We start from the raw sequence: 72,089 nt of genomic DNA on the forward strand, positions 1-72,089 counted from the left end.
GTGCTCTTTTTACTTTTAACCATTATCAAATACGGCAGTGCACGTTACATAAATTGATCTTCAAAAATTCTCCACTAATAGTGTTCATATTTTGGGTTCTTTTGTCAGGTTCTATAAATACCAATGTAGAGCTGTGGGACCATGGGAGGATATAAGAATGTGTCACTGAGGATGATATGAAAGTGTCCCTATCAGAGTGCCCAGCCTTGTTATAGTTCAATGAGCATGGTTATAACCACAGGAACCCTTTTTGCTATTATAAAATGGACCAAGAAAGGCCAGGTCCTCGACTGAATGGTTCTGCATGAGAGCATGTACCTTCCAGGTGACCTGCTTTTAGAACTTTCTCTGGCACTAACTAAGGGTCAAACTGAAGATGACACAGGTGTACTGAGATGGAGTTTCGGTTGGGTAGAGGTTGAGAGAGGGTTGAACTGATCATTACTGGGCACCATGCATGAGAGGTGATAAAAGGTATGTTTGAACAAGGACCCATGAGGGTGATTAAGCACTGTTCTGCAGTGACAGTGGAAGGGATGTTCAGAGCAAGTTGTCTGAAGGGACCACATTTGAGCTGATTTCTAAAGATGGACTCTGTTGGGAAGAAGGTCATCCCAAGTAAAAGGGACCACTCAGGCTAAGGCCCAAATACATCTGCAAAGGGGAGAGCTCAGGGTAGGCAGAAGCAGTTTAGCAGGACTGGGGGGAAGACAGAGCACAGAGGCGCATGCACACCGTGTTGACTGTTGAATACAGAGTGTAACGAACTTACGTTGCAGGAGTGTGAATGTGGCTCGTATGCACTAGACTATGGTAGCACATACATGCTTGTGACTCAGATGAGGCTTTCACTCTCAAGTTGATGAATGTGCAGAAGGACATGTTATCTGCACAGGCGCATTATCCCAGCGCAGGGTGGCAATTGCTACAGTAGATGAGGCTCACCAGATGACCAGCGTCCCTGAGGCAAGCTCAGCAAGAGCCCCACTCCTTTGTGCCATTACTCTGAGCCAAGTGCTTTTTGTGGCTCTTCCTAGAATGAGCTCATTTACCTGCCAGGCAGTACTCTGAAGATAGTGCTATTGTTATTTCTCCTCTGCATTTGGGAAGCAGCAGGTAACATATTCAAAGCCACACACCTGGCAAGCAATGAGGTCTAGCTGCAGACCCAGGTGATATGCCATTCCTCTGTACCTCCGGTCCATATGAACCTCCAGTATCAGAAATTCAAGATGGGTGTCTCTGGAAGTTGGGGATCTAACAGCCTTCTGGAAATGGGCTCAGAGTGATGTAGGATTTTTTTCAGCCCCTTTGTCAGACTCGTGACAGGGGTGAATGTTTACTTGGCCCATTGCACTCAGCTTTTTGCCGGAGGGAGCATGTGAGCAAGTGAGTGCAGGACCTGACTATCCGCTCTGGGCACTGGCAGGACCAAGCTCCGTGTGGGGCCCATGGCCAGACCAGGCGGAGGTGCCTGCGACCCCGAAGTTGCAGAGGAAGTGCTACAGTGCTCATTTATCTCTGCTGCCCATGGATGGCTGTGTGTTAACAGCTCAGTTGACCCCTTGCCTCGTCACATGGGGCAGCTGCCTTCCACTACAGAGGGCAAAGGGCCTGTGTGACAGACTTTTTTCGTACTCATACTCAGTGGGTCCTGAGCTCTTCTCCAGCATCCAGAAAGAATAAGGTTGCACAGACACTTGAAAGATGGTGAAGGCAGAGAATTTTATTGAGCAGCGGAAATGGCTCTCAGTGGAGAGGGGAGTTGGAGAGGGGACGGGAAGGGCAGGTTGTCTTCCCCAAAGTCAGGTCATCATCTACCCAAACTCTGGCCGTTTCTTCCCCTAAGTCAAGCCATCTGTCTTCCCCAAAGTCTTGTGGCGTCTCTCAGAAGTCAAGCCATCTCTCCCTCTATCAACTGAGTCTGAGAGTTTTATAGGCACAGGAAGGCAGGGGGTAAGCTGTAGTTTTGGAAAAGGCAACATTTGATGGGTAAAAAGATATTATTCAGAAAGGACCAATTGGGAGAGAGGGGGCAAGCAGGAATAAAAGTTGTCACTTTTGGCTGTGGATTTCAGGCTACCTTGGCTTGAAGGTGAGGTTTCACTGGGGACCGGTCCCTGTCTGCCTAGAATTTCTCTGCCTCCTGCCTCTATTAATAGGTACAGAAATCCTTTGCAGGCCAAGATGGTGGAAAAGTCAGGGGTGGGAACCTCAAAGCAAAGTGACAGCCACATTTTCTGCAGCAAGCCTTCCCTGAGTAAAATCCACAGGCAGCATAGCCAGGAAGGAAGCCAACGGACTCTGGCCATGATCGCTGGCCTGGCCCCAGGACCTAGCTGCATACTTGGTGTGCCTCAGAAGTCACAGCTTCTACCTGAGTTTGTAGGTAAAAGCTGCAGTTCCCAGGTCTACAAAAAGTTCCTAGAAGTCAGATAGGGGCTACCCCCTAGTCACAGCCCCTCCTGTTCACTTGAATTAGAGGTTTCCTTAATAAATTCATTCATAAATTCCTAAATAAACTCATTTGTTAAATTTATAAAATTGAGACATTGACATCCACTTGTGAGGACTAAATAAAGTTACTATTCATATACCAGCAAGGGACCCAAACCCCTAGACCTTGGCTGGGGTTCTGCAAGGGCATGTGCTCATTTCAAAGTCCTGATGCTGCAGCCAGGATCATTGACCACAGGATGTAGGTGGCCCTTGCCCATGTCAGCACCTTTTCCTCTGTGCCTTGTCCTCTAAAGTCTATTCAGATGGCTTTTTCATATGCAGCAGTTATTGAAATGGTCTCTGCACACCAATTATAATAACTGCACAGCCTTCAGCTTCCACCTGGGTGAAGTGTGCCAAATGCAATGTGAGAAATATTGAGGCAAAACTCATTATGGCATTTCTTTAAAAATACTTTCTACAATGTCTTACATCCGTGCTTATGAAAAATTAAAGAGATGAGCAGATCATAGTTTATTTTAGATAGATTTCCTCATGCCATTTGCTCTTGATTTATTTTTCTTTCTTTTGAAGTCTGAATTTTCTTTTTTAAAATATGAAGCTCTCTTACTGGCTTCGATTTTAGAAGATAAGCAACATATATTGTCTGCCAACTTTTCAAGGAAAGGAATTTTTCTATCTGAAATCGCATATTTTATCGTTTTAACATCATTTTTTAAAAACGTTCAACCTTCTCAGGGAAATTACTTTGCATATAGTAATTTGATATTACATAACTATTTATTGGCATTATGCTTCTAGAATCAGACCAATTTAAGGAATGTCTTTTTTAAATTTTTAAATAAAGAGGTGGTAGAAAAGAGAGGCACAGTGGAACATGTCTAGCCCAGATCTTTAGGCAGAATGCTTGTCAACTCTGGAAGGGTGACGGCTGTTCCTAATGCCATCTGGGGAAAGGGCTATGTTTTATAATTGTGTTAATCTCTTCCCAACCAGTCACTACTACAGGTTCTGACTTTTTGAGGTGAGAGAACCTTAGGTTTTGCCTGAAGCTGGTCATTAAGTGTTGCTAATGATAGCTTTCCTGAGGAAATTGGAAATAACAGGGTGTGATTTAATATAAATATGACATGTCAGGCGCTGCCCCCCAAAAATGTCATTGTTAATGTGGGATAACTTGAATTGCACAGAAAGTATTGCCCTGTTTTCAAGTAGAGTAGAAAAGGACTCTGATGCCTGAACAAATCTCTCGCACTGCCATTTTGATCAACGGCTCTTCATGGGAAAGGCAGGCAGCAGTGGGCTCTGGATTCGGGCTGGAGCTGCAGGATGAAGCTATATTGCTTCCTTTTTATTTGTCCAGGCCACATGCCAAGTCAAAGAGGTGTCTTGTTCAGGATTCAGGCCTCTCACAGGGGTGCACACTCTTAGCAAGCAGATGAGAGCAAGAGGTCAGGATCTCCAGGAACGTGTGATGTTTTGAAACAAATCACTCCAAGATTTCCGTTGCCCACTCCTGCTTCCTAGTAAAAACTTGCATACACTTTCTTTAAAAGAGTTGTGATCTAAAAATTAAAATCCCAAATCCAAATAGAAAAAAAAGTATTACTACATTAAGATTTTTTATTTACTTATATTTTTTACAAGACATCTCTATGTGATTCTCAAGGAATGAGAGGATGTTTAGGAACCTAGAGATAGGAAAAGCTCATGAAGAGTGAAATGAGCACATTGTTTGCTGGATACTGTGTGAAGGATGACATCCTCCAAGGTTCCATCTCTCACCAGAACCCATGCTGAGCTGCTTGGACATGTGTGTGCACACATGTTAGCTGGATATCTGTGACCTTAGCAAGGCCACATGGCCTTTCTGACACTCAGTTTCTTCATTTACTGAATCTATAAAACTGAAACATTGACATCCACTTGCGAAGACTAAATGCATCACTAGACGTGAAAGCAACTAACCTAGCATCCAGCATGTGGTAAGGCATCCAATGAATGCCACTTAAATATGAATTACTACAGACCAGTTTTGTTAAAGTAGAAGCATTGAATTCGTTCATTCGTTCTAAACCTTTAATGCATGCCTATGCTCTTTCAGCTCTTTCACAGTCTGTGCTTACAAAATTTAGCATCATTCAATTAAATGCGTTTCTCAGTAGAAAATCAGTGTGTTTCCCTACACAGGCTGCCGCCAGTCTCCAACGTCCACATTCAGCATATCGAAATCACCCTCCCATGTCGGCACATTTGGATTGAACCCACTGTACAGGAGCAGCACAGTAGGTTGGCTGACCTGCAAGGCAGAAACCATCATGTAAGAGAATGCTCTTTGCCCATAATTCTCCTTTGTTTTATTTATTTATTGATCTCCATAATAGGGCAGCATTACCTTTGTAATTTAAAACACTGGAAACATTGTAGATGTTGTGTATTTAGCTTTTAAAGTGTTATTTTGCAAATGCAAATTAAATCAACTGTTCAATCCGTGTCATGCTAGCCAAGAACCATGTCAGGGTCACACCTTCCCAATTGCCTTCTTCTTCAGCACTATGATTTGTTACTGCATTGGGTTGAATTGTGTCCCTTGCCCCCAAATTTATGCTTACTCAAAACCTCAGAATATGACCCTATTTAGAAATGGAGTCTTTACGGATGTCATCAAGTTAGGATGAGGTCCTTCTGGATAAGGGTCAGCCCTAAATCCAACGGCTAGGGTCTTCATACAACGGGGGAAGACATGAACACACAGAGGGAAGAAGGCTGTGTGGGGACAGCTGCAGAGCCTGCAAGATGCAGCTCTACGCCAGAAGTTGACAGGAGCACCAAAAGCTGGGAGAGGCCAGGAAGGATTCAGACTTTGAGCCCTTGGAGGGAGTGCAAGGCCTTAATTTCAGACTTCTGGACTCCAGAATTGTCAGTAAATTTCTACTGTTGTATTATTGTTATTATTATACTTTAAGTTCTGGGGTACTTGGGCAGAATGTGCAGGTTTGTTACATAGATATACACACGCCATGGTGGTTTGCTGCACCCATCAACCTGTCATCTACATTAGGTATTTCTCCTAATGCTATCCCTTCCCTTGTCCCCTACTCCCCAACATGCCCTGGTGTATGTTGTTCCCCTCCCTGTGTCCATGTGTTCTCATTGTTCAACTCCCACTTATCAGTGAGAACATGTGGTGTTTGGTTTTCTGTTTTTATGTTAGTTTGCTGAGAATGATGGTTTCCAGCTTCATCCATGTCCCTGCAAAAGACGTGAACTCATCCTTTTTTATGGCTGCATAGTATAATTTCTGCTGTTTTAAGCCACCTGTTTGTGGTCCTTTTTTGTAGCAGCATCAGGAAACTAACTCAGTTCCCAGCCTTGATTTCCTTTCCTTAGACTGCCCCTGCTTGTAAAGGGACAGACTTGGGCCCATGACAGCAGGCCTTGCCCAGTAGTCATGGTAGCTGGGTGTGAGTCTTTCTCCATCTGTTGCCTGCCGTGGGATCATGGGTGGCCTATTCGATCTAGCTGATCCTCAATTTCCACATAAATAAAAACAGGGCAATTGAAAAAGTTGGCGTATAACATTCTACTAATAAACATATAAAACCCTATTAATAGCGATATTTATATATTTCTCATATGATAAGAACTATATGAAAAACATCTTCATGTTAGACCGAGATCAAATGGAAAACCATCTTTGATGATTTCTGCAAGTAATTTAGGGAGAATTTAATTTCAGCTATGCCTGCCACCTTTGAAATATATATCATGCACATTTGAATGCAAAGTGTTTGTAAAGTAAAAACTGTGGTTTCTAATAGCAAGGACATGACAAATGCCTGCTGAAAGCACAATTATAAATTAGTTTTGGATTTCTTGGGCAATGGGGGTGGAGGGTTAATATCATCATCTGTACCCAGCTGAGTAGTCAAAAAAATCCTGGCCAATAACTTCAGTGATCAGCAGCTGGGGAGAGTTGGCTTAGACTCCGCCCTTTCCTCCTGTCTTCCTGCTGCAGCTTGCAGCAGCTGTACCTGGGAAGCCCACCAAATTCAGGCCAGGATGAAGTCAGTGGAGGCGCCAAAGGTAGGCAAGGTCTGTGTCTCAGTTGCCGTGTGTCTTCTCCCTCTGTGTCTCTCTGACACTTCTTCCTCAACATGGTTCATTCTCTTCCTAAGTCCCTCCAGCTAAGGCACCTGACTTGTCATTCATCTGTGTGTGCCTGTCTTCCCTCCTTTCCCAGCTCCTGTTGAGGACAGGGGTGTCTTGCTCATTGGCCTGAACAGAAGTGAGCTAGAGGGATCATCTGTCAATCATGGTGGCTTCTTAGAATACCCATTTGGGCATTCCCTCAAATAAATGGCAACTGAAACCCCATTGTGGCTGAGTAGTTATGCTTCAAAAATGGTCTTCATTCCTTTTATGTGTTATCCTTATGTTGTAAAAAAAATATAAGAACATGAAAATAAATTCAAAAGAAAACGATTATTTTCTCACCCCAACACTAGGTTGTTTTTGTATATTCCCTCCTAGTCTCATCCACACATACACAGATACTTCCCTAAGTTGTAATCAAAGAGTATAAATGTTTCTGTATTCTGCATTTTTATTTAACATAAGCGTTTTTCTCTCCTGCTATGCAATTTTGTACACATTTTAAATGACTCTAATATTCTTCCAAGGGATATATTGGAATTTATCTTTCCATGTATTCACAGATATTTAAATAGTTTTTCTCCAAACAATTAAAAAGTTTTCTTTATGTAGTTCTTTTCAGTCTAGGCTATTAATGCTAAGTATACAACTTTAAAGCTGCTTTATAAGATATGATTTACAATTTCAATTGTGTATTTTAGTAAATAAAGTGTAGTGGCCACCTCATGTCTATAGAAATGACTCATTTTTGCTGACATAGATTATTTCCTTGGACACGTTCCTCAGATTGGAATTTCTGCAGTTTAGGGATCAAAATTCTGCCACCTTAACATATGTTATGAGGCTCTGTGTTTAGTCTGAATCAATATTCAGGGCCCATGTGGTTGCATGAGTGAGTGACCTTTCTTTACTAAATATTTGTTTATTAGGAAAATAAGAATTAACTATTAAACATGTAATACACAAATATAAATGATAATTCATTCCCATGACATAATGGCAACACTGAATCCCTCATACATATGTGAATAAGAAACTGTCTCAGAGAAGTGAGTAAGAGCCCCAACTTCCCTCAGTTGATGGGTGACAGAATGGAACTAATCATACAACTTCTTGAATCCCAGGACATGCTTTATGGAGAGTTAGTCCAGCATGGTGCCAACCAACTCACGTTATTGATGTGAGTTGCCCTCCCAAGTCAGCTACTCAGGTCTACACATTTTATTTTATATTTTTCTTTAGTCAAAGAGAATCCATTTATTTATTCACGGAGTTCCTGTTGTGTGCTGGGCATAGTCATAGGAACTCAGGATGCAGAAGTAACCCACCCAACAAAGACCTGCTGTTAGGCGCTTACAGCATCATAACCAAGCAAACGCACAAAGAAGCAAGAAACGAAGGAACCGAACACATAGAAGTCATGCCATGCAGTGAAGTGATCTGGGGAGGAAGGCTGGTGTGTAGTGGTGGTTGGGAAGAGCCTCTATGACAAGGTGACATTTAAGCAGAGCTCCCAAGGAGGGGAAGAAGACAGTCAAGGGCTTATCAAGGAAAGAGCTTCCCCAGCTATAGGGGTAATAAGAGTGAAACCCTGTGCAGGAGAACAGGAAGATGAGCATGAGAAATGGGCAGAGCCAGACGGGAAACAGGAGACAGACAGAGAGGGAGAGAGTAGCTAATGTCGGAGGACTGGTGGGAGGCTGGCTGATGTAGGACCTTCTGGGCTGTAGGACTGCCAACATTTTTCCAAGGGGGTAAGAAGCCATTGGAGAATTTTGATCAGAGAAGCAATATGATCTAAATTGGTGTGTGTGTGTGTGTGTGTGTGTGTGTGTGTGTGTGTGTGTGTGTGTTTAAGGGTGCCCCTGGCTAGGAATAGGTGGAAGACAGCAAGAGTGGAAGCACCAAGATCTGTTAGCAGACTCAAAGACTCATGGTGCAGAAGTCCGACAGACAGGCGATGGCAGCCTGGGCTGGAGTTGTGACTCATGAATGGGAAATGAAGGTTCACTGAAAATATCCAGAAGACAGAGCCAATAGCATCTACCGATGAATCTGTTGTGGGGTGAGGGATAAAATTTGGAATTATGAGCACCTGGAAGGTTTTTTTTTCCCCTCAATAATGAAAGTGAGTTGTAACAGGTGTTGGGACTAAACGATGGATGCATTTTACCCGTTGCACGTTACCATAAGCACTTTTAGAATTTTTCTATAGCACTGCCAATGGTTGTGTTTGTAAAGAACATTGTAATGAACGAGCACATTCATGCAATATTTTACCCTTTCATTAGCAATATGAGGGTTCGACGAGGAGTTGGCATACCATGCCATGCTGAGCTTGGAGTAGCATTGTACTAGGAGTAGTCAGGTACCCCAACACTTACTTTGAAAAGTTACAAAACATTGAGGCAGGTGGCAGATAAGATCAGAGGCTTGAGTAATGGAGGGGGAAGCAAGCCGATGCCACACCTATGCAGGTAGTGACGTCCAGGTAGTGATACTTCTGCAGATAAAGACAGGCACAGATTTGATAGTAGGAGAAAAAAAATGTATGTTAGAAAAAAGAGTGATGAACAGGATTGTGATTTGTGATCCTAAAGTAGCTCTTGTTAGTGTCTTGTTTTGGAATTTGTTTTGTTTTGTTTTGTTTTCTCCCTGTCTTGGTGTAATGCTCAGATTCTGTAAGTGAAAGAAAAATGATTCAAGCTATGCACATAGAGAAAAGATGAGCAAAGATGGGTTGGGGAAGCCCTCCTCGGCCCCTGCCTCTCCTGCTTATGTATGGGCCCCTGGAACTGGCCTTGCCTCCCTCCCTTTGGATCAGAAAATCCCTGGTACGGATGCCAATGTAAAGCAAAATGGAAGTATTTGTGGAAAATCTTTTTACTTTTCTTTTGAGTTAAAACACATCACGAGGGTGTATCAAAGAAATTGATTGAATGTGCTGTGGAATTACATGGGAATATACAAATAGATTTCTCTCAAGAGAGCAAAGGGAGCAAAAGACCAAGAGGAGGAAGGACTACAACTACCCAGGCATGTTCCATCCAGAGGTAACAGTGGGAAAGATGAAGTGGTCAAAATAGTCCTCCTTCAACAGTGGAATGGCTGAGATTGTTTGATAGAACCTACAGAAAATTTGATCTGGAAATTCACTTCTGTGCTCCCTTTCTGCTGCCCACCAGTATCAAAAGCACAGTCAGCATGAGAAAGAGAGTTCAATGCCTATTATTAACAAAAGTTAAATGTGACTGAGTGGCAACAGGGTGAAATATGCTGATGACACACAATCATTAGATGAGTCAAGACCACAGAGGAAAGTAAAGCCTCCTAGATGGGCTGAACAAAACTCAGTAATTGGGCAACATGATGGCAGATGAAATTCACTGTAGACAAGCGCAAGGTGAAACTTACTGGGAGGAATAAATTAAATGCCTCGTCTGTGCCGAAGAGCTCTGAATTAGTTGTAACCTCCTGAGAATAAGATCTAAAAATCATCATAGCTCACTGAAAACATCTGCTCTATGCAGAGCACCAGTCAAAAAGAATGAACAAGATGTCAGGCTGTGTGAAGAAGCAGATGAAAAATGCATGAATGATTTAAAGTCATTATAGCGAAAACCCATTGTATAATCTTTTGTAAAAACCAAGAAAGAAAAACTTAAAAGTGGGGCGGAAACCAATGTAACAGGGGTCAATTCGTTATGCATATGTTAAGACTTCAAAATAGAAGGGAGAGAAATAAGCAGAATCGTTTTCTATTTTCACTTCCTATAAATGGATAATGTAATATAGTGTATGCAGAAGGACTAAAGTCAGCTTGAGTCATCTTCATTCAGGAAATGATTGCAGAAGACTAAATATGTCATGAAATTCCAGGGAAAACATATTTCAGGTAAAAGACTGTGAGGATTTCCTTCTAAGGGAACTGGTTTTAGTTTCTGCAGGTGGTGAGCAGCTTAAGTTGGAACCAAGTATTCAGGAAGGGGTTTCAAGAATTTTTTTTTTGTCAGCACATCTGGCCCAAGCCATCATATAGAAACCCATGGAAAAATTCATTTCACGTTCACATTTAATGTCTCCCATTTCCCTCTACAAGCCAAAGTCTCTTCGTAGTGTCTTTGCATTTTCTCTGCTTCCTACACTTCATTCATTAGCCTCTCCCAGCCTCAGGGTTAGCACTCATTAGAAATATTGACAAGTTAGCCTTTACATAGCATTGATTTCTGTGTTTATTGAGAAGCCTCCTAGTATTTCATACATGGAGATTCTGGTTCTTCCTTTATGTCACAATCACAAATTTTATTCAGCGATATGAATCTTCCAAGAAGAATGTATCCATTTTACTGAAGACTGATAAAGAAGTTATTGTTACCAAAGCACTTAAATCCTGCACTTACTAGAAATAAACTCTCTTCTTTGAAACAAATTAGAGTGTGCTCTAAAAGGTGACTTGTTTACTGTTCTTTTTTGAAATAAAACATCACTGAATTTCATGTTGTGATTCTATTTAGGAGAAGCAGGATCAGTAAAAGCAGCACTTATAAAATGGAAACCTTCAGCAGCCTAGGCAGGGCCTTCCTGGATGGAACTGGTGAGGGGTCAGGTTTAAGACCTGCTGATTTAGACAGTCCACCTTCTGGCTTTGGAATCCTCATTAAAATTGCCCTGCGAACCCTGGGCTTCCCACTCCTTTGCCCTGCAATGTTGCTTCTGTCGTGTGGCTGCACTGCTAACACCTTCATTACGTTCTGTCGCACTAGATTGCATCATGGCTGGGTTCTTCTCCCCTTCCTCTACCCAGGCCCTTTGGCAGGTAACTTCACAGAGTCCTTTGACCCTGGATCCAGCAGCTTCTTCCCTTGATTTGGTTCAACCAATAGTGTAAGGCAGATGTAAGAGTGTGCAGGGTTCCAGCCCAGGCCTGGAGAGTCTTTGTGTTTCAGTTCTCTCTGGAGCCTCTGCCTTCATCATGAAATGGATGTGGTTGAGTTTGCCTGCTGATTTCATGAAAAGGGTTAGAGAAACATGGAGCAGAAGCCAGCTGATGCCCACTGGATCCACATTCACAAGTGGGCCAGCCAAGACCAGACTAGATCAGCCAGTCCCAGACTTACTACAGGTGGGCGAGCCCAAGAGAAACTAACATAGACCAGCTTGCCTCATGCATCCTTATAGACTTACAGGAAATAGTGAATAAATATTGCTTTTTATATTACTAAAATTTGGAGTAGGTTTCTTGTGCAGCAAGAGCTAACTGGTATACTTTTGCATTTATTTCCTCTCTCTCTCCTTCTAGAAAGTAGGGATCCCTGTCTGTTTTATTCACTGTTTTTTCCTAGAACTCGGAAGTAAGTTCCTGACCCCTAGAAGGGACTCAGAAAATAATATTGAATGATGGCATTCATCACTTAGTCAATCACCCTCGGCCATCAAATAGCCCTGAGCTCAACTATCAATGTTTTGGCCCCTTGGAGCACTGGTTGGAAGAATCTTTCTATAAAAGTTAGATAACATGTATCTGAGGCTTTGTGAAGCCCTAGGTTCTTTTTTGTCGTTTTTGTTTTTGTTTTACAACTCTTTAAAAATTTAAAAACTATTTTTAACTTCAGGAGTGGACAATAAATAGCCCCCAGACTACGGTTGGTTGGCCCCTGCCTAAAGGATGGCTTTTCCTGGATGCACACTGGCATTATACGTTGGGTTGTCCTGGTGCACATCAGGGCTCTCTTCTATGAAACTCATGATTCAATTATTCATAGAGACTAAGATGGGAGCTGCTGCTGAATCAGCCGTATGGAGTTTTTCTCTATGGGCTCATCCCAAAAGGAGTGGCATTCCTGAGCCACTGTGTTGCTGCGGCTCATGGACGTATTGGAAACTGCCATGTTTCCATCATTCCCTTCCTCACGAGGAAGGCTCAAGACCAGTTTCCTGTCCTACTGTAAAACCAGGAAGCCTCGTGCATGTGTTTTTTGTAGGCATTTTTCTCTTTGTTTTACAACTTTCTCCCTCTCTCTCTTTTTTAATTGCTTCAAAGTTACCCTCTACTTATTTATTCAATTATATGAACTGTAAAGTATCTGGATTCTTCTCATAAGAGGCAAATAATACATAAATAATTTTTAAAGTGCAGTATTTATAAATTAAGATGTTCATTAAACAGCTCATGAATTTGTGAATTTTAAAAATGAATCATGAAATAGTATTCTACCACAATAAACTAGTTGTATTTAAGGACTAATTCAACTTATATTTAGATTTGGTGAAGATGTCTTTTTGTTTCGTTTTGTTTGAGGCAGGGTCTCGCTCTCTTGCCCAGGTTGGAGTGCAGTGTTGCGATCTCAGCTCACTGCAAACTCCACCTCCTGGGTTCAAGCAATTCTCATGTCTCAGCCTCCCAAGTAGCTGGAGTTACAGGTGCACACCACCACGCCTGACTAATTCTTGTATTTTGAGTAGAGATGAGATTTTGCCATGTTGGCCCAGCTGGTTTTGAACCCCTGACCTCAAGTGATCCCCCCCTTCGGCCTCCCAAAGTGCTAGGATTACAGGCATGAGCCACCACGCCTGGCCAATGAAGACGTCTTTTTACAAAATGACATAAGAGACAAAATATAGACTCAACCTAAGTGCCTGTCAAAGGATTAATGGATAACAAAAATGTGGTAGGTATACTTAATGTAGTACTATTCAGTCATAAAAAAGAATGAAATCCTGCAATTTGCAAAATGAAGGAAATCCTGCCATTTGCAAAAAAGAATGAAATCCTGCCATTTGCAGCAACACAGATGTAACTGGAGGTCATTATTTTAAGAAAAATAAGCCAAACACAGAAAAACAAATATCACATGTTCTTACTCATACATGGAAACTAAAAGAGTGGATCTTATGATGATACAGAGTAGATTGGTGGTTACCAGAGTCTGGGAAAGGGATTAGGGAGAGGGAATGGAGGGAAAAAAAATGATATAAATTTATTTATTTTCACTGAGCTATACACTTAAAAGTCGTAAAAATGGGCTGGGCATGGTGGCTCATGCTTGTAATCCCAGCACTTTGGGAGGCCAAGGCAGGTAGATTATGAGGTCAGGAGATCGAGACCATCCTGGCCAACATGGTGAAGCCCAACTCTACTAAAAATACAAAAATCAGCATGGCATGGTGGTGAGATTGCACCACTGCACTTCTGCCAGGTGACAGAGTGAGACTCCATCTCAAAAAAAAAAAATGGTAAAGATGGTAAATTATATACGTATATTGTATTAGGCCATTCTCATGCTGCTAATAAAGACATACCCGAGACTGCATAATTTATAAAGGAAAGAGGTTTAACTCATAGTTCAGCATGGCTGGGGAGGCCTCACGAAACTTACAATCATGGTGGAAGGGGAAGCAAACATGTCCTTCTTCACATGGTGGCAGGAAGGAGAAGTGCTGATCAAAGAAGAAAAAGCCCCTTATAAAATGATCAGATCTAATGAGATCTCACTCAGTATTACAAGAATAGCATGGGAGTGACCACCCCCATGATTCAATTACTTCCCACCAGGTCCCTCCCCACACACATGGGGATTGTAGGAACTACAATTCAAGATGAGATTTGGGTGGGGACACAGCCAACCACATCATATATCTTACCTCCATTTAAAAAAAATTCCATTTATTATAGATGGAGCAAGACACACACATAGGGACATTTCTCTAAACAAGACAGAGAGTTTAGAGTGAGAAGTATTTGTAGTTGTGTTCTGGGTGAATTCAGTGTGATTTGTATGTGTAGCCATGTTCTGGGGAGAGTGATTTATGCTTTGCACATGCAGACTATCTATGTGACAAGGACAGATCTTTGTATTATTCAGAAAAGATAGCACCTACTACATTCTAAAGTAATTATTTGCCTAAATGTTGTTTCCACTAGACTAGAAGGCAGGTTTTTCTTTTCTTTGTATTCCCAAATTTCTTAGAAATTTCCTTGGTTTAGTGTTAGATACTTAATAGAAACCTGTTGAATTAATTCATCCTCAAAAGCTTTGGATTTTCCAGAAAGGATTATTTCTTCATAATAATAGAAGATTTTGTAGTTCAAATGGTGTCTTTTTAAATTTGTTTATCATTGGAAAAGATCTGGGAAAGTGAGTTGTAGAAATGGCTAGACATATCCTAACTTGGGCATCTAGTTAATGGTGAATCTTTTATCAGAATCCAGATCTTCCAATGGCTAGTGCAAGCTTACTTGCAGGATACCAAACTGTTTATTGATGTGAAAATTTAAATGATAAAGCTGTAATTATGAAAAAAAATGTTTTGCAGCCAAAGGTATGTGAACTTCTTAGGCATAGAATTCCCATATTAAAACAACTTGCATAAATTCATTTTCCCATCTCTCTTGTCCCAATGCAGTGGTGTGTTAATTCAATTATCAAAAGTTAAGATAAGGATCTTTATGTCCCAATATTCCCCTCATTGTGTTTATTCTCCGTGGCTTCCAAAACACCTGTGGAATCAGCCCTCCTTGCAGGAGAGATCTGACTACTGCCAGAGATTACCTTGTTCATTGCAAATCTGAGCTCTATTCTGATGAAATCTACCTCTTAAAATTATTTTAACAAAAGATGAAGAAAGACAGAGTTTCCATACTGGTAATTACATGAAAGGAAGTGAACCACTCCACAGAGAGATGACATTCTCTCTGACATTCTCCTTCAGCCCCTCCTGGCATTGTCCCTTTTCTGGGTCATGGAGGTCACCCACCTCGGTTTCCCTTGCCCTGGCATCTGTGCACTGACTGTAAAGGGGAAAAGAGGATGGGAGAATCCAGAGTATTTCTCCCTCACTCTGCTTCAGAAAGTGTTCTCTGGCAGTGGTGATATCTTGCTAGGCCACTGAGGGTGCCGAGCACCGCCATCATGGCCCTAGTTACCTTCTCACCTTTGGGGTTTGGTGACTCAGCCCTTCCTGGTCACCAGTTTGGTGACTGGCCCCTCCCCTCCCATCGAGGCTGCCAGAATTCCTGCACTGGCTGGTTTCTGAGCTACCTCACCTCCCTCTATTGGCTTTTCGGTTCTTTCATCATCTACGTAACAAATTCCCTGCTTTCTTTCCCCTCCGCTTAAAATACCTAGAGTTGTTTTACTTTCTGGTTAGACACTGCATAATACAAACCAGTTACTTACTCTTTTTCATTTAAACCAGAGAAAACTTGAGTCTCACAACAATAAAATGTCTTGCTGACAATCCCATGCCTGGTAAGTGGTAGAGTCAGGATTTTAACCCAGATCTGTCTGTCTCACAGATCCATAGCTGGCTGATTCGCAGGGTGGTATGAAAGGCTACTGATGAGATGGGGCTACACTGGCTTCTGTTGGTATTAGTACTGTGGAGCCCTTGCCTTCTACTGGCAAGAGATGACCATCCCATGATTCTAGGAGTTATATACAGAGGATTCAGTGTTTTGACCCTGTTTCTTGGGGATAACCCATGATAGTCCTTCTAAACCTGTGTTGGATGGGTGAGTGGGTGGTTATTGACCTTCAGATGGTGAACCACATGCAACTCGGAGGCCTGTCATTGATATCAGTGACTAACATGACACAAGACAGGGCAGGAGAAAACTTTGACAATCACTTGAAAGAATAATCCCCGGGCAGCAGTTGGAGTGTGCAATAATTAATCAAAATCATCACAAGCAGTAAGTGTAGCCAAGTGCAGTCGATAGTGATCATTGTAATATTTCCCAGCACACATAAAGACCCAATCATTCTATCAATTTTTTAGACATGTAAATTCAGTTGTTACCTTTAAAACACAAAATGACAAAAAGCCTTCATCCTTTGCACCTTGAAACTGCATGGTAATATTTACTGTTTTATTGGAAGAAGAGCACCAGTGCCTAACATTTCACCGTTTCACCTCCAAGGCTTCTGGACCATGTCAGAATAAAAGCAATCAATATCAGTTAATAAGCCAGATCAGTGTTATTAGTATTCTTTACAACCTTGGCATACTTCATTTTATGTACATATTGCCTATGAAAACTTGGGCTTATATCTTGTCTAGACAATGTCTTACATGGTCATTCAAATTAATAATGTGCCAGAATTATCTTATGCTTAATGCAGCTGGCTCTACATTGACTCTAGAAATTAAATTTACTCCGCAATGCTATTGACAGCTGGGTCTCCAGCATATTTAATGGATTTGAATGAAGATGGGGCTATATGTTGTGCCTTCAAGCAAAATGTTGATAACTCATCATTTTCATAAAACGTGAGAAAGTGCTTTATCTATAAATGTTCTATCTCTCAGTGGACTAAATCAATGTAAGAGCTGTTTGCAATGGGTTGAACTTAGCTCTATGTAAGAAAACAAAAAGGAAACTCTCCCAGGCAGTCTGTAAAACAAGTGCTTGCTGGTTCATTAAATGTGTGGCTCTGAAATCTCAATGCATTTCAAAGAAGTAGTTTAGTCTCAAGGAATAAAACTGTGTCCTGTGAATCTGATTTGAACATAATGAAAATTCTCATAAATGTGTATGTCCAAAGTCAGGGCCAGAAACAGGGCTCTCCAAGTTTCTACTGGTTTATTTCAAGCATGGGGAGGGTAAGCTATGCACTCTGCCTAAGCCACTTTTTGACTTGTGAAAGTGACCTCTGGAGGGGAAATAAATGTAAACTACTTTAAAGATCAATTATATATGAAAATTCTTTGGCATGGGCAGGCTTGATTCAATAAACGTAACCTATCAACGACTACTAACAGATTTTACTGGCCTCACCTCCAGCCATCCCTGGTATAAGAAGGCATAAATGGAAAGAGGTATAACTTTCCTAAATTCTAGAGATGTGGTCTATTCTATAGTTGATTTTGAGATAGCTTTTCATATATTGCTCTAAAATAATACAGTCCAGAGTAATTTGGGGGCAAAACCACAAAAGAGTTGGTTTGTGTGTGAGAGTAAGAGAATCACGGTGAGGGTTAATTTATGGGGGAAGTCACTCGCTCATTCACCTCACTTTCCAGCAGCTCCCCCATGTTTACTGTAACATGACTAGTGATTTATGTTCTTGACTAAAGCCCTTCTTCTCGTTAAGTTTCAAATAACTCTACGGAGGGGTATTGTAGAGAATTTGCAATGTGGAGCAACTTACAGGGTCAGACCATAACCGAAGCAGAATCCAGTGGCAGCCACATTCTGTAGAAACAGGCAGAGAAGAGCTAAGCTTGGGCAATGTTGGCAAGATTGCTGGGGAGTGTACAGTGCACTATACAGAGAGAGTTCCAGCAAAGCTTCATTGCCCTCGTAGCTTCAGACAGACAGCAAGGCAGCTCTCTGTAGGTGACTAGAAGCAGTGGGTAGCACAGGAGGGTTGAGGGCAATGAGAGACATGAAGAAAGCCTCAACTAAAAGGGGAAAAGGGTCCAAAGCTGTTCTTATGTCTGCCGCGGTCACAGTCACAACAGGGTCTGGTGCCCACATTTGCACACATGTGTTCCTGGTCAGCCCCTTCCATCCCTCTGCACCTTACTGGACATAGCCGAGGCTGCATTCTGTGGGGTGAGACTGCAGAGCACATGGCCAGTCAGCAAGGGGAGAGCCCTGGAGATGGGAAGACTGGAGCCACAGGGTCTGGGAAACTGAGACATGCATGTTCAGTGACCTAATTTGATTATTTAGACATGGGAGGCAAGTGGGGGTGAAGATGACCTGGTTCCCCTCAAAAGTTACGCTTCTGTGTGTCAGTTTTTTAGGGCTTCCATTGCAAAGCAAGACAGAGTGGGTAGCCTAAGACAACAGAGATTTATTCTTTCCCAGTTCTGGAGACTAAAAGTCTGAAATCAGGGTGTCAGGATTCCTGCTGTTTCTGGAGAGCCCAGGGGAGATTTCTCCCTCACCTCCTCCCACCTTCTGGTGTTTTTTTAAATTTTTTTTATATATATGTTTTGAGATGGAGTTTCGCTCTTATTGCCCATGCTGGAATGCAATGGCGTGATCTCAGCTCACTGCAACCTCTGCCTCCTAGGTTCAAGCGATTCTCTTGCCTCAGCCTCCCGAGTAGCTGGGACTACAGGCACGCATCACCATGCCTGGCTAATTTTTGTACTTTTAGTAAACACGGGGTTTCAGCATGTTGGTCAGGCTGGTCTTGAAGTCCTGACCTCAGGTGATCCACCCGCCTCAGCCTCCCAAAGTGTTGGATTACACACATGAGCCACAGTGCTCTGTCCAGCTTCTGGTGTTTCATGGCATTCTTTGGTGCCTCTTGGCTGTTACAGAATGACTCCAGTCTCTGCCTGTCATCACACAGGGCCTCTTCCAAAGTTTCTTGCTCTTATGGGATACCCTTCATTGAATTAGGGTTCACCCTAATCCAGGAAGAATTCTTCTTCACTTGATGACATCCACAGAGACCCTATTTCCAAACAAGGTCACATTCACAAGTCCCAGGTGTTGGAACTCCAGTATATCTTTCCAGGGTCACAGTTCAACCCATGACATGTGATGCTGCATGGATGCTGGACACCTGAGAGACACTGCTGCTTTTTTAAAATGAGCAGTGAGTGCCTGATACCCTCCTTCCCACATTGCCTCAGCCACATCTCACCAATGTCCGTAAGTGGCATTTTCATATTCATTCTCTCGAGATTTCCTCTTGGTTTTGCAGCAGTGAGTTAATTTCAAAGAATACACTTCTGGAAAGGAGGCCATGGGAGTAATGTTTTACTTTTGAGACCAGTCAGTAGCCAAGTCCATGAGACTTCAGGTCCACAAGATGATCATGGACACCCAGGCAATAATCTGCAGAGCCAGACAGCTCCCACGTGGGCCAGCGTGGCCAAGACCAATGCTTCCCTGTTAAGGAGGAAGGAGTTAGGCTGGAAGAGGAGGAGTGGCCCTGCTGAAAGCCAGGGTGAGTGATTCCATCAAAAGCTGAAGGATGTGGCCTTGCAGATTCCGTTCTGGCCATAAACATTCAGGAACAACTTGCTCTGATGGCTTATTTATAGAAAAGTAGAAAATTGTCATAGCCTGTGATCACTTGATACTGGTCAGCCACCATCCCTACAAAGAAGACCTTTGAAACTTAATAATACAAATCCCTACACCCCCGTCTCATTCTCTCCCATTTGATAGACATTTTTGTCTTCTTGCCAATGTAAATCACTTCATTCAGTAATGAAAATCTCTTCATTAGTCCTGTGGACAAATCAGATAATTCCAATATGTTAAAAAATAAAATGGTGATACAGTTCCACTTAAAAAAAATTAGAAGTCAATCTCCTGAACATCAAGATAAGATGTTGAACAATAATGTCTTATTGTGACACAATGAGAAAGCTTTCCCTGCCAAATCAAACAATAATCTTAACATTGCCAATTTTCTATCCATACCAAAAAAAGAAGAGCATTTTTGTAATACAAAATGTCCATTGTTCCACCACAGTGTTTCTTCTGTCAAGATTTAACTAATTATCTTAAGTACACGATAATTTCCTCTTACCCGCATATTTTTATATTGCTTTTATTGAAAGACTTTCCAGAAATAAGGTCTCTTGACATGCAATGTTGCTTCTCTTAATAATTCAGAGTATCATGCAGAATTTTGTCTTAGAAACACTCTTTATTCCTTCCTTCTACATGCATTATATACTTTTATATACTGTACCTATATGCTTTATATAATTGTATATAACAATTATATACTTCATGCTGAGTGATAAGCACTGTGTGGAATGAATGAGATGTAGACCTTATCCTCACATCAGTCAGAATGGCTATTATTAAAAAGTCAAAAAACAACAGATGCCGGTGAGGTTGTGGAGAAAATAAGTGCTTTTACGCTGTTGGTGGGAGTGTAATAATGTGGCGATTCCTCAAAGATCTAGAACCAGAAATAGCATTTGACCCAGCAATCCCATTGCTGGGCATATACCCAAAGGAATAGAAATAATTCTGTTATAAAGATACATGCACACATATGATCATTGCAGCACTATTCACAATAGCAAAGATATGAAATCAACCCAAATACCCATCGATGATAGACTGGATAAAGAAAATGTGATACGTATACTCTCTAGAATACTATGCAGCCATAAAAAGGAATGAGATCATGTCCTTTACAGGGACATGGATGGAGCTGGAAGCCATTATCATCAGCAAACTAATACAGGAACAGAAAACCAAACACCACATATTCTCACTTATAAGTGGGAGCTGAACTATGAGAACACAGGAACGCATTGGGAGTCAACAACACACACTGGGGCCTGTCAGGGGTCGGGGGTGGGAGAGCGTCAGGAAGAATAGCTAATAGATGCTGAGCTTCATTCCTAGGTGATGGGATGATCTGTGCAGTAAACCAGGATGGCACACGTTTACCTATGTAACAAACCTGCACATCCCGCACATGTACTCTGGAACTTAAAATAAAAGTTGGCAAAAAAAAGAGCTATGAATTACTTCACTCATATTTAAAACAAAAAGAAAGGGCTGGGCACAGTGGCTCACTCCTATAATCTCAGCCATTTGGGAGGCTTAGGAGAGTGGATGGCTTGAGTCCAGGAGTTCGAGACCAGCCTGGGCAACACGATGAAACCCCATCTCTACAGAAAATAACAAAAATTAGCCAGGTGTGGTGGTGTGTGCCTACAGTCCCAGCTGCTTGGAAGGCTGAGATGTGAAGATCACTTGAACCTGGGAGGTGGAGCTTGCCATGAACTGAGATCTCACCACTGCACTCTAGCCTGGGCAACAGAGCCAGATCCTGAAAAAGAAAAAAAAAAAGAAAGAAAGAAAGGAAGGGAAGGAAAGGGAAGAGAAGGGAAGGGAAAAGAAAAGAAAAGAAAAGAAAAGAAAAGAAAAGAAAGGAAGAAAAAAGAAGGGGTTGGACTTAATTATTTGTTTCCTTTTTAAAAAACAAACAAAAAAAATACCTTTAGTTGTTTCCTGCATGATTTCTTTTTTCCATTAACCATTTTCTTCAATGTGTCACATCATTCACATCCATGTTCTTATATCAGCTTATGTGAAGCTTTCAAGTTTGTCCACATTAAATCTCGATAGCCAATGTCAGAAATTATAATCCTGCAACATCAGTTCCTCAAGAGCCTGAAATTATTAGTATCCCAACAAAACTTTGAGTAAAGAAAGTTACACTAATTGACTCTCAGTAAACTGTATTTTGTCAAAAATATACTTGTTGATCTGTTCAAACCCAAAACTTGAAATAAAATATATATATGTGCAACTGTCTTTAATAGAGAAAAATTCTAATGTTGCAAGTCATCCAAATTACAGAACTATCAACGCAGATTGGAGTGGCTGACTGAGATAATTCAATGAGTGATGTTTATATTCTCTGTCTTGCTTCTTGATGATCTAGGTGTAGGTTTTACCAATTTACTGGCATTATTTTACCATTGTCAGATAAAGGTCTGTGCTATTATTTCCTCCCTCCCTCCTAATGGGGCTCAAAAGTCTTCGAATGAGTTACCCCCGAGCAAACAATAGAACATGTTTTCTAAAGACAAATGTTTTTGTATGAGAAACTGTATACTTTATCACTGAGAAAAGAGTGTTTTTGCATAACGGTACAAATATGATATTCACATATGCTTCTCTAAATTCAGAATGAAATCCACTTAACATTAAGCAGTCTAGAAGCTGGGCTAATAAGGGACCATCCTTCACACAATTTTTATTTCTGCGGTCCTGGTTTGGTTGTTATATAAGCGTAATCTTTGCATTAGTTTTTTAGAAGTTTAAACAGGAAGGTGGAAAATTTGGTAAGAAAATAACTGTTTATCTTATTGAGAAATACCTGGATTTGCCTCATGGAAACAGCCACTGTCGAATCTAGAAGAATAGTGTCTCACAAGTTATAAAAGAAAGAGCTTCCTTATGTGAAATTCATGCCTCCATATTTAAAGTGTTTTCTATCTGGTCCATTATTCTCATGAAGGAATGACATATGTGGTCGTTTCATGCTGTTTCAGTGACCTTAACATGAGTACATGGTGAAATAAACTCTGGATAAGGTTGCATTCAATAACGAATAGAGTGTTGTTTATATTGTTGGTAAAATGGAGTTTTAATCATGTATCTGACTCCAGCAAGTCACAATACCTCAGAGACTCATTGCTGTCTTCCACAAATTAACAATTCCCTACATCTGTCATTTGTTGTAAGAATTAGATGGAGCCACATGTTGAAAATTGTTTGACTATCACTAAATCCCCAAATACACAAAAGACGATGTTGTAACTAACTGGTTAAGAGGACAGCTCTGTGTTTATGTGCTTGCTTTTAACAAGGGAAAGCCAGAAAATCTAACTTTTGTCTTCTCCATGGGAGAGGAGGTGGTGTGTGTAACACTTGGATGGAGGAGATGGGAACTCAATGACGCCCCTCTTCAAACTATGCCTAAGTTTTCTTCTCTTGGAAACTGCAGGCATTCTCCCCTTCATCTTAGGGGGCTTTCCTGTTCAAATAGCTAACCCTACCCACATAAAGGGAACGCCTGCTCTGAGGTATGTTAACATGTTTGTGCAGTTGTGTCATTTACATTGACCATATGTTAATGGTATGTACCCAAAAGCTAGTCTTATTATAAGAGGGTTATACATCAATAGTTCTGGAAGACATATAAGTGAATAGGGTTTTCAAAGGGCATGCTTCAGTGAATATGCGTTCCTGGAGCTCATCTATAAAAAGATTTTCAGGCACGCATTCAGCACTTGGTCTTAATTTTCTGTTGATTTCTAAGCTCTAGCAAACCACAAATATCTCTGTGGGCTTCTCTACCAAGCTGGTTTCATAGATGCAAATGGAGCAGCAGATCTTATCTGAAATCGGAATTACATGCAACAAAGAAAAAAAATAAAGGGATGGTGCAGAGCTCAAAAGCTTTACACATTCCCCTAATAAGCCATTGGAATGTCAGTGCCTGATTTGTGATGAGAATGATCATCCAATATAGGCAATGAAATACATATCATGAGAGATGCTTTGTTCTTTGTTGTCTGGCTTATATTTTTCTATCTTGATGCATTTCTTTCTCTGTAAAAACTTCTTGAGCGTGCAATGGAAAGATATTTTGTTCATTTTTTTTGAACAGGGAATTACAGCACTAAAATATGAAAATGCAACATGTTCCTTTATTAATTTTTAAAATATGAATCATATTTCTATATACATTTTGTCTATTGAATATATGATAGATGTGTTATGAATCCCATCTGAAGAACCGCATTACCCATTCACCCTAGTCTCTGGCCTCAGGCATCTTTCTCTCGAGTAGCTTCACCCTGTGCAGGTAAACATGCTTTGCTGAGATAGTAACCCTGAGCTGTCCCTGATTCACAGTTCACTTCAGATAATGGTCAGGGAATAGGTCCTACACTCTTTTGAAAGACAGGAAAAATAAGTGTGAATATCACAAAGAGGCACTTGAGAATCAGGAAAGTATTAAAATGTTCTGTAACTGTCATTTCATTTGTAATCCAATGCTGACTGTCTGGGGCAGGGCCCAACACTCTACAGAATGAGTTGAAAGGAACCCTGGTGACCTCTCTTTATGCCTGGGGCAAATTGGCCTTAAAGGGAGCGCTCATGTGTCATGGAAGTCAATAATTTGTTTCATAAACATTATGCATATAACATGAAAAAATAATTAAATCCATTTTTGAACACAAAGGGGACGCTCACTAGGAATATATGAAAAAAAAACTGCAGCATGTCTTACCTTATAGAATGTTTTGCAAATGCTGATTTTTAGTTATGATGCCAGATTTTCCTGAAGCGTGACATTTCAGTACTATATAGAGCTCTTCTGAGAGAATGCTCAGAAGAATCACTTCCTTATCCCATTCAAACAGAAACACATCTTGAAGACTGATCATTATTTTAATAATAGAAGCTAGATTGCCCATAAGTTTTCTTTCCTTCCTTCCTCCCTCCCTCCCTCCCTCCTCCCTCCCTCCCTCCTCCCTCCCTCCCTCCCCTTCTTTCTTCCTGCTTTCCTTCCTGTCTCCGTTCCTTTCTTTCTCCCCTTCTTTCTTTTCTTCATTCCTTCTTCCTTTACTTTACATTCTCTTCTCTTCTCTCTCTTTTTTTTCCAGTTTGTATCATCCAGCAGGACCCCAGATAAGAACCATAACTCTAAATGCCATGCTGTTTTTAAAGAGGCCAGTGATGTTATAGCAAATAAATGTTGACAGTAAAATACGGGTTCAATATTAACTCTACTTAATTAGTCAGTCTTGTAACCTAAAGCCTTTTCAATTGAAGAAACACTATTTCATTTTAATATATTGGATAAAAGTTTCCAGGACTTATGCCAAGAAGCTGGCAAACGTAGAGAAGACTGAATTTGGAAAAGACATAGATATTGTCAGCATATAATATGTTTCTATAGAGCAAAAGTTCTTCATTTATTTCTAGGAAAATATGTAACCATCATGTTTATGAGTTTTAAGACATTTCCCTTATGTAGAGCAAAAGCTTAAGCAACTTTAGATTTGAAGTTTCAATAGAAAAAGAGAGAGGTTGAGGCATTAATGACATTTAGAGAGGAACAAGCAAACCACTACTAACTCATTCTCTGATTTATTTGCTGGAAGAACAGCCTTCATAAATAAAAAGGGTTTTGTTTATCTGTTGTAGCTCATTCATTTATTAATTTGATTTAAAAATAAATCTTTATTTTCACTGCCACACATTTACTTTTCCATGCCGTAACGGTGCATCTCCAGCCCCGTGATTCACTGTAGCTGTCAGCTACTCTGGCAACAGTCTGAGATGTTAGTAAATAAGGATCGTTTTATTTAGTCATATGGATTTTAAGGTCTTCTTAATCTTTCTGTCTTTCTCTTCCTTGGCTCTCATCAGTCAAAGAAAGCACCAGATATAGCTATTATCGGATACTCTGTAATTTTACCGGCATCTCAAAGACTAAAATATCTCAGTATATCCTGGGATGTGTAAATCTCTTGTTTTGTTTTTTGTTTTTTTTTCTCCAGTGTTCTACTTTTCCTTTGTTATTTTCTTGGTGAGTTAAAATCAACATGGATATGAGCTCCAACTATTGGCTATGTATAATACTACATGTAATAGCAATTAACAAATCATCTAGTATGATTCTCTGTGTATGCCTAGGCTGAAACAGATGTGTGTGTGTGTAGTGGGGCGGTGTGAGTTCGTGTTAAAACTGGGAATCCTGTTTCCCTGGTACTTTTAAAGAAATGCAAGTGAACTTCACAGCTTTCAGATTGCAAAAACCAGTATTCTGACTTGGTTAGTATATTAGAAAATCATTCACTAATGATGCTTAGTATATGAGCTGTTGTGAACTAACATGTTGCAGAATTCACATATTTTGAATCCAGTAGAGAAAAATTATTTAGGAAATGTTTTGTCTCATAAAGATTTGTACAATAGAAGATATAAAGTAGATTGGGAGAAATAAATGAGATTCAAAAACCCATGTCTCATAAAACCTTTTGCTGGGTATGAATATATCCAAGATCCATCTTTATTTTGCCCCACTCAAAGATATCCAGGTTAATTTCAAATAGAAAAAAATACACACATTCTTTCTAGTAATGTTTTTTTAAAATGCAACTTACTTAGCAATTCTCACACAAGAGTTAAAATTCCAACACTATTCAGGCTCGTTGTCCTAAAAATGAAATCTTTGCTGTCTGAGCCTATTGCGTGTGCTCCCAGGTTTTGATGCAGCATCCTCAGAAAGAAAAGGAGAGGACAGTGCAGGCAGAAACGGCTTCGGGAAGATGCATCAGAGCCCCAGGTCACTCTTGCTAGAACTTCTTTCTCTAATTCCCTTTTCATTTCGGTTATCTTCTGCTCTGAAACAAATGGCCCGTGCTCCATGAAATTTATGTGGAATTTACAACAGGAAATGACCTCTGACAGACTTGTTTTCGACTCCTTTCTTCCCATCCCCACCACTCAGTCTGCATCCAGTGCCATGGCCTGGCACCTGCTTGCATCCATAGCCCCGTGGATCTCATGATCATGAAGAATTTACACCAAGAGATGTCTTTTTCTCTCAATTAACACAATGGCATTATTTTGTTACGTGGTTAATTATTATTTCAGAATAATTTCACTGTTCGGATGTGTTCAGTGTATAAACTCCTGGATAAAAGCTTTTCCACTGTATTCATAGATAGTCCCTGCTTTAAATCAAGCCACAAATAGGGTCTCAAATTTAAAAGATAACCAGGAATCAGCAAAAAGGCATGAAGCTGCACTGGCTTTATATTGTTAGTCTTTCTTCCAGCAATCTTTTGGCCTTCGCCCTTGGTAAAGGTATGGAGAAGAGTTTCAGATGAAGTGAGAATTTTTCCTAGATAAAAATTTCAGTAGAAAAGATATCAGAAATATATCTCTCTACCATAATCTTTTTTTCTTTTGTAGGTAGGCATTTTTATCTACATTTAATAATATTGATAATCATTGTGCTTAATTTAACTTTATTGCACTTTAGCTAATCACCATATCTATACACAATTACGATTAAACCCCAATGAAATATTGGGCTTATTTCACAAAAAGCATTACTGTGAGCTTTGTTCTGGCACAGACCCACAATAACCTCTGCAAGTAATTAAAACATTATTTACCTGGGTTTCTGTATCTAGTTTGTCTACTAGTGCTTTGGTTATCCCCAAAAGACCTGGTGATTCATTGACAACTTTTTGAGATCTACAGAGCTTTCATCAGCAGCTCTTTTTTTTTTCCTGTGTTCCACTACTGCTTTCTCCTCCATTTCTTATATTTAAAAATGCAGTGGTTTCCGGTGTTAACTTATACATACATTTCTAATGACCTCCACAAAAAAATGCAATTATTTTTCACAGACAGCACGGAGGTATTTAGTGTGCATTGAGGTAGAAATAACCATGCCAAGAAAACAAGCAAATGCATAAAACCTCCAGATAGATCTTATACTTCAAGTAATCACTTTAATGTTGTCTCTTATGTTTTTAACATAAATTAAATTGTATTTCCAATTATACCAGTAGTGGCAAAAAGCATATTGCTGAGCTGGGTTCCTCTCATGAGTTCTGAGTTACATATCTATGTATCCCGCAGCTTAGACTCACTGTGCCCACAAGACCCTAGTGCAGGGGACAATCTTCTCCAGTATCCTTTACCTCTGCAAATGGCACCACCCCTTACCCAGATATTCAGGCCCAAATTTTGGATTTCTTTCTTCATCCTTCTTCCTCCCTTTTCACGTATACTTTCCCCAGGAGTGTGGGTCTGCACCAGAACAAAACTTACAGTAATGCTTTTTGTGAAATAAGCCCAATATTTCACTGGGGTTTAATACTAATTGTGGATGGATGGTGATTAGCCGAAGAGCAATAACAGAAATCCCCCTCTCTGTTGTTAAATACATTCCTGGGATGATCACTGCTCTCCCTCTCCAGTCATTAGGCCCTCATAGGAGGCACCGTAATCTTTTACCTAGAGCTGGCAGAGCCAGCCAGCCTCCCTGTGCCGACTCACCCTGTCGAGTGAGTTGTTCATATTGTGAGTCAAATCATATATCTCAATCACATGTGTTTAGCACTCTCTAACAGCCTTTCATTCTATGAATTGTGGAATCCAAACTCTAGGCAGTCCTGCCTACCAACGTGCTGGTCCCTAGGCCACCTCTGACCACCCTCCCTTGCCCTCTGTTTGCTTAGCTATATCCTTGCCCTTGCTGACTTATTATTTCCAGGAAGAGAACACAGCCAGAATAAGGGCTGCTGACCTTAGAGCCAGCAGCCATTATTCTTGCTATATAATCTTCCTGGAAAGCTGTTTCCTCCCACCTTGACAGAGCTTGTTCTTCATTACTCAAGTTTCACCTCAACTGCATCTTCCTTACGCAAGCCCTTCATCTTTCCTCAGTATTTTCAGGAAAAGCCATGGATAGCAGTGTTGAGGGCTGAATTTTAGACTTTTCTTATGCATTTCTATACAAGGATATAAACTGATGCAAAGACATAGATTTCTTTTTAATAAAATAACTGTAATTGTATAAAATCAATGGCAATTTCCTTATCTCCTAACTTGGAGATCATCTTATTTTACATCATACCGTTGTATCTCATTTTTTAAAGCTTCTAAATAGCATCTTTCAGTTTTACTTTTTAATTTTTTAACTAAAACTTTTAGAGGATTTGCTGATAAACTGGACATCAAAGGTAAGAGAAATCAATGAATTCAAGATAGTTCCTAGATTATACCCTTGCAAAATAGCTTATTGACCCATTCTGACCTCAGAAGCCATTCTCTTATAAACTCTTCCTACACATGTGCAACTTTGCCCTGTGGTCGATGTCAAAACATAAATTGCTACGTGCTAGAATGCATTTTTTTTTCAAAATGTATTTCCAACTTGACCTCTAAGTAGCTGAGTCCATCCATGCTTTCATCTGCAGTGCGCCCTATTCTATGCATCAAAATTTAAAATTTTAGCCAATTTTAGGGAGTATATGGCACTTTCTTACAGTATCATGAACTCGAATAAAAATCTTTTACTCTAAATGTGGCTTGCAATGGGAAATTCTCAACTTCATAACTTAAATTGAGAAGAAAAGTCCTGAAGAAATACCTAATGTAGATGACGTGTTAATGGGTGCTGCAAACCATCATGGTACATGTATACCTATGCAACAAACCTGCATATTGGCACATGTATCTCAGAACTTAAAGTATAATAAAAAATAAAAATAATAAAATTAAAAGTGTTGCAGAGCAACTAAACATAAAGAAGCCAGTCAGGAGCTGAGAGGAAGGCTCACATTTGAAACTGCTCAGTGGGCTGCAGCACTTTTCATCTTTTCGTATGAATCTGCCTTTCCACAAACAAGTCAGTTCTTTCAATGTAGCTCCTGTATTTTTTGTTTATATACCACGGAAACCAGCATTCCATTGGGAGACCCATCTAACACTCACTTTATGTTTCCCTAAATAGTCCCATCCTTTGTGATTTTGATCAGGTCCTAAAATAAAGATTATTGATTGTCAAGTACATCAAGGCTGCTCTTTCATTCATTAGTTTTCTTTATTTGATTTCTGCAAGGCCTATCTATTGCTTTAAGGCTTTGGGAGACATCCACATGAAGATCCATCATTTAAAGTAAATGTGGCAAATACAATTCTCTCTGAATATAAAGCTCAGAAGGGCTCACCAGGGAATCTCAGTCATTAAGGCCAAGAACGTATAAATCTCTCTGAGGAGGGATAAAATTTCAAAGAAGACACTTCTTCAAAGTGAATATAAGAAGAACAGTTTTTCTAAATATAACCCAATGTGAAATAGAGTTGAGACATAATTCCATTAAAACTTCCTCTGCATGGGTGGAAAGCTGTTCCTGAAGCCAAAGCATAGAGAACACTCCCCAGAAATCCCAGTTTGGGCTGGATTGTGAAGACTGCTTTTTCTCTTTTTTGGAAAATGTGGAGGAATCTAAAACAACATATACTTCTTATGAAGGTAATAACCCCAAGTCAGAGACCATGGGTTGCAAAGCACAGTTTTCCCAGATCTGTGGGCTATGGTATGTGGAGCCCAGGCTCAGGTGAAGCTGCTGAGTGTTGCCCTTCACACTATGCTCTCCCAGATGTGTGCCTACAGGAAGCGGGAGGCATGCGTCAGGAAGTGCCAGGCACATCTTGTCCTCAGTTTTTTCAGAAGCACTCTCAGGGATACAAACCCAAAGAGAACATGGAGGATTTCCTGCCTGGCATTGACCCATCAAGGCAATCGAAGGCCTTCCAAAGCCCCTCTTCTGTCACTCATCACATTCCTACAATTTGGAAGAAGAATCCAGATCACGTTACTGGTCTCACTACCCATAAAATGTAAGGTTAGTGGCCTTTAGATCACACATCTCTGAAGAATGTCAGTTACACAGCAGAGAATTGAAAACTGGAGCACCAGGTAGCCATGCCCAGAGGAACTGAAGGCCTTGATCTAGTTTCTCAACTTCAGCACCATTGACATTTGGCACCGAATGATTCTTTGTTGTGTGGGGCTGTTCAGCTCACTGCAGGTCCCTTAGCATCATCGCTGCCTCCCACAACGGGAGAGCAGTTGTCCCCTGTCAGTTGTGACAAGAAAAACTGTCTCCAAAGATTGCCAGATGTCCCCGGGGGAGTAGGCAAATTACCTCATGTTGGGGTTCATTGACTGGACTATCAAGTCCATGCTTAACTAAATTTTATTTCTCAGCTAAAACAGTTGTATTTCAAAAAGTACAAGCTGATGAATTCAGCTTCAAGAAATGCTTGGAATTAATACATACTGTACTTTGGTTCTATGAAAATTTCAATCATGGTGTCTATTTCCTTAATTTCTTATAGTGACTAAATTTATTATGTATGTGACATTTGGGTTCTGGATAAAACAACTACTTAGTTTAGGGACAGAGTAAGAAACTCATTCTTAAGTTAATAGCGGCTTTTGCCAGAAAAAAGAAGCAGGCTGGGAAACACTAATGAAAATAAGGTTTTTCAATGAAAGTCCCAGCAAATATTTTTTTATTTAAATGAGTTTCTGTATCTTGTGAATGCCTCGAGTTAGAGTGGCATGTTATGCCTGCTCATGGCTGTAGATGATAGCCTACATTTCTACTAGTAAAATGACAACTGTTCTTTTTTAAAAATTTTTCCTATTGTTTATTACTTTGGTTTCTGCTGTTTTAACATAGATTTGATGATGATACACTACTTAAGTGTTAATTTGGAAATTTATTGCATCTACCGATAAAATTGTAGAATCCTATTCTCTTTCACAAACTGGTCAAGCAAATGGAAAGACCTACAGACATCCATGTCCAAGAGAGATAAAAGGAATCGCTTTCCCAAAGGGAAAAAAAAGGTTAAGAAAAGTTTGTGTTGAAAGTCAGAGACTAAGAAATGAAGCTTCTAGGTAAAAGTGAAATGTGGTTTGTCTCAGTCAAGGAAGAATGCAGGATTCACGAGGAAAATAATGAGTAATTGTTCCCTGTCCACACAACATAGTTCTTTCTGTTCCTGAAAACAAAAGCATTTCAAATTCATTCATGAAAACATTCACAGAAGGAAAATTCTGAATGTTGTTTTTGGGATAGGAAAGAGTATCCCCTCGGGCTCCTTAAATCATCAATGCTGGGTTCAGAGCAGGAAAGGGGGCAACAGTAGGGCTATTGTCACCCCCCTCCGAGCACCTACGGAAAGCCAGTATCAACAGTAAGATGAGCAGCCAACAGGGCGTAGCAGAGAACATCCGTTTTTCTCTTTTTTCTTCTCCTCCTCTGCTTCCTAATTCTCTTTTTTCTATAGCAAAAAGCGTATGTTGCCATTTTGTTTTACGTCCTCTATTTAAAACCTGTACTGAATTTGAATTGACAAAGTTGATCAAAACTGTTGCTACAACATGGTGCTATGGGCTGGCAGAATCAACTGGACTACATCCCAAGTTTTTATTCAAGCAACAGCAAGAAACTAATCCTCGCTCAAAGACACTCAAGCCTGGTTCCTTGAGTCTTGCAGGGGCTAGATAGACGCTTTCTTTACATCACAGCCACATATTTAGTACCTTATTCACAAATTGAAGCAAAATATTGTTTCATGGTTACCTACCGTAGCCAGCATAAAACTTACTTTATATGATGCTGAGGATGAAGGCTAAGGTCTATGCTACTGTTTTCACTATGACAAATTTTTCTGTGTTTACTTTTTGGTAAGTGTCTTGTAAGTTATTACAGGAAAAGTATTATGGCCTTCATTTTTAAAAACTGACAAAAACAGAGGAATAAAATGATTTTCTTATGAAAGGTCATGCTGACAAATAATGCTAACCGTAATAACACTATACTAACAAATAATTTTTTAGATTTCTTTTAGATTACAAACGATCACCTATTAAAATTTGATTTTAAAATCAAATTCAGCTTTAGACAATTTTCTGCAGTACATGGTGGTGTATAGTTAATAATAGTGCATATTCTGGAGCCCAGATGATTGCATTCATGTTCTGTCTCTGATGCTTACTAGCACATTTTCTGGGCAAGATAATCAATCTCTCCATGCCTCAGTTTCCTAACCTGTAAATCAGTAATAAAGCAAGTAATTAGCTCATGCGGTTGGTGTGAAAAGTCAAGTGAATTGGCATATGCGAAGCATTTGGTCCGCTTCCTGACACACAGGTGTTCAAGACACACTGTCTCTGAGTTTTCCTAACATGATTCCTCTTGGATTCACTGCCCAGGAACAAGGGAGGGAGCCCCACAGCATCAGATATGCTGGTGTCATTACTGACAGTTACTAGTGTATAGCTTGGTGTGCACCGCATGCAGCCAGCCTTAAGCAAACTGCGTGTTTATCCCTAACTCTTTAAACTTAAGAGGAAATCAAGGAACAGATGGGCTCAACCATCCAGGTCTTCCTCCCCCAGGCCCCTGCACATCCCTATTCCATGCTTCTTCCATTCAGATCCAAGTACCCAGCTCTCTCTGTACAATTTACATCCTTCTGGAATCCCTTGATCTAAAAATATTCTTTGCATGTTTGCTTAGAAATCTAGCTTAGAATTTGAATTGACTCCAGTTGTAGAAACTGCAGTTCAGTGAATATATTGAGAAGCACACTTTAAGGACATTTATCAAACATATTACACAAGGGCATCTTCTATAGAACAGAAAAAATGGCAGCTGAGAATGAGTGGCCATCAATGCAGGGACTTAGTCTCAACAACTGGTGAATCTTTTACCTCGAGTTAGAGTTGATACAGACTAGAATCTAACACAGCCATCACAAAAATCATTTTAAAGATAACATAAACTCTACTTGTTCTTTTCATCTCCTTTGATTCTTGCTTTTCTGCTCCATTTTTAGACAATAATTTATAAGCCTAATTTAATTTATCTTGAGGAAATATATTTTTTTAAGTTGGTGGATCAGCAGAAATATGATTTCCAGAATTCAGTGTTCTTCCCATTATTCAAGAAATTTTTTATATCCCTTCCTGTGTCCTGAGAGTTAGGCCTCCTGGATTTTCTGGCCTAACCCTCTGAGACTTGGGGCAAGTCAACTTGCCTGTGAGGTGCGTAAATACCCTACCCCCTCCCTTACCATACATCACCCTGGTGTGATCATAAGACCTCCCTGCCTCTACAATATCACCTGCCAAAATGCAGGTGAATTCCCAACTTAGAAAGAAAATTAATTACTCCTGAACTTTTGATGAGATGGGTGGTAAAAGCTATTTCATAGAAAAGCAGAACCTTTCTTTGATGAAGAAATTATGGAAGCATTCCATGAGGATGGTCAGTTCTGCTCCTCTGAGTCAGATTCTGGGAACCTTTTGATCCTTCTGTGGTTAATACCCAAGCCTCTCAGTTCAACATGTGAGACAGGGTTATAAAATTGAACAAAAGGTTATACGTACCCAGAATAGTTTATTTCAGAAGGAGACAGACCTTTTCTTGTATCCCACTCTCTCCTGAATTCTCACATGATTTTTTTTAAATTGCTTTTAATGTAAAATAACTTTCCTGCTTATAATTTTTCTTACTACGGTGGTTAGGACAGTTAGCCCATGGCTTTTTAATGTCAAAAGTTCACAGTATGACATAACATCTCTGAGATTCAATAGCTATTTTCTTTTTGTTGCCTTCTACTTATGTCAAACATCAGTAAAACCTCTAGTCTGTAAAAAGAATATAACTTCAAAACAATTCCAATTAGGGTAGAATAAAACCTCAGTATTCACCTCGATCCCATGTGTAAACAAATGGACTGACGTGCAGTGAGGGTAAGTGATAATTTTTTCTAGCATCAACTTAGAAGGGGATTGAGCTTATTTCAGTCTGATGCAGGTTCACAGACCACTGGACTCCTAAGGGGTGAAGATCTGGAGGAGCTGAGTCACACTGGGGGAATTGCAGGTGCCCTACACAGCACTGGGGACTGTGGTAAAGGAGAGAGGACACAGACTCTCAGTGTCCAAGCTTGGTAAAATTGTATGAAACAATTGTTTGCAAAGTTTATGCAATAGGAAGTGTGGGGGTTGAAAGGCATAATATTTATTTGGATTAGATACCACACATTTTTAATTTGCCCTAAGAAAAATTACATTGGAAAGAAAAGGCTTGGAATGATTCCTTTAATAGATCTAAGGGATAACATTCTTTTTTTAAGGCTGAGGAGTACAGAAAGAACATTCTTCTGCTTTATTTATTTTTAATTGAAGACGCTATACAAGCATTTGCCAAATTATTCAAGTGAGAGCCATAATTCGGCAATGCAAGCGGGGAGAGAGGAGCAGTAAGTGCCAACAACGAAGCATCTATTTATGGATATTACCACACATAATGAAAGCAAAATAGTTGTAGCTGTGTATTAAATTTAGAGTATGTTCCTAATAATATTCTCCATGTGTGAAACAGTTGGCAGGAACTATCAACATAGGAATAAGTTCATGATGGCTGGATGGCTAAGAAACTAGTGCAAATAATTAAGGATTAAATAAATAAAAGAGCTGAATTTGAACCACAAAAATAGCATAGGCTACAAGACTTTGTAGTACAAAGTGATGTTGTCTGTTCTGAATTATCTCTTTTTATTGCATTCAAAATGTTAACTACATAATTGTCAGATAGCGCCTTTGCAGACAAAGCCAGAATTTTTCCCCTTAATATGCCCAGTGGAAATAGATGAATTTGGAAACAATATTTTATTGCTCAAGTGGATGCAGAACCCTACAATTAATGTGTTAAAAATAATCACTTGCAAATTTATAGTTCTTATGCCACTGCCTTTTCAAATATAAGTAGGATATGTATGAATTCTCTGAATCCTGACTGCAAGGCAACTTCACAAAAGTATTCCTATACCTATGTCTGTTCACTTCAGCCTGTTGGCCAATTCATTCATTTGGAAAAAAAATGGCTCAAGACAAGAATTTGTACTCAAGAAAGAAATGGTAAGAGTAATCTACAACAAATTCTATGTTTTCTTATTTGTAAATGTTAATCTTTCACAAGATACAAACATAAAAATTCTTTAGAAATGTTAAAAAATGTATCTACATTTTCTAAAGTCATTGCAGGAAATTTTACCAACTCCCTCATACACATACTCTCAAAAATGATGACAGCAAATTATAGAGACTGCTCTGGTGTCCACGATGTGAGCAACATAGCTGTGAAATTGAGAAAGGGGAGAGAACATCGTGTGACTCCAACAACCACACAAATGTCTAAAGAATCAAAACCAGTTTTTGCGAAGTTTAGGACACATACATAAGCTGTGAGGCTTCCTCTCCCTAGGCTGTTGGTTGCTATGTTCTCCTATTTTTTCCAACTCTCTTGAAAGGTCATGCTCGTACGTACAAAATGTGTTGCCCCAAACTGATACTCTCTTAAAATAAAAAATAATGCAGAAAAGTTATTTTGCTTTCAATTAAAAAAAACACAAAATATTGAGAATGTATTTTCTATCACATCCTTTACAACAACCACAGAACCGCTCAGCTTCCCAGTCTCCAAATTTTATTTAAATTTTGCCATTTATGACTGTTTCAAAGGGTTTTGTAACACAGTCGTCCCCCTTTATTTGCAGTTTCATTTTTTTGTGGTTTCAGTTACCAGGTCAACTACAATCCAAAAATGTTAAATGGAAAATTCCAGAAATAAAAAATACAGAAGTTTTAAATGGTGAGTAGCGTGATGAAATCTCACGCCTTCCTGTGTCATCCCGCCTGGGACATGACTCCTCCCTTTGTTCAGCACACCCATGCTATCTACGCCTACCCACCCATGAGTCACTTAGCAGCCCTCTCGGTTACAGAAAGACTGTCCTGTTATCTCAGTGCTTGTGTTCAAATAGCAATTATTCGACCTAATAATGGCCCCCAAATGCAAGAATACTGGGCCTAACTTGTAAATTAAACTTTATCAGGAGGTATACGCACAGGAGAAAACAGTATATAGAGAGTTTGGTTCTACTTGAAGTTCTAAGTATCACTGGGGCTCTTGGACTAGATGCCCCTTAGATAAAAGGGGACCACTGTACTTTGTAGGAAATGCAAACTATGTTTCAGGTTGTGTGACAGCAAAATATTCTAAGGAATCTGTGACCAATTAGCCCCCCCATTGTCACTTTGAAGTCACTGTCAGATAATGCCCCTGCCCTCCAACGCCTTCCTTTTATACACATGCAGTCTTCCCTTGACAGCAAACCCAGTGCGATCTGGCCCTTGTCTAAAATTGTGACCCCATCTTATAGCTTGTATTCTAGTCCTCCAGTCCCACCAGCCTTCTTTCTGTCATGGGAACATGAGAGTCATTTCCCGGCCTTATAAACTGTGCTGTGGTTCTTCAGAAAGCCTCCCGTCTGTACCCCATGCCCGTCTGTACCCAGCTGTTTCCTTCTTGTTCCGTAGATCTCAGCTCTCCGTGTTACTTCTCAGAGAAGCCTTCCTTGCCCACCCCATCGACGGAAACCACCCAAGCTTGGTGCCCTTTTCCTGTGCTCTACCCACTGACATTTGCTACTTTCACTTTAGGTTGGTATTTCTGAATTGGGCTATTTCCTTTCTCCTCCCCTAGAGGGAAAGGTTGGTGAGAGCTCAGGCCTTCTCTGTCTTTTCACTGGGCAGCTGTTGTGTCTACAAATGTGAATACAAAGTGTTGTCAGGGAGGCTTGACAGACCTTTGATGAATGGATGGGTGGACAGATAAATAACTAAGTGAATAAAGGAGAAACTACAGGGTGTAGTAACAGAATAACCATCGGTGGATCCAGTTGGTGGGTGAGACTGGAACAGTGTGGACTCAAGCTGCATCTGGTAACAAAGTCAGATGTCATGGTCCAGGTTTAGAGACTGGTTTGGAAAAGAGGATCCTATTTCAGTTTAGAAAAGGGGTGGAAGGGGACAGACTGCAAGTGCAAAGCTGAGCTGGGGGTCCTGACCTTGGTGACTGAGGCGGAAGTGGACAGATCACCTGTCTGGGCTGAATGCAGGATCCCAGGTGAGGGACTGCTTCTGCTTTAATTCAGTCTTTCTAAACAATTGCTTTGTTTATACATGATATGGCATGCATTCAGCCTGAGGATTAATTTCCTCCAAAAAAATCTTCTTTTAGAGGGAATAACTAATGTACCTAGCAGGTTCCCCCATGAAGAGCTTTGCAAAAGATTCCTGTAGCATTTTCAGTTTATAATGAAGTGAGTGGAAATCTTTCATAGAGCACTTCTGTGTCAACACATACTCCATTCCAGCGTTCCCTTTTCACTTGTGTGTTTGGTATTTGCTTTGTTTCTTTTTTCTTGTCATTTTCTTTGACAAGATTCAGCGTAGGGGAAAGGTAGTGACTAACCTGCTGCTCCCAAAAAAACATAAAAGTAACTTGGATTCCAACACTCTTCAACATGCAGCTGTTCATCCTGTAAAGGATCTTGGCAGTTAAAGATCATGATGAATTTTGAAATGCAGGAGATTACAATACTCATATTATCATATTGTTATATGACGATTGTAATATGAAGTTAAAAATAAACAATATGCTGAAAGGCATGGTTGTTGAAATCCTTCTTGCAAAATATAAATAAATTGCTCTCGTAATATTTTTCATGAGAGTTGATTACTGTTAGCTTGTGAAACTAATATGATAAATTAGAACACCCTGGATGAGGTTCTATTTCGTAAGTACACTTACCGTAGTGCTATTCATAGGAAAATTCCTCTGAATTTCGCAGTATTTTACAGAATAGAATTTTATGGACTCTGGCATCAGTAAAGTATGCTGCCAAATAAACTGATCAATAATAAACGTATTATTTTTATTATTATTGTTGTTGGTGATGGTGGTGTTACTTGCAGAGGTCACAGGAGCTGGGCCACCACCCTGCCTTGAGGACATTGCATAGAGAGCTTCTCAACAAGCCAAGACCAAGAAAAAGTAGGTCTGCCCTTCCATGCCCAGTGAATGTAGCACTCATTGTGTTTAGTCTGGGGCTCTCTTTCCTGATTTTAGTTTCAGATCTGTATTTTTGTTACCCTCAAAGAAAAGAGCAAAATTATTGTTGATGTGGAAAATAGAAAAATTTGAGAACAACCAGTTTAAATACCCAGTTTCTAAATTTGAAATCATGTTTCAGTAGATAAATCTGGACATGATGGCCGAATATTACTTTGGGGTTCTTTGAGGGTGAGGGTGCTTACCGCCTACTCATCATGTGGGATTATCGAGGTCCTGCCAGCTTTCCCCTGTGCTACAGAGATTGTGAGTTGAATGGACTCAGAGAGAAAGGCCATGTGTAGATTCCTGAATGGCAGGCTAATATCCAGGTCCAATTTCCATCTCAAAGTAGCAGAAGAAAATGACTTTCCTTGTGAACATGACTATAGATTATTCTAACATTTCTCTTTAAACATGCCTGATGTAACTTTAACTGACTGATTAAGATCTTGTAGGTGTCTTTTTTTTTTTTTTTTTTTTTTTTGACAGAATCTGGCTCTGTCGCCAGGCTGGAGAAGATCTTATAGGTGCCTTTATGGAAATAAGTAGAGTCCAACAGAGGAAAGCCACATTAAAACAATGACAAAAACAAGAACAACATTTTTGTTCTGCCTTACATTACCTCTAGAGCAATAGGCTAAGTTAGATACACTCAAAGAAATTGCCTCTCAAGCTTGAGGACCTAGAACACAGAATGTGGCAGGTGTATTTTGGAAATTACTCCATGGGAAATCACATGGGCCTTCAGTTCCCCAGGGAAAGTTGGGGAACAGCCTGCTTTTAGACAGAATGCTGAGTAACCACAGTTTGGAAGAGAAAAAGAAAAAATGTTGATGTGATGAACAGATGGAAGGGCTTGATGTTTTTAAATGCAAGTTAAAGAAGAAAGAGGCAATAAAATACAGAGAAATAATAATTTTCAAGTATGAAGAGATCATACTGCGGGAGTTGGACACATCTCCAGAGAGACTCATTAACATCTATTAATGGAGGGATGCTCTTCGGTGTCTAATCTCAATCTTCTCTTCAAGAAAAGCTGGCACACTAGAAATTATGGAGTGTTGGAAACAGAGAGGGCTGCATGGAGACAGCTGTTGGACAAGAGCTCTGATGTTCAGTTAAGGGATGCAGCCGAAGGAATACGTACCCCATCTCCCCATGATCTGTTGGGCTCTCCCTCTCAGTCTCTATCTGTTTCCTACAGGTCACCTCCTGAAGTGCTGGATATGCTGGAAGAACTAGAAGGTGGAAGTCAAGGTGCTTGGAAGCAGTGAATGGTCACCAGCCCAATCCCAACAACTGCAGATGTCCCATCAGGTCCCTCGATCTGAAAGGGACCCAGGAAGAAGAGGACACATTGCTGCTGTTCATTAAGTTAGATTCTGTTACATCACAGAGGGGGAGAATGGGTAAAAAGTAAACTAGTAGTATCTGCTAAAACACTATTTTATTTTGTTCAAAAGCCTATGAACCAAGAAAAGTCAGGAACAGACACAAACATGGATAGATAGAATTCAGTCCCATATCACCTAAGGTATTGAAACATGATGGGGTTGAAAGAATACAGAATAATAAATTAGGCAGGTAATGTTCAAATTATAATTTGATTAACCAAATACGCAAATGTTCAACTTTACCTACAATCTAGGTTTAAATACACTACGAATAAATAAAATTGCTAATTCTGTGAAAAAAAGAAAATGTCAAAAGTTGAGAAAAACAATTGCTCATACTCAGAACTCTTTTGTAGTTTATGGATAACATGAGTATCATTTTGTTAAGCTTGCATAACTGAGTATGACCTCTCTTGGTCTGGGATCCTAGGAAAGAAGACTAGGGTAAGACTTGGATGCTGTTGTTTGATTGGGGAGTGCAGTCCCAGAGATGTGTAGTTGAAGTCAAAGAAAAGTAAGGCAGGAAGGAGGGGTGGGGCACCAGGAAATTCTGCACATGGGGTCACTGCTTCGTGAGGAAAATTAGTCTGTTGGGTGACCAGTCCCTTGAGGGGAGGAATGGAGAGAGAGTCGTTGTAGCTTTCTGCCTCTTTTTGAGGACTTCTTTGGTTGAAAGTCTGCTCCCTGTGGCGGTAACTCCCCCGCACCGCTGGGTTGCCTCACCTGGAGCCTTTAGCAGTCTCCGGGAAGCCAGATCTGTGCCCTTCTGCCAGGGTCTCTGGTATTGTCCTGTAATCTTCAGGATGAAGGACGCTGGAGACATAAAAGACTACGAAAATCTGAAACAGCACAGAAAATACCGCCAACTAGTAAAAGTTTAAGACACCATCATTCAAGTGAAAATTTTAATTTGAAAAAAATCCAACTTGTTAAATTCCAAACTTAGACCGAATTTTGCAAACAGTAATTACTGTTGTATTTTTTGTAACGTTGTTTTATTGTATTATTTATTGACAAGTACATAAACAAGACATATGTTACTAATGGATAATGAATATGTCTTGGTAGATAATGATTTTAAAAAATTCAATTATGCAAACTTGTGATTTTGAAAAGTCATTACACATTTTTATTTATAAATATTTTTACAATGTAGTGTTCAGATTTAATTGTGTACTTTACTTGCAACTTCTCATCATGTCATTTGTACATAAAAATCTATATACAAAAATCTATATAGATTTTATATACAAACGACATGATGAGAAGTTGCAAGTAAAGTTCACTAATTGTGTGGTTTGTGTCCTTATTCCCATTTTGAATGACAATGAAAACTAAGACTATATGTTTAATAACATCTTCTTCCAAACGCATTATGGTTCAGCATAAAGCACAAATTTTATTCAAGGGTTTACTACATTTTCATGATTTGAAAAACTCAGAAATATTACTCAGCCCAGATAAAATATTCCACTCTGGAAGAATGTGTTTGATTGGTTGATGCCTTGGAGATCAATTATTCTGAAATAGTAAGTTCAATCTGGCATCATTCAAAGTCATCTCTCCCACAATCACCTGAAGGAATGATAATACGGCAGGAAACCAAGAAAAATTAAGGATTTTTAAAGCCTCCACTGCAAAAAAGAATGGGTTCTTATAGTCACCGTGACCTTGGTGCAGGGTATTTTCTGGGGGATTGATGCCCTTCTCGGACGATCAACTCTCCCAGCTGATCATTAATCCCCAGACAGTGCCCCTGTCTGTATCACCATTGTTTAATTCAATTATTTGTGGTGTGGGCTTTACTTTGTGAATATTTTATTGTTCAGTGGGGCTCCCTGACTTTCCTCTCTGCCTGTGCAATTCTATTTCTTTGACATAGACCAGATCCCGTTTGCATTCCCTCACACACTCAGAGCTATCTCTAATTCATGGAGAGGAAAATATATGTGCATTCACAGATACAGATATGGTTATGCGAACATTTTGTGTGGAAATATTTATAAACAAATTCAAATAGACTATTAATGAACATATATGCCAGTTTTATAAATCACTGTAGGTTGTTTTATCAGAGTGTGCACTTTTATAGGCCAGAATTGGGTATCACCATTTAGATAAGGTTGGATGTTACTAGTTGAATAAACAGTTATAGTCTCTTAACATAAGAATGGAATTTAAATATTAGAAGCAGAAAAAAATGCAATGTGAATAATCATCTCAGGGTGCAGGTATCTGGTATCTGGGCCAATGCCCATGTCTACACATGGTTAAGGACTATGTACCTTCAGACTGATGGGCAGATGGGCACGGCACCTAGCATTCAGCATTCATGGCCAGAGAGATCAGGTTCAAATCTCAGCTCCATCCTGAGACTAGAGTGCTTTGAATGCATTGCTACTTCCCCTATTAGGTACCTAGGGAGCATTACTACTCCAGTGCTTCTGAGAGGGTTAAACGTGGAGCTATCACATGGTTCATTCTTGTGAATTGTATGCAGACATATTCCATAGGTCACATAACTCTCAGTGTGGATATGTGTGAATGTGCACACATACAGATGTATGCAGGTTTATTATAAGCAAACGATTCCATTTGTAATGCTTGTTTCTGTTGAAGATGTTTTTCTAATAGTAAATGAGTTTATTGAGTTATAAAGCTTTCACCTCATTTAAATTGAAGTAATTTAAAATAAAATCATGATATATTTCAGTGATACATTTGAATTTTATTAATTTGTTATATTTATAAACACTGTTTGTATTTTATTTTTGTGCATAAATTACATGTAATCTAATTTTATAAGTATGGCAATAGTCCTAGGAATATTGGAAACCTTATCCTCCAAGAAAGCATACAACCGGTTGATAAATGACTGAGTTTTACCCAATCACTTCTTTGTATCGTTGCAATACTAGACACATTTTAGAATTTCTTTTCTCTTACCGTGGTAATTTCCATGAATGCATACATTACCATGAGTTTCGAAGCAATTGATTGTTTTTTAGGTGTTTTTTTTAATATCTATGCCATTGAACAATGCATTTCTCACTTTAGGCACTACACAGAACTTCCTTTAGAATAGCTGAACTGAAACAACTTCTCTCTGCCTTTCTTCAGAAGCTTTCCCATTTAATCTACATTTAAAAATCAGTAAAGATGGACTCCTTTTGCTCTTCAGGAAAGAGTTGTAGTCTTCTCAATGCTTGTCAAACAAACACAACGATAAACAAAATCCAACACAATGATAAATGCAATACGTATCTTTCTATGGAAGTTTAAAATTTAAATATTTCATGTGTAAGAATATTGCCATTGATATGCACTTACATTTTATAATGAGCACATAAAATAAAACAGTGTGGAAACCACTATTTTTAAGGATGTATGTTAATCTGATATGTTAAAAAAGTTAATCCAGACATCATTGAATGAGTTAATCTGGGCATCATTTCATTCTAACAGGATAATCTTCAGCTCTCACCAGTGGAATCTGAACATCCAAGAAATTTCTGTTCAGTTTCTGATGGTCCAGGACAAAAAAAAAATGTCTCTTCTGTCTTTTCAATGGATATCGGTTTGACATAGTAAGGTCTTGTCCACCCTCTGAGTTGTTCTGCCTCTTTGGAGATGCTTTTCTTTTCTTTTCCTTTTTTTTTTTATTTGACAATGTATTCTCAAGGTTTTAGATGAAGACATTAAATTAATATTCCAGTAAGTAGAATATTAAATTGGGAAAGCTGACATCTACCTTTCAAACATTTTTTTTCATCTTTATTAGATATGAAAGACACAGACTTTAAAGTTGCACCTGCAAAAGCCACACATAGGAGTTAAACTTTAGCCTGAAAAACATGATGCTGAATATACACCTTCCAGGTCCCTAAATTCTATGTAGGTATGAACACTTGCTTAGGTAAGTGATATCTACAGTTGATTGGTAGCTACTTTCTTGCTAAGTATTTTGAATGGCTCTCTTTGTATCTAATGCCATGCCATGATAGGTGTTACTGTCATCATTTCCAGATGAAAGATAGGGTCATGGATTGAGGGTCGAGTGCCCCAGAGCCTGCCTTCCTAAGCATGATGGTGTGCCACCCTGAGGAGACTCAGGGACATGGTGATGTTTTGCAGCAAATAGCCAAATGCCTCAACTGATAAACTAAGATCACACACGAGATCACACAGAATGAAATTCTTACTAAGCTGTAATAGAAATTTTAGAGGTATCTGGTATGCGTCATGTTGGAAAACAAAATAATGTTTAGAATATTTGATAATAAAATATAATAATTTTACCTAAATTAAAATAAATTATGTTTGGAAGACAATTTTCAGTGGATGATCACAAACAATACATGACAAAGATATAAAAAAATTCCCAGATTTGGGGGGAGGGTTTAAAATAACAGGAACCGTTGAAAGTGGATTTGTGTACGTTTGTTTATAGTGTCACACATTAAAATTTCTAAACTCCTAAATTCTTTCTTTTGTGAACAGCGTGAGTACATAAAATATTGTGTCAGTGTTTCCACTATAAATGTTATTTCTCAGAGATTTACAACTTTTCCCATAAAAATGTGACCTCTGGCATTAACTATCTATTCTCAGCAGTGAGACTGACATTTTTACATGCAACTTTTTATACCCAACCCAAAAAAACAAAGCTAGCAGTAGAGTTGTTTGCAGGCCAAGTGTAATTGCTGAGAACATTCTATAGCAGTTTAAGATGCATACCTGAATTATATTCACTGAGAGTCGACAACATTCATAAAAGGGCAGTTAATTAGTCTGTAATCAGGTCTAATCATATTTTATTTGTGAAAACACTTAAACAAGCCTGACATTGGTCTGGGTGTTACCTTTTTCCAAGAGAGTAGAGCCCGGCTACTGGCTCTCCCACCTCCCCTGACTTCCACGTGACAGTTCACTACACACAAATGCGCTTTGTAGCCTTACTAGTTTATGAGAAAGGAAAATGTAGGCATCTAGTAGTTCCTATGAGAAATGAACATTGACTTTCTCTGAAGAAAATATAAATGGATTTACTTAACTGGGCTCCGGTCATTGGAGCAATTAATAATAGATTGTGTCATAGTGAGGGCTTTGTTTGTATTTAAAGCAATAAATTATAAGTATTAAATGTATATTTATTCCAAGTTAAACTCATTTCTAATTGACATGTTACTTAGCCCAAGGCTTTTAAGATCTTTTAGTATAATTAAATTAATAGAAAGCTATAGATCACAGCATGATAAGCAAACAGCCCAGATTTTAATATGACAGATATACACAACAGGCCATGTAAGGAGATCATTATTATCGGTTTAGGTTCAGCAAAAATACAGCCGGAATGAGAAGAAAACAAGCAGGTGAAGCCATGCTAAAGTGGGGGACACGAGGGACTCCATATTTGCCCTTGTCTATCTCACCAGCATCAGAAATTCCAGGCTGGACAGGAACTTCATTATGAAAATGTCCTGGTTGGATCGATTCCTTAAACCAGAAGCTTTTAAAACCCCACATCAAACATTTAAAGGGTATTATGGTCACCTCAGGCTTTGGGTAGTCAAAAAATGGAATAGTATTCCACTTACATAGGGCCAAATTAGCTATCTCTACTTCTTGTGAATTTTCAAAATCTGAATTTATTCAGTGGTTAACGATAAATGCATATCGTAAATACTATCAACCGAGGATGCACTGAAGACTTCAATTTTTATAATTTCATTAATTTGAAAGCCTCAACATGCTTCATAACAGTGTGTTTGCCTTGTTCTGACAATGTGCTGCAGACACAAATATAGTCTTCTCTAATATCAGAAAAAAATGAGAAATAGGCTGTGTTCACAGGCTGAGTTGCTTTGTTTCAAAACCAGAATGGTTTGTTTTTTCCCATTGTGCTGACATCAAATGTTTTCTTTGCACTGATGTAACTCGTCAGTGAATGTGGGCTCATGTCCATATTTCTAGCCTCCTGGTGGACTGATATTTGTCATTTTATATGTCCCCTTTTTATGCCAAGAAATTGCACCTCGAGGACAGGGGGATCTTTTATTAACCTTTGTATCCCAGTGGTCATTTTGCCATTCACATAGTAGGTATGCAGTAAATGCTCATCTAGTGAAGGAATGCATTACAGTCCGGGCATTTCCTGCTATGAAATGAGTCATCTTGGTGAGGAGTTGCGCGAATCTTCAAGGTAGAGTTCTGTGTATGCAAAGACACAGATCCTCTGGCATTTGTAAATCTGCTAATCGCTTCTTGAGTGTCATTAAATGTATAAGAGGTCCTAAAACCAAACCAGTAGGGCATCTTGTCCAGGTTGTACTTGAAGTTTTACTGAATGCTTATATTTTTGAGTTTATTGATAGCAACACTTTTCATTCCCAAAATATTATACAGACATTGTGTTGCAGTGTAGACAACAGGAAGTTTTGTTGCTTCCGTTTTTGGTAGGCTAGGTGTTTCAGTGAGGGGGGGGGGGGTTCTAGAATTTTTTGGTAACGGTTAATTACGTTTTTACTTATCTATCCAGGTAAGACTTCTTACGCAAAGAGCTCCTGAGTATCATGTATTCCATGCGTCAATTTCCATGTGGCATTTTCTATATTAATAGGACAGCTGTAGCCTTTTAAAATAAACTTTTTATTTTAAAATAATTTTAGATTTACCAAGTGTTGCAAAGGTAGTACAGGGTCCATATATATTGCTTGCTTGGTTTCCTTATTGTTAACATTTTATTTATCATAATGCATTTGTCACAACTATGGGAACAACACCGGAACATTTCAATTAACCAAATGCCAGAACTTATTCAAATATCAATAGTTTTTCCACCGGTTGCTTTCCTTTGTTCCAGGATCCCATCCCAGAGACCACACTAGTCTGGTCTACACAGCTTCTGGGAGGTTTCCTAGGTGTGTGAGGCTGCGCCTGGTTCTTCATATTCAAAACTATTATCTCCAATATTTTCCAGAGGGACCATGGGCACTGCCTTCTTTGCCCCTCTTCTTCCCTTGATTATTAATTCATTTGATTATTTGGGGAGCGTGTGGCAGGGGCCTACTTGGATGTTTTTGGAGCACTTGCTCCAATAGCCTGTGTTTTCGTACTGAAACCTGATGGGGCTGTTGTAGCAGCCATGTCAGTAGGAATGCTGAGGCACACAGGAAGCCCTTCTGACTTCCTCCCAGCAAAGGGAGAAAACCCTCCCGGAACGGCTCACTCACAATGTAAGGGACCCAGGTGGAACCTGTCATGAGGCTTCTTCCCTCATCCTAATACAATAATTTTCCTTTACCTTCTTTTACACTGTGTTTCCACAGGAAAGCCTGAGTGTCTACAACACATTCACTAGAAATGCTCCTGACCAGAAGAAGGCAATTAAACCAGTCAGTACTGGTTTCAGTTCATCTGGATTTCATATTATTAAACTAATAGAAGGTGCATAAAAAACAGGAACTTAATTAAAAGTTTTGTACAAGAGGCATATTTTCAGAGACCAGGGCCATGGTAGTTTTGTAATATGAGTAATTTAGAAGACTGAAATATTTGGCCAAGGTTCATGCCATTCCTTGAAATATATTGTTCAGTGTGAAGTGGAGCAAGTCTAGGCTGGGCACTTTATTTTGCACCTGCAAATGAGAAAAGTCATTACAGCTGAGGAGATGATTCAGCCAATGCAGTATCTGACTTCTCAGGAGGGAGGACATTTTTTGTCTGGAAGCGATGGATATATATGATTCTAATGAAATGGGCCATTAAAATTTAACTAAGAATATAGAGCACAATTTTAGTTTTTAAAGCCTTGCTTAACAATCAGTAGAGTATTCAATTTACCTCTAAGACTTTTGAAAGAAATATAGAAAATTTGATGTGATAGACTGTCAGATTCATCAGTTATGTCAATGTATATATTTGAATCTGTTATTTCCTTGGTCTATTTAATTTTGTGCCTAAGGGCTTTGAAAACCATCTATTCTAGAGAATAAGACCTTTATCTGGGATTTAAATAGGTCATTTAACTTTATTGTTATTCTGCACAATGATTCTAAATCCAATCATCTCGGTGAAACCCTTAAAATACATGTTTAAGTTCAATAACATAATGGGGAATTAAAAAGCACAAAATAAAATTTAATCTGCACAATTACACTACTTACCGGATGTTATAATTTCTTTAGCTATACTTCAATTAAAATTTCAAAATTGCTGAATATTATGTTCTACTTTTAAAATTGATCCATTAATTGTCCCTAAACCAATGTAAGCACAGGTTTTCTTTTTAATATCTGCTGCCTGATGTAATTATGTTATATATAATTATTTTATCACAGGCAGTTTATGAGTCATGCCTTTGTATTAGCTGTCTCTCTATACCTCACAATGTGCAGGCTGGAATCAATGACGTATTTTAATATGTTTTATTTAGGAAAAACAGGTGGCACCCCCAACCCTACCCCATAGTGTGGTGATATTGTGATAATCAACCTAAATTTAGATCAGTGGGTAATTAAACTGGATTCCAACATTGTAATACAATGTGAAGTCCAGATGAACTTCAGTTAGCAAAATCCCTTTATGCACTGAAATAGACTTGACTTGAGCTCTTCACAAACCCTGGCTGGGATATTTGGATTGGAGTACATGGTTTACGTGGGCTGCTTCTCAAATGTCTCCATTGGTCAGGGACACCTCCTGGAAGGCCGCCTAAATGGATGATCCCTAGCCACAAGTATTAGACCTTTTCAATGAGAATCATACATGACAAAGAGGTGATAAAAGAAAAGTACAGAAAAAATGTGAATGAGTTCTGTATTCAGAGGATTAATTGTCTGATTTATGAAACTTGCGGTTAGCCTCAGTCAGGATTCTTCACATTGTTGGCTCTCTGCTTAATTCTGCAATGTTGGGAAGATCATCATGAAACAGCACAAGAAAGTGAACTTGGAAGCCTCCTGGACATTTTATCAGACAGATGATAAACTCCTTTTGACCTCCATACTCAATTTAGTAAAACCAAAAGACGATTCGATTTTCATCAAGGTGTGTCTGGAGGCATTACAATGTTGCTGTTTTTCTTTGTGCTAATCTCTAAACCAAACAACAATTGTTCCAGTCTGTGTCTTCAGTTGCACATGACATTTTTTAAAAAAACATTTAAGCATGCTAAATTAATACATAACTAAAACTGGTTTAACTTGGAAAGGGCAGTTAGAAAGAGATTCGTAATTTATTCTTAAACCGCAAAGCTAGATGTCTACTCAATGTTTTAATTAGTAAGGCAACCAATGCCACATAACATTTTTTAAATCCTTTTTTATAAAATACATTTAGATTTAGAAAAAAAGAAATGGAGAGTAAATAAAACAATGGTTACCAACGTCTAAGCGTAGGGGATCTGGAGGAGAAAATGGGAAGGTGCAGGTCAAAGAATACAAAGTGACAGATATGTAAGATGAACAAGTCCAAAGATCTAAAGTAAAATATGAGGAGTACAGTTGATAAGTGTACTGTATTCAGGATTTTTGCTAAGTGAGTAGATTGTAGCTGCTCTTGCCACAGTGGGAAGAAAGCATAACTACCTTAGATATGATGCATCTGTTAATTTGTTCCACTATCGTAACCATTTTATTGTTACATATCTTATAACATTATGTGGTATACCTTAAATATACACAGTAAAATGTATTTCTTTAACACAAAGAGCTGCTGTATATTGTTTTCTCAGATTTCCCTCATGTTAACATGTTACATAAAGATGTCACATTTGTCAAAACTAAGCAAATTATACTCAAAACTATTAGTAAACTGCAAACTGTATTTGAATTTTAGCAGTTTTTCTACTAGTATTCTTTTCTGTTCCAGGATCCAATCTAGAATCACACAGTGCCTTGTTCATTGTGTCTCCTTAGCATCCTCTAATTTATGATAGTGTCACAATCTTCCTTTGTTTTTCATAGTCTTGAGACTATTGAAGAGTAACTGGTATAGTATTTTGTAGTGTGTCCTCCAGTTTGGGTCTGTCTGATGTTTTCTTATCATGAAACTAAAGTTATGGGATTTAGAGAAGAAGATCACCACGGTGAGGGGCCTTCCCATCACGTCGTTCAGAGGTTGCATGGTGGGTATGTGGCATCCTGTTCAGGGCAGCCTTGGCTACTGGCCTCAGGTAGGGCTTCCAGGCTTCTCCACCACAGGTCATGAAGTTCTCTTTTCCAAGCACTGCTGTTTGCAAGGCAGTCCCTAAGTGTTACCTACACTCAGCTGAGAGAGACAGATGAAGTGCACTTTCTGGAGGGATATGTCTACAGACTGTACCTGGACTTGTTCTGTAAGGAAGATCTCTGACATGACATTTTAAAAGGAATAACAGTTGTAGACATCTTCCTCATCACATCAATAATCAAAGATGAAAGTCAGCCAATGACAAATCTTTCAGAGATAAAGTGATCTCTGGAAATGATCTGGAAATAAAAATAATTTCTTCATTATTTTTTCTAAATTGCATGTTGTCAATGTAAAACAAGGTAACTTTTAATAGAAACATCATTTCTAAAGGAAACACATAGGAAACATGGAAATCTGATTCTGTTAAGAAGAGATCTTAATATAGGATTATCCTCTATGGATAATCAAGTAGATTTTTCTTTATTTTCTTTGTAAGAGTTTTATGGTGACAGGTCTTACATTTAAGTCTTTAATCTATTTCCAGCTAACAACTTTTTTGTGTATGGTGTAAGGCAAGGGCCCTGTTTCAATATTTTGCATGTAGATATCCAGTTTTCCCAACACCATTTATTAAAGAGACTTTATTTCCCCCTGGTGTATTCTTGGTCACCTGTCAAAGATTAGTTGACTCTATATGCATGAATTTGTATCTGGGTTTTATTCCATTGGTTTGTATCTGTTTGTATGCAATTACCATAGTGTTTGATTACTGTAGCTTTGTAACATAGTTTTAAATTAGAAAGTGTGATGCCTCTAACAACTTTTATGATTGTTTTAATTATTAAGAGTCTCCTGTAGCTACATATTAATTTTAGTTTTTTTCTTTTTTATGAAAATATTTAATATGAAGATATTAAATGTTAAGTTTTTTCTTTTTTATGAAACTGTTAAAATGCTTTGAAACATTTATTCATTTTAACTTTTATTTTAAGTTTATGGGTACATGTGCAGGTTTCCTACATAGGTAAACTTGTGTCATGGGGGCTTGTTGTATGGATTATTTCATCACCCAGGTATTCATCCTAGCACATTATAATTTTGATAGGGATTGCATTGAACTATAGATGGTTTTGGGTAATATGTGCATTATAACAACATTAGTTTTTTCAGTCCATGAACAAAGGATATCTTTCCATTTATTTCTCTCTTTTTCAATTTCATTTATTCGTATCTTATAGTTTTCAGTGTACAGATTTTTCATCTCCGTTGTTAAATTTATTCTTAAATGTTTTATTCTTTTTTATACTATTGTGCATGGAATTGTTTTCTTAATTTTTTAGAGTACATTCTTACTGTATAGAAATGCAACACATTTTTGTGCATTGATTTTATATCTTGCAAGTTTATTTTATTCATTTAGTAGCTTTAATGATTTCTTTACATAGGATTATGCCATTTGCCAAGAGAGAGAATTTGACTTTCATTTCTAATTTAAAATTTTTTTTTCTTTTTCTTCTCTAATTACTTTTGCTAGGAATTCTAGTACAATCTTAAGTAGAAGTGGTGAGAGTGTACATTGTTGTCTGGTTCCTGATCTTGAAGAAAGACTTTCAGCTTTTTATCAAGTCTGAGGTTTTCTGTGGACTTCTCATATACGGCCTTTATTATGTTGAAGTACATCCCATCTGGATTTAATTTCATGGGGGTTTTTATGATAAAAACAAGTTGAATTTTGTCATTTTTTTTCTATATCTCTCGATATAATCATAGGATTTTTATTCTACATTTTGTTAATGTGATGCATCATGCCTATTAATTCACCTACACTGAATCATCCTTGCACTGTAAGCATAAATCCGACTTGATCATGGTACATGATCCTTTTAATGTGCTGTCAAATTTACTGATCATATTCTGTTGAGAATTTTTGCATCTACGCTTACCAAAGAGATTGGTCTCTAGTTTTCTTTTCTAATAGTGTAATCTGGCTTTGGTATGAGGGTAACACTCACCTCATCAAATTCTTTATTAAAGTAATTTGAAAGTATTCTCTCCTCTTCAATTTTTGAGAAAAGTTTTAAAGGATTGGAGTTAATTCTGGTATGGATGCTTGGTAGAATTCACCCTTGAAATCTTCTTGTCTTAGGTTTTTTGTTGTAATTGTTGGGAGGTTTTAAATTACTGCTTCTGTCTCTTTAACTGTTTTTTTTGTTGTTGTTGTTGTTACAATTTTCTATTTTTTTTATTAATTCAGTCTTGCTTGGTTTTACGTTTTAGTACATTTCTTTTATGTTATCCAATTTACTGACAAGCAATTGTTTTTGGGTCTCTTGTGGCCCTTTCTTTACATTACTGTGGTATCAGTTGTAATGTCTCTCATTTATATTATATTATATTATATACTATTATTTATTATCTATTACAATACATACAATTATATATATATATATAAAACAAAATCCACCTCCCAAATTATAACCCTTAATGTTCAAACACTCTCCCTTGCTTCTTCTTTCTCTGTCAAGTGGCATGCTCTAGATAAGTCCACATTTCTACCCTTGCTCTCTTTGTGCTCTTCCAACTGAGAATTGCTGAGAGAAATATAACTGACATGATGCATTTATACAAATAAGGTTAAAAAATAGAGTGGTATAGTCCGAGTTGAGAGGGGAGGCACTGAGGTTGATTGCCTACATGAAGAAACAGCTCAATAGGGAACTGCAAATTATAAGATGCCACTACACGCCCATTAAAGTGGCTAAAATATAAAATACTTGAGCACACCAAGTGTTGCTGAGGATGTGGTAGAACTGGGACTCTCATACCTTACAGGTAAGAATGTAAAATAGTGGAACTAATTTAGAATACAGTCTGACAGTTTCTTGCTAAGTGCATAATACCTATCATATAGTTGAACTATCCCTTGCCTAACTATAAACCCAAGAGAAAATGAAATATATTTTCATACAAAGACTTACTTATACATGACTATTCTTAGTGGCTTTATTTGTAATAGCCCACAACTGGAAACAAGTTAAATGGCCATCAATAGGTAAATAAGTAAACACTGTAGTCTATTTATATAAAAAAAATTACTACTCGGAAACACAAATCTATGAACTATTGACTACAACAACAATATAATTTCATTTTACAATAATTATGCAGAGTAGTAGAAGCTAGATAAAAAAGAATGCATATGATATAATTCCATTTATAAAACTGATTTATATTGATAGATTAAAGCATGTTACAAGTTTCTCTGAGGTAAGCTCGATGTGTAGGGAAGGACAGAAGAAAGGGATAACAGAGGGCATGAAGACATTATAAGGGTGATAGATGTGTTCACTATTTTGATTCTGGGGATGGTTTCATGGGTGTATACAATGGCAAAATTCATCACATTTTATACTTTAAGTATGTGTAGTTTATTCATGTTAATTACACCTTAATAAAACTGTTAAAAACATCACAGCCTATTGTGGTGATGGCTACGCTCACAGCCCATGCTTCACCACTACACAATGCAATATATGCATGTAACAAATCTGTACCTGTACCCTGTAAATCTATTTAAAAACTAATAAATAAAATAAAATTGTACAACTTGTGTTGCCCATCTACAATGTAAAATTGTTAAAATTTTTGAAAAATAATTCAATTTTAAAACTTTGAAAAAATGCCATCAAAGAATTACCTTCATTTGCCTGTCTTTTGGATAAAAGCCATTTTAACGGGGATGAGATGATATCACATTAAGTTTTGATTTGTACTTTGCTGATGATTAGTGATGCTGAGCATTTTTTCACATAAATGTTGACCATTTGTGTGTCTTCTTTTGAGAAAGGTCTATTCAGATATTTTGCCCATTTATTAATTGGATTATTTGATTTATTTTATTGAGTAGTTTGAGCTCCTTATGTGTTCTGATTATTAACCCCTGGTCAGATGGGTAGACTGCAGACATCTTCTCCCATTTTCTAGGTCGTCTCCTCACTTTGTTGATTGTTTTCTTTGCCATGCAGAAGGTTTTTAGCTTGATGTGATCCCATTTGTCCATGTTTGCTTTAGTTGCCTGTGCTTCTAGGGTATTACTCAAGAAATCCTTGCCCTGTCCAATGTCCTAAAGAGTTCCCACGTTTGCTTTTAGTAGTTGCATAGTTTCAGGTCTCATATTTAAGTCTTTCCTCATTTTGATTTGATTTTTGTATATGGCAAAAAATAGGGGTCTAGTTTCATTATTCTGAATATGGATGTCCCCTTTCTTGAAGAGACAGTTCTTTCCCCAATGTATGTTCTTGACACTTTTGTCCAAAATAAGTTTACTGTAGCTGTGTGGATTTATATCTGGGTTCTCTATTCTGTTCAATTGGTCTATTTGCCTGTTTTTCCTCCTCACTCCAGCTAAAATGCGTTTTATCCAAAAGACAGGCAATAACGAATGTCTGTGAGGATGTGGAGACAGGGGAACCATTGTAAACTGTTGATACGAATGTAAATTAGTACAGTCATTATGAAAAACAGTGTGGTGGTTCCTAAAAAATACTAAAACCCAAACTACCATGTGATCCAGCAATCCTCCTAGGTAGGCAGCCAACAAAAAGGAAACGAGTATACAGAAGACACATATGCATTCTCATGTTCATCATAGCACTCTTCAGAATAGCCAAGATTTGGAATCAACCCAAGCCTCCATCAATGAAAGACTGAATAAAGAAAAGGTGACAGATATACATAATTAAATGTTATTCAGACACAAAAAGAATGAGATCCTGTCATTTGCAACAACATGGATGGAAGAGGAGGACATCAGGCTAATTGAAATAGCTAGGCACAGAAAACCAAATTTCATATATTCTCACTCATATGTACGAGCTAAAAATTAAAGCAATTGAACTCCTGCACATACAGAGTAGAATCAATGATGGTTACCAGAGGCTAAGAAGGGTGGCAAGAAGGGGAGAAAAAGTGTGTATGGTTAAGGGGCACAAAAATACAATTAGAATGAATAAGATCTAGTATCTAATAGCACAACACAATAACAATAATCAACAAAAATTTATTGTATATTTAACAATAACTAAAAGAATAAAATTGGAATGTTCCTGATATGGTTTGGATTTGTGTTCCCACTTGTATTAGTCTGTTTTCATGTTGCTGATAAAGATACTCAAGAGTGGGCAATTTACAAAAAAAAAGAGATTTAATTGGACTTCCCCATCTGGCTGGAGAAGTCTCACAGTCATGGCAGAAGGCAAGAAGGAGCAAGTCACATCTTAAGTAGATGGCAGCAGGCAAAGAGACAGAGCTTGTGCAGGGGACCTCCTCCTTTTAAAACCATCATATCTCATGAGACTTATTCACTATCATGAAACAGCATGGGAAACACTTGCCCCTGTTATTCAATTACTTCCCACTGGGTCCCTCCCACAACATGTGGGAATTCAAGATGGGATTTGGGTGGGGACACAGCTAAATCATATCATTCTGCCCTTGGCCCCTCCCAAATCTCATGTCCTCACATTTCAAAACCAATCATGCCTTCCCAAGAGTACCCCAAAGTCTTAAACTCATTTCAGCATTAATTCAAAAACCCACAGTCCAAAGTCTCATTCGAGACAAGGCAAGTCCTTTCCACCTACGAACCTGTAATATCAAAAGCAGGTTAGTTACTTCCTAGATGCTGGCAGGGAACAGGCATTGGGTAAAGACAGCCATTTCAAATGAGAGAAATTGGTCAAAACAAGAGGGCTACAGGGCTCATCCAAGTCCAAGATCCAGTGGGGCAGCCAAATTTTAAAGCTTGAAAATGATATCCTTTGACTCCATGTCTGGCATCCAGGTCATGCTGATGCAAGAGGTGGGTTCCCATGGTCTTGGGCAGCTCCACCTCTGTGACTTTGCAGGGTACACCCTCCTTCCCAGCCGCTTGCATGGCCTGGTGTTGAGTGTCTGCAGCTTTTCCAGGCACACTGTGCAAGCTGTCAGTGGATCTACCATTCTGGGGTCTGGAGGATGGCAGCCCTCTTCTCACAACTCCACTAGGCAGTGCCCCAATAGGGACTCTGTGTGGGGTCTCTGACCCCACATTTCCCTTCTGCACTCCACTCCCCTAGCAGAGGTTCTTCATGAGAGCCCCACTCCCGCAGCAAACTTCTGCCTGGATATCTAGGCATTTCCATACATCTTCTGAAATCTAGGCAGAGGTTCACAAACCTCAGTTCTTGACTTCTGTGCACTCGTAGGCTCAATACCACATGTAATCTGCCAAGGCTTGAGGTTTGCAATCTCTGAAGCCACAGCCAGAGCTCTACATTGACCCCTTTCAGCCATGGCTAGAGCAGCTGGGACACAAGGCACCAAGTCCCTAGGCTGCACACAGCACAGGAATCCTGGGCCCAGATCACAAAACCACCTTTTTCTCCTAGGCCTCTGGGCCTATGATGGGAGGGGCTGCCATGAAGCTCTCTAACATGCCCTGGAGACATTTTCCCCATTGTCTTGGGAATTAACATTCAGCTCCTCATTACTTATGCAAATTTCTGCAGCTTGCTTGAATTTCTCCTCAGAAAATGGGTTTTTCTTTTCTATCACATTGTCAGGCTGCAAATTTTCTGAACTTTTATGCTCTGCTTTCCTCATAAACTGAATGCCCTTAAAAGCACCCAAGTCACCTCTTGAATGCTTTGCTGCTAAGAAATTTCTTCCTCCAGATACTCTAAATCATCTCTCTCAAGTTCAAAGTTCCACAAATCTCTAGGGCAGGGGTGAAATGCCTCCAGTGTCTCTGCTATAGCATAACAAGTGTCACCTTTTCTTCAATTCCCAACAAGTTCCTAATCTGCATCTGAGACCAACTCAGCCTGGACCTTATTGTTTATATCACTATCAGCAGTTTTGTCAAAACCATTCAATAAGTCTCTAGGAAGTTCCAAACTTTCCCATATTTTCCTCTCTTTTTCTAAGCCCTCCAAACTGTTCCTGCCTCTGCCTATTACCCAGTTCTAAAGTTGCTTCTACATTTTTGGTTATCTTTTCAGCAACACCCCACTCTTGGCACCAATTCACTGTATTAGTCTGTTTTTACGCTGCTGATAAAGACATACCTGAGACTAGGCAATTTATGAAAGATAGAGATTTAATTGGACTTACAGTTCCTTGTGGCTGCGGAAGCCTCAAAATCATGGAGGAAGGCAAAGAGGAGCAAGTCATGTCTTACATGGATGGCAGCAGCCAAAAAGACAGAGATTGTGCAGGTGAATTCTTCATTTTAAAAATTCAGATCTCATGTGACTTTTTCACTATCATGAGAACAGCATGGGAAAGACTTGCTCCCATGATTCAATTACCTCCCACTGGGTCCCTTGCACAACATGGGAGAATTCAAGATGAGATTTGGGTGGGGACACAGCCAAACCATAATACCACCCAGCTTTCATGTTGAATTTTAATCCTTGATGTTGGAGGAAGAGCCTAATGGGTGGTGATTGGATCATGGGGACAGATTTCCCACTTTCTCTTCTCATGATAGTGAGTGAGTCTTCATAAGATCTGGTTGTTTAAAAGTGTGTAGCACCCACAGTTCCTAACACAGAGAAATGACAAATGCTTGAGACAATGGATACCCTAATTATGCTAATTTGATCATTACATATTATATTGCTGTATGAAAACATCACATACACCCTGTAAATATATACACCTATTATGGACTCATAATAATTAAAAATTAAATGAAGAATTAACTTCAAAATAAGACACTATACCCAGGTCATTGAAATGTGAATTATTTTAGACTTTCAAACCAAATGAAAGGTAAGCTCTCACTCTATCTAAACAACTACAGAACGTCAAAGGAATAAATGCTGCTCAATCTCAATTTTTGGTAGTGAACAAAGCCAAGTAAACACAATAAAGAAAATCAGCCAATGATAGCTAAGAGTGGAGATGAAAATATAACACAGGACACTATTATCTCAAATTCAACAATAGACTATTTTTAAATACCCTCATAAGCAAGCATTGCCTTCTGCAGAAATTAAAAATAACACACCTTACTCTTGGGAAAGCCACTGATTCTTGTTAACACAGAAACAGGTTAAATAAGAGCTATTACCCACATCACAATATCATGAGATTAAATGTCTCCACATTTAACTTCTGCTCCTAACATAAAGTAAAAATAAATACCTTAATGTATCACAATAAAAATGATAGGGAACATCTTTCTTAAACTGCATCATTAGCATACTTGAGGATAAATGCCTCCAGCATCTCCACCACTAGGATTATTATTTGAATGTTTCGGTCTGTACTTGCAGAAAAAAAATGTTAAGTTGCAAATGGTCTACATAAATAAAATTATTGTTTACAAACATTTGAGTCTCTCTTTGAAGAATCCAAAGGGATCAACTGACAAGATTAAGACACCTGGTTGCAAAATAAGTATATTCAATATTAAGAAAAAAAATTCCCCTACAATAACAACAAAACTTTGTATAACTTACAAATCAACCTAAGCACAGAAGTGGTTCATCCACCTAAATGAGAAGGAGCACTCTAATGAGTTACATAAAAGATGTGAGCATCACAGGGAGAGGCTATATTTTCCAATTTTAAAAATAACATTTTAAAAATGTCAATTATTTTCAAATTAATCTACAATGTAATACAAATTAGATAAAAATTTGAATAGGGTTTTATTTGGAACATGGAAAAATGGTCATAAAGTTGTTCTACTGGCAAGTTGAACAACGTAATAACTCAGACAATAATGTGAAAATCATCTCAGATCTGCCTCTTCTGACTATTGGTCATCTCCCTAGAGAATCACCAGACTCAGAGAATGTTGGAAAAACCATCCATGGGACAAACAGCCGTCTTATTCTCAACTGTTACAAAAAGAATCAGTTCAGACTCATTTCAGTTTCTTGAATCCGGTTTAACAAGAATCCGAGTTGCTGTCAAGAGTTTCTTATAAATATAGGTTTGAAAATTGCAAATAATATATAAGTTAAATATAAACACACTATGAACACTTCAAGTCTAATTTCAGGAAAATATTTTACTACCATAATAGTTTCAGTGGGTCAAGTTTCCCTGGTCTTGTTAAATGATAAAAAAGGTATTTGACAAATGTCAGCATTTTCTTCACAGAAGAAAACTAGACATAGAAATAAGATTGTGTTCACAGGAAAAACTGAACACATTAGAATTCAGTATGCAACGTTGTAATTAACAGAGAAACACTAGTAAAATTCTAATTAGTGTCAAGAACAAGAGAACTCTAAGCCAACATTGTTTCTGGGGGTCTTCGCTAACACAATGGAAAAAAGGAAATAAATAGACTACATAAATTGAAAAATAAACCCCAAAATGGTCATCATTTCTATTTAATTCGTCACTTGGAATTCTAAAGAAACGATTTAAGAACGTTTGCCAATAAGATACCTCCATGATGTGTCCAGATAAAGCGTGATGTTCACAAGTTAATGGCCCTCCCACATATTAACGAGATCTGGAGAGCTGGTGTATGTGTGGAATTTAAAGTTGTTGGGTGTCTAAAACTGACAAGCAGAGTGTGAAGCAAGCAGAAAATATGGACAGGAAGAAAGAATGAGCTATGCCAATAAACTCCAAGTGGAGGATTTTAAGAAGGGGTCTAGGAAAAGCCTGCACAGAGACCGAGAGAAAGACGTCCCAAGGCGTGGAGACCACGCCGGTGTTCCTCACAGGCCCCCCAGGGTAGGGGCCATGGTGGATGCAGAGCCAGCCGCTGGGCTCTGAAGTCCATTTGCTGGTGGCCCCGCGGCCATATGTCCATGGTCTGCTCCTTACCCTTGGCTGTGCTTGGCAGGAATGGCGAGACAGGCCTGCTCTTGCCAGCTTCCCTACCCTCGCTCTTTCACTGCGCGCGGACTCCCTGGTTCTGACATCTCTCTCAGCTCTCTCTGACTCTGTCCCAGATTTTCCCTCATACAGACAGTTCTAATAAAATCTTTTCTTGTTTATTCCTCTTGGCATTGTTTCTCAGAGGACCTGAACTTTTGCATAATTAAAATGTCCTGCTGTGTTTCAGTTTAACAAAACAGGATAATTTAAAAAATAATAATAATGAAAGGACCCAAAGCTTTCACCGACAACAGGATTTCCAACTTAGTAGAGCAAGGAGCTGTGGGCAGTGTTGTCTTGGAAAGGATGCGGGGACCCGCATTTCCTGGAACTCTGGCAGAACAATAAGGGAGGCCCAGTCCAATGTCCAAATACAGGGCTCAGAGGAGGAGCTGGTTTCAGAGACTTAAGCGTTGTGAGGTTTCCCTCTGAGCCCCTGAGCCTCCTGTCCTTGGGACAGAGGTGGTTAATAAACCTAAGTTTGGAGAGTTGTGAGGTTAAGGGGTACGGGAATTTAAGAGCATTGCTCCTTGCAATATAAAATGTAGATAGAATCAAAAGAGTAAATTCGCTGAGGAATGAGGGTGGGGGTGTGAAGGCACAGCCTCAGGGGAATTGGCTTTGAGACTGGAGGACAGATGTGGATAGGCAGAGGCACAGTGCAATGGACCCTCCAGACAGTCCCAGGCCATGGCAAGGTGTAACCAGTAGTGATGGCCGCAGATGACAGAGGCAAGTAAAGACAGAGGTCTTCCCGGAAAAGACCAAGGTAGTGAGTAAGAGTAAGGGGCATTAAAGAGAAGCTTGACAAATGGGTCAAATCTTTCAGCCAAATGTGGAAGCAGGAACTCTCCCCCACGGAAGAGGAAGTCCCAGATGAAGACAGATTGATTCTTGCAGGAAGATAACGTTCTGCTTCCAACATCACGCTCAGTCATGTGCTTCTTCTGGCTTTTGCTGATCATACGTAATGATGGTAATATCAGTTATTTCTGTCTATTCTCATGTAAATCACTCCTAGAAATCTTAAAAAGATTTAGTCCGATAATCTCTCATCAAAAGTTCTCATAAAACTGAAATTTTGACTTTTTCCTTTGTAAGTGGAGTGAAAGATAGAACTGACCTTGATTCTTAAGTTTAAAATGCAAGCATTTGCAACATTTCGAAGAGGAACGAAGGGAAAAATGCACTTTGATGGCTCCCTAATTTTATTTCTCAAGTTTTTATAAACCAACAATTGGTACAAAGGCAAACAAACTCAAGCTTTTAAAACACCAACAAAATCTGAACTTTCCCATGGCCTTCCAAAAATACCTAAATTATTCTTAAAACAACAGACATAATATAAATTTGATCGTATTTTGTTTTTGTTTTTAAAATTCAATTAGTGTGAGTATAGCTTTTCTTACATTTTTTAACTCGAGATAAATACACTTTTGCTTCCTAAATGCAAATATAACTATGAATTTCAACTAAAGTTTATACAACACAGAAATTCAGGAAAATCCAGGTCCTAGAGGTGAAAATTAGAAATCCGTGACCTAACGCACCTTTACAAAATTTATTTGTTTGCATCCAAATATTTAGCCATAAGCTACGCTGTGTAACAGAACAGGATTTTTCCACTATTTGCCATGAGATAAATGCCTCCAAGAGTCTTTACCATGATTTCTAGAACACCAGTGGATTAGGAGTAGCTGATACCAGAAATGCAAGCTGCCCTCTGCCACCTCCAGCAAATGGATGGAGAGAGAACTCCAGGTATCGGAGGTGTTTCTCTTCCTCCTAGGTGGAGAAGAGCTTAGGGCTCTCTCAGTGTTTCAGAGATTGCACTGTGTGCAGTGCCTTATGTGTTACTCTGCAGAAGTGTAGGTTCTATCCTGCAAGGCCATGAGGTAGAGTTTGACCAGATCATTGTTGCCATGACTTCCATTTCAAAGTGAAGACTGGTAGGAGGTGCAAGGTGGCCACTGGAGATGAGTGAATCAGACTGTGTGGAGAGAAAGTGGATTGTCATCAAAAGGACACTTGAGGGTAGGATCTTGATTTCCAAGAGCCACTGGCTTCCAGAGGTTCAGGCGGCATCACTGTGGATGGAATGGTAACCTTGTATCTAGTTTGACAAGGATGCTACCTGCGGCCACTACCACCTGAAGGGGACAGAGCAGCTTGTTGTCAAGACATTAGGTGGGTGAATACAGGATGGGGCCGGGAAAACAGTGTTGGAGGGCTCTCCTTGCCCCTCAGCTGCCTTGTCAGCACTGTGATGGCCATAAGCCCTGAGGAATTGTAGCTGGGTATCTCTCACAGAGTGTGTGTGGGGCGCTGTATTGTGGCACATTGTGGGAAAGGACCCCTGGCATCTCATGCAATACCAGTTGCTGCCAATGCTGTTACTTCATCTTTCTTTCTCCGAGACCTTGAGTTCTCTCTCCATCCATTTGCTGGAAGTGACAGAGGCCAATTTCTGGCATCAGCTACTCCTAATTTATTCAAAATTAATAAGAAAGATGAAAAAATTTAATTTATAACATACAAACATACTTTTATATATGCTAGTATATAAAATATTTAATTTATAAAATATAAATATATACTTTTTATATATGCTATATATAATTAATTAAATTATAATTTTTAAAAATCAAGAGATTATAAATTATAAAGATATACTTTTTATGTTCGTATATAATATACTTTATAAGCACTATGCATTTATATATAAATCTGTGTTTATATATAGAAAGTATACACCACCTGAATATTTTCTTCCTTAGCTCTTAAGGTTTCTCTGAACAAGGCAGGAATATGCAGGCTGCAGCTCACCACAAACCTCCATGGCTCTCTGCTCTCTTCTCAAACACGTGCGACCTGGTACCTTCCACACCCTCTTTCCTTTTGAGCCCAGCCCATGTCTTCAGGTGCATCTTCAACTGTTATTACCCATAAACCATCTTTTTGTCTAAAGGTAGGACAGTACTTTGGACACCCTCGTGAGAATGCTCCCCCTCCCTCAGGGCCTCCTCATGGAAGGAGCTTCATCTCCCTACTGATTCACATTTTTTATTCAGGCCTATGAGAGAAGACTTCTCCCACACTTATAGGATATTTTCTGTGCCCTTTAATCTGGCTCCAAGCTTGTCAAGAAGTTAATATCCCCACTTGAATCAGCTGCTATATTATCTAATCTTTCTGGATTTGATTAGACACATTTTTAATAAAAATGTCTTTAAGATATTCCTTTGAATCAAGAATAAATTTGTGAATCCAATTGTTTTAATAACAGCCTCCCAGATATTCCTCTATATCAATTTTGCTCACTTGATCAATATTCCTTGAGAATAGTTTTGTAACTAGCAACAAATTCACCTAACTCAGCTCTAATGACAAGTTTTATTTCTTATGGGTTTCCAAAAAATGTCATGAAAGACTGTGTCACACGTTTTGTAGAAGGCAATACCATTGTGTCCAGAACATTTGCTGCTCTGTGCTCCATGACCTCATCCAAACAGAGGGGAGATCAACTGGACAGGTCTCATTTCCAGGGAATCCATGGGGGTCTTAGGTAACTCTGACCACTTCTCAAATTTCCTCCAAATAACCTACATAATAATTTGTTCTAAACATTTATCATGAATTAATGATAAAATATCAGTCAATAAATCCTGGGACCATGTACATTTGAAAATGAATGTGCTGCCCATCCTAATGTCTTCTGGTACATCCATACCGGAAGAGAAACCCCTCATCATAGGCATTCAGACACTTATTTGCATTAATTTTAAACAATTAGGAGATCTCTTGTGATCTCCTCACTGGGTATAGGTTTCTGTTATTTTTCTAAGATACAAATTTTATTCTTTTTCTTGAAGTTTTAAAATTTCCTTTTCTAGAAACAAATAGAACAAATCTGATTTTTCTTTAATAGTAAAATCTTACTTTTTAAAAACATCTATTTGTTTAATGCTTCTCTTCCTACATAGGTAGAAGAAAAATCAGCCAATTTGTTTCCACTTGATTTTGAGTGTTAGCTTTCCTTTATTCTTCCTTAGGGTTGAAGTCATGCTTTTACAATATTCCAAAGATCAATTATAGTGCTTTATTTTCAGGAGTTACCAATGGTCTCTGTCCATAAGTCTCATGATTCTATTCTCCTCTCAACCTTTCACAATCTTATTAATTATTTTATGTTAGATAGATGCCATTGCTTAACTCGCCCAACAACTCTGTTCTTCCAAAAGTTTGGGAAATGTATTAGTTCATTTTCACACTGCTATGAAGAAATATCCAAGACAGTAATTTATAAATAAAAAGAGGTTTAATAGACTCATAATTTCACATGGCTGGGGAGGCCTCACAATCATGGCAGAAGGTGAATGAGGAGCAAAGTCATGTCCTACATGGCAGCAGGCAAGAGAGCATGTGCTGGGGAACTGCCCTTTATAAAACCATCAGATCTCATGAGACTTGTTCACTATCAGGAGAACAGCACAGGAAAATCACACCCCCATGAATCAATTACCTCTCACTGTGTCCCTCCCATGACACATGGGGATTACAGGAGCTAAAATTCAAGATGAGATTTAGGTGGGGACATAACCAAACCATATCAGGGGAAAATAAAGCTAAAAAGCAAAATGTTAATCTCTACGTCACATTTCTCACACTCATGAAAAGAATCCCAGGAGTTTTGTGGAGTCCAGGGTGGCCCAACTCTGGGCTCCATCCACACCATGACTAGGGCACATCTCCTTTTTATCTGTCTTTCTATTGGACTTCATGTACTATTACTTTTGAAGGAAAAATATATTCTATTCCTAGGGAAAGCAAGAACCTTTCTTTCTCTTTATTTAGCCAGGGGCCCAATTTTAAAGAGTTGTTTCTAAAGGCTTTTCATCTTTCCTTGTAACACCATGTTTAAGATAGGCTACAATCTGTGTGTGTGAGTGCCTATGTGTGTATGTGTGTATTCTTGGATATGTCTGTGTGTCTGAATGTGCCTCCATGTGTGTCTCTGTGTATCTACACATGAGTGCATGCATGAACATATGCGTATTCCTTTGCATGTATGTGCATGTGTGTTTATGTGCACCTATGTGTGAGTGCATACATGTGCATATGTGGATTCCTGTGTATGCATGTATGTGTCTGTGTGTGTGTGTGAGACAGTTCATGTATGTGTATATATGTCTTCTTGGCTATATATTTGTGTGTCTGAATATGTCTCTGAGTGTGTCTTTTTGTGAATCTATATATGAGTGCATGCTTGTGTATATATGTATTCCTGTGTGTGCATATGTGCCTGTGTGTCCTGTGTGTGTGAGAGAGTGCATATAGATGTATTGCTATGTATGCATTTGTGTGTTTGTGTGTATCTGTGTGTGTGTGTGTTAGATAACATACCTGACAATGGTAAGTTCTTTCTCAGCCATCATTCTTTGAATGAGGCGTCTTCCAACCCCTGAGTCTAATGTCTCAACTCCCCCATTTCCCATCCTTTTTCCCCACTTCTCTGTTTCTTTGTATTTGTCACTAACAAATAATCATTGATTTTGTGTATTGTCTTCCCCCGAACTACAGCATAAGTGCTGATACGGAGAGGTTAATGTCTGATTTGTTCCCTGCTGTATTCCTGGAAACTTGAAGTGTGTGGGGCATGTAGTGGGGTTCTGGCATTATTTGCTGCTGGAATATGCCTCAGTCCATCCGTGCTGTTGTCCTTCCTCCCTTCCCTGCCCTGCCCCGCAGCCCCTAGGCCTCACGTGCAAAGTCAACAGCGAAGACAGGGCCAGCAGGAACTGCCTTCTCTACCTCACGTGCACCTGTCCGCCATTGGGGAATGAAGAAGATTAGCTCCACCCTAAAGAATTAGAAACCCCATGGTTTTCTGTACCCCAAATCCAAAGGTGCTGCCCTGAATGACTGGAATGTTTGCAACACACCGATTTTTAGGTGGCTAGACCGAGAACTATGTTTGTGAAGTTACAGTTTTATGTCTGAAGTTAAAGGTGTTCAGCAAACTATTATCTTAAATCCCTCTTATGTAAAGGAAACAGTTTACTAATCTTGAACGTGACCGACTTCTAAGGCTGAGTGGTTCATGAATGTGCCAGGCTGTTCTCCTCTTTAGAGCTGCCATTGCATTATATGGGAGCTTGGAGGCTGCTTTAATTAAAGTTATCTGAATAGAGCACAGTATGCCAGATGTTCATAATAAATATAATGTAGCTTATGTAATGTTATGCCATCATGGAATATATTGGAATGGTTGTGATTATCCATTATTACCCATAATAAATCTACATTTATTTCACTGTTTTTAGTCATTAAGCATTTCTCAACCACTATAAATTAGCTTAATATTTGAACTTTGCCTTTTGCTGAAGTTTTTCCAATAGAGATAATTAAAGAGCTCTTGGGGCAAATTTAGTTCACATTATTTCCATTAGAATTAAACATACACTTGGGATACTAGAGTCTGTGCTGTTGATGCTTATGACTGACATTTTGAAGTGCAAATGTCAGTTAAGCATTTTTTTTACCTCCACAGTCAAATGCTTTTTCAAATAATATTTTTGAATATACAAGGCTATCGAATATGTTCTGAGTTAGAAGAGTTTGGCTTGACAAACACTGAGCATCTAGCGGGCACTAACCTCTTTTACATCTGTGGACCAACACCTGCAGGGGAAGCTTGAGTAGGGAGGGCTGAAATGGAGCCACAGAGTTTCTTCATAAGAAGGACTGGGCAGGAGCAGCCTCATTGGCAGAGTGGGTGGGGAGGGCAGTTGATTTTTCTGAAAGACGTACTTTCATAGCAAGCACACATGCCTTTAGATTTGGGGCAGGGGGGCATAATGGCCACTATAGGTGAAGGTGGAAGTCCTTCAAGCCCGTATAAATTCCTGCTCTCCTTTCCTTGCAATAGACACACTGACACGCCGATCCAGAGAGCCTTGCTTCCCCAACTCTGGAGCAGACCAGATGTCCACAGATGTAGAAGAGTTACACAGCGGACCCTGCTGTCTCCTTATCAACAATTAGCTGAATAATTAAGTGGTTTAAGTGTTAGGTTTGAGATGTCAATTAGACATTGGAGTGTGAATGCGAACGTGTTTAGAAAGAAGAGTTCAGAGTTCAGGGACATAAATTTGGGAATTACCAACATGCAGATGATTTTTGAGCCATGAGCCAAAAATGAGATCATCACTATAGTGAGTGTCTGGGGAGAGTAAGAGAAGAAAGAGGCCTGGGCACCATCAAAGAGGGCTGAGAAGCTGTGATCAGTGAGAGAGAAACAAAAGAGGCAAAGACAGGGACAGAGACAGAAAATAGACAGAGACAGAGATGTGGACAGAGAAATAGAAGGAGGGGGATGAAGAAATTCTCATTCATATTTAAAAGAGAAATGTGAGGACTAACGAAAAGTGCATTTTTTACCAGACGTGCAAATTGGTACAAGTGTGCACCTGAGTCAAGCCACATCACTGAGCCTGATTTCTGCTATGCCCTTCTAACCCTCTAACCCCAGGGAAAGGAGTTTGCGGTCTTGATGTTTTCTCTTCAAGAATAAGCATTACATAGTACTGTACTTTACAATGACCTTTTCTCTCCCCTAACAACTAGATGAGCTAACTGGGAAAATTCTTTATTAACAGCCAGAAATTATCAATCTTAAATGACATAACTCATTTTAAGTTTGAATTTAATAGCATTTTTGGTAGTTTTTGGTCATTTTCTGAGTAAACAAATCCCCCAAGTCAAAAGAAAATACTCATGCAACTGAGCAGCAGATTCCAGCACCCATCCCCAAACCAGGAGCTTCATAGTCAAGTGTGTTCACCCACTTCTGACCCACACTGAAGAAAAAGGGTAAAACTATATGACATGTGCAATAGAATGAAATTGTGAGCTCACTTCACACAAAACCATTGGCCATGTGAAAGGACATTTGTGATAGGAAGAAGAAATAACAGGGAAGTGTATTTGAATCTAATTCTGATGGTGGCTTTAGAATGCCCTCACTAGGTGAGTTAGAAGGGAAGCCATACACACCTCCCTCCAAAATCAAAGTGAAAGTAGACAAATCATTTTGGAAGTCTAGGTTAATGCAAAATGGACATTTTTGTTCAAGAAATCAACTGTGACCGGCAGGTCTTTCTCTGCTTAAAATTGAGGTGAATATCAAAAGAAAATTACAATCATTAAGTGATTATTTGAAACTTATTATGGTAGAAGTATTATTTAAAGTGTGTGGGCAGATCCTTAGAAAGTTCACAGATATTTTAGTGGCCTTTATTTCTAAAATTAGAACTATTAATAAAGCTATATGTTCATAGTAATAATTACTAACGATTTATAGTCTATATGATAATACCATTCATACATACACACACATGCATACTGAGAAAATGACAAAAATCAAATTAACAAAGTAATTGGTGGTAGTTGCACACCTATATTTACATATTTATATCTATGAACTTTTTCTCTTTGGAAAGAGAAAGGTAAAATTGTAAAAAAATCATACTATTCTTAAATTGACAGCTTTTAAAGTATACCAATATTACTTCAGAGTCACAATTATCGGCAAGGATGTTGAAATTTTAAAACAATTTGCCCCCAGGATCTCCATAAAAATTACAAAATTAGATGCGTGAATCCTAAGGCTGTCATGTGTCCAAATAATTGCTAAATTTGGCCAAATCTGCACAGAATCCGAAGCCTGAGGATCCTGGCCCAGGGGCAACAACTCTCTGATATCACAGACACTGCCCAAGGCCAGAACAGCTCCCCTCGCCTCCTGTACCAGTTTCCTGTGTTGCTGTAATATGTTCCCACAAACTCGATGGCTGAAACCAGCACCCACTTCTCATCTTACAGTCGTGTAGCTCAGAAGTCCACATGGGGCTCCCTGGATGTCAGGGGCCTACAGGACTGCTTCCTTCTGGAGGCTGTGGGGTAGAACCTGTTCCCTTTCCAGCTTCTAGAGGCCTTGGCTCCTGGCCGCACGTAGCTCTGACCTCGGCCTCCATCCTCTCATCTCTGGTTGTCTCTGGAGCCTCTGGTTGCAGCTCTCTGCTGCTCTCTCACAAGGACTGTGGAATTACATTAGCCCCCGCTCCCCACCACACTGAATATTCCAGGATACTCTTCACAGCTCGAGATGTTTCCTTATTCACATCTGCAAAGTCCCTCGCCATGAAAGGTAACATATTTGCAGGTCTCGAGAACTAGGGCATGGACATCTTTGAGAGGTCATTGTCCTGGCTCTTTCAATTCCCTAAAATTATTTTCATCCTCATGATTTCATTTTAAAATTAAAATTTAATGAGGCTCTTTGGACCTGTATTTAACTGAAGTTTGCTGTTGGTTAATAAAATTACCCAAATATTTAACACACAGAAAATGGCTGCTTTATGAGTACAGAGAAATCTGAGATATTTGTTCTCTGATTTTATCTGGGATTTTAGATACTTAGTAAACCAGTGGGCTACACAGTGTCTTCACTGTGTCCCAAAGGAGGAGCCTCAGTCACAGCCACCATCACTCATTCACTCAATAGATGTTAGGTGGGCGCTCACTCTGGGGGCACCTGCACTCCAGGTGCCCAGGGTCAGTCAGTGGAAAACACCCTAGCATAGGGTTCACAGTTTTGACGATCAATTTACCTGTCATCTAGACTGGATCAGGGCCTGCTCAGATATCAAATTACACTTCATGTCTGCGTGTGCCTGTGACGGTGTTTCTGGATGATCAGCGTTTGGGTCTCTGGACTCAGCCAGTAGGTTTTCCTCCCCAATATGGGTCGGCCTCCTTCAGTCCCTGGAGGCCTGAACAGAACAAAAAGGTGAAGAGAAAGGAGGACTTTGCCCCTTTCCTTTCTTCCTATCTGCTTCAGCTGGGACCACAGTCTTCTCCGCCCTCACACTGGGGTTTACATCACCTGCATTCCTGTTTCTCACACTTTTGGCTTGCCTGGAATTACACCAGGCTTTCCTGGGTGTTCATCTTGCAGGAGGTAAATTGTGTGTCTTCTGGTTCTCCAGAATTGCATGAGCCAATTTCTCATAAAAAAATCTCCTTTTATTATTAAAAGGAATTAGCTCACACAGTACACACACACATACACACACACACACACGCAAGCACATGCACACTCATATGTGTACTTTTCTATGTACATGTATATTTCATATTTTAAATATATTAAATATATATATATTTCTTATCTTAGAGTTGTGAAATACACATACATATTTCTTACCATTTCTGTTTCCCTGGAAAGCCTTATTACCACAATCAACATAATTTGTAAGTACATTTTGTAGGTTTTTTGCAGAGGTTGACAAGGGCTCTGGAAAAAATCTGACATAGAGTGTCCAAAGGCAATTGGGAGTGAGGGAGGGACTGGGCTGAGTGAGAAGGACAGAGTTCCGCTTATTGAAATGGAGGGATACTCCCTGAGGAGGTGGCAGCAGCTGGGTGACTGGAAGGAGGGGTTGGTGATTGAGGATGTGAGGGGGATGCATGCTCAGGCCAGCAAATGGTCAGCACAAAGGCCCTGAGGCAGGAGTCAAGGACGCCGGTGAAGCTGCTTCAGAGTGAGAGTCGGCAGTGTGGAGGAAGTGACACCAAAGAGGAAATGCGGGGAGTCATCTCTCACCATGAGTCTGAGGTCTGCGTTCTGCACCCTACCTGTGCCCCATGGGCTGAATCCCATGTCCGTGTCAATGCTCCTCTTCCCCTGGCTTCCTTCCAGATTCCTATTCTCCTCGCTTGTGCCCTGCAAGGCCCTCGCCTGCCTGCCTCCCTCTGTGAAGCTCAGGGCTTCTCCACAGCAGCCCTCTCCACCACTCCTACCCCAGCCCCCGTGCAATCAGACACTCATTGCTAGCCCAGCCATTCCCCAATTCCCTGGAGTTTTCCCGCCCCGCTGCTCATGGCTTTTGTGAAGAATCATTTTATTAAACCCTCCTCAAATTATTCCAATCTGAGCATAGCCTCTGACTCTTGCTGTGACCTCAATGGATATGGGTGAAACAGCACACAAGTTACCGTAGGGCTTGGCTTTCCTCTGAGGATTGGGAGCCGTGTCCCTGGAAGCCCTGACCTGACAGGACCTCACTGACTTCTACTGAGGGTTCCTCTCAGAGAAGAGACTCTGTAGGACCAGGCAGACGGAGGGTGACAGCCAGGGTGGGGGCCACAGATCAGTTCAGAGGCTGCTGCTGTGGTGGTGGCAGGGGCCGGGGGGAGCTGTGGGGTTGAAGGAGCTCGGAGTCTGCATGTGTTTGAAGTAAAGCCTAATCTAAGGATTTAGAGGTGGGTGTGAGAGAAGGGGAGATGCTGCCAAGATTGCTGCCATGGGCAACTAGAAGGTAAAATTGCCATTTGCTGATGTGGGGAAGATGGCAGATGGGACAGGTGTTGGGGGAAGATGAAGGGCACAGGCTTGGACTTCTTGAGTTTGGGATACCCAATCCCCAGGACTGTAGTGGGCCCCCTGCTTCACCCACTGCTCCTTCCCACTGAGGCTCTGGGGTGGCCACACCGGCCCCCGCCATGTCTCGGACTGCATTGGCTGGAGCCTGTGAGCTTATCATTCCCACCGCCCAAGTGGCTGTCTCTTTCTCTACGTTTTAAAAGTTGCTCAACTGGCACTTTCTTAGGGTGATTTCTCCTTTCCAGCCTATTTAAAATTGTATTCTCTTTTCATAACTCCTTAGCCTCTATTCTTGCTGAAATGCTCTTAAAACTCTTAACACTGTCTAATATATAATGTGTATTTTCCTGACATATTATGCTTATTCTGTTTCTCTCCTCCACCAGCTAAGTCTCATGAGAGTAGGGTTTTTCTTTTTGGTTTCTCAAATCATTTGTCCTCTCTGGCTGGACTGATGACCAGACACTCAGGAGATGCTCAATGAATATTTATTGAAGAAATGAACAAGTAAAGGCTGTGGCTGTCTTATTATTCAT

At 39.4% G+C, this 72,089-nt stretch overlaps 1 annotated feature.

The window, feature by feature from the left end:
* Positions 35,932 to 37,131: an enhancer, noted in NCBI's record as "MED14-independent group 3 enhancer chr5:4374726-4375925 (GRCh37/hg19 assembly coordinates)". NCBI's record gives its function as "activates an origin of replication core promoter dependent on BRD2, BRD4, P300/CBP and CDK7 cofactors, and independent of MED14, by STARR-seq in HCT116 cells {active_cell/tissue: HCT116}" and the evidence as "EXISTENCE:reporter gene assay evidence [ECO:0000049][PMID:35650434]".

Source organism: Homo sapiens, chromosome 5 (genome assembly GCF_000001405.40).
Source record: "Homo sapiens chromosome 5, GRCh38.p14 Primary Assembly".
Lineage (NCBI taxonomy): Eukaryota > Metazoa > Chordata > Mammalia > Primates > Hominidae > Homo > Homo sapiens.